Genomic DNA, 72089 nt, shown 5'->3' with positions numbered 1-72089 from the left:
AATTATTTTCTCGGTGCTGACTTCATATGACACGCTGTCTGACAAGGATAATTGAATTACGCTAAACACATCCATATCAATCCTCTGTTTCTCGGCCTCTTTCGTACTTTCAGGATACGAGTTGTCCAAAATATAAAATGATCCTTTTCTCCGTAACAACGCCATGATCTTGATCTTCCAGATGTTGAAGTTATTACTTCGCCCATCAAAATTCACTACCTCAAACTTCATAAATGTCATAGTCTCCTCGTCTCCTAGATCTCACAACCTGTAGGCTCTTGATACCAATTGTTAGTGCAGAAATGATAAAAACACAGTAATTAACGTGGTTCGGATCAATGTAATCCTAGTCCACGGAGAACGGCCGACACTTTTATTAATATCAAGGGAGAAAGTAAGTTACAAGATTGAATACTCTTAGGTTCTATGTTCTGTCCTTAATAAATCCTAGCTAGCATATATTTATACTACTAGATCTAACCCTTTCCTAGAAAGAATCTAAATCCCAATCAAGCTCGAAAACCAATAAAGAAAAAAGTTTTCTTTTATTTCTTTCTACTTTTGAGTAGGAATTGACTTGAATATTTTCTCAACTTCACACTTATGTCTTCTTGATTGTCATTGAATACATTGTTTGTCAAATCATCAAAACTTCAATGTAAGCTCATAACCATTGAGCCAACAACTACTCAACATAATACTTTAGAAGGTTAGTGTGTGTTCGATTGGAAGGGGCAAGAATGCATTATCCATGAAAGATTTTGTGTTATGCTCAAATGAATTTTTTTACTAATATAAGTGCTTATTCTCATAACATCCCGCTGTGCAATAATGATTTCATTTGTTTAGCATTTAATGCAGCTAGGAAGAATTTTTAAAACTCAACGAATTTGCTATCACTTATATTATGCTTTTCATATACAAGAAGGATAATGTTCATTTAATATGTCCAGTTTGATAGTAGAATTTGATCCAAAGGATTGCAAAATATTTATAAGAACAAAATTAGATCCAAGGGGTCAAAGAAAGAATTTTCCAAAAAATATTTTAGGAGTTAACCATAGATTTCTGAGAAGGGTTTGTAACCTATTGTGGTTCATATAATGCATAGCTATTCGTTCTAGAGTAGTAGATTGGTGTATTGTTGGTTCGGGCACTATGAAAGAATTGCCTGATAAGACATAAGCTTGATCAGGCATAAAAATGCGAACATGTTAGAACCTTGAACTGGGAGACATCACAGGAATGGGGTCAAGGCGATTGGACTGGGATTGTCGTCATACTGATCATATAGTGACATATTAAGAATAAGCATTACGTATTCACAAGTATTGCATTGAGCCAGCCCAACTTGCGGCCCATGTAGGGCTAGGCTGATCTAACCATTTTAAGGCCCATGGTGATGGTGGCCTGGCTCAGATCATCAAATTTCAAAGCCTGCGTAAGCTAGGTCAGGCCGTATTGACAGCTCTATGTTTATTCACAAACGAGCCAAATATACTCCTGTACTATTAGAAATGGTTTAAATGTACCCTTCATTATACTTTCAGTCCGAATATACCCCTTCCGTTATACTTTCGGTCCAAATATACCCCTTCCCTTATACTTTGACACTGATTTACCCTTATTCTTAACGGAATGACACTTGTTAGCTCGTAAAATAAAAAAGACTCTCCCAAATATTATTACCTACTAACCGGCCCGATTCAAAAGTAAAGGAATTCACGCCCATCTCCAACTACCACGTTGGCACCGATGGCCTCGGCTTCGACAGTCGTCTCTTCCAAGTAAGGCTTAGCACTCCTTACTTGTACTTATTCTTTTTTGAGGTTCTTTTATTATTGATAAAAAGGTCATTCAGGGTGAATAATGAAAATAACTGTAGAGAAAAAGAGAAATACATGAAATGACGGTAGAACTGATATGCCGGAATCCCGAGGAAGAGACGATTGTCGGAGCCGAGGCCAACGGTGCCGACGTGGTAGTTGGAGATGGACGTGAATTCCTTTGCTTTGGAAATGGGTAAAAAAATTGGGACGGATCTTTTTATTTCTGAGCTGACACGTGTCATTCCATTAAGAAGAAGGTTAAAATCAATGTCAAAGTATAAGGGGAGGGGTATATTTGGATCGAACGAAAGGGGTATATTTGAACCCAAAATATAATAATGGGTATATTGAAACCATTTCTGATAGTACAGGCGTTTATTTTGTCCTTTTCAGATGTTTAATAACAAGCCTCCAAATTTTAGTTTTGGTCAAATCCTCGAAGAATCAAATTCAGGGGTCTGCATCCTGTAACTTGAACAGATGAATTTTGAAACTAGAGTTTTGTAAGTGTGCAATAACTGCAAAGACAAACTCAACTCAACTCCATGGAATCTTTAATTTACTACTGGAATTGTTTCGTATGCAGTAATTCATGATTTTGTTGTTTTGTTAGTAACTTACGAGTTACGATGGTTAATTATTCACGTCAGAGCAGTGATTGATTTTCTGAAACGTGGAGCTTCATTTTCAGAATCTTTATGAAGTTGTTGTCATGATAGGAGAAGATGCTTCAACCATACGGTGGTACCATATTTGCCTTCTTTTGTCTATTTCCGGGGAAATATGTCGTCTGTATATATCTGTGTTCATGCAAACTTTTTTTTTTTTTTTATTACATCGACACAGTTCTTGAAATTGTAATTTCTGAGTATCGAAAATGTAATTACTGTTGAAACATAGGAGAAGATACTTCAGCTTTTCAGGGAAGTAGTTTGGTTTTCTGCATTTAAGATTTGTCGTCTTTATATATCTGTTCATGCAAGCTTCATTTGTTTATTTATTACATTGACGTAGTTCTTGAAATTTGTAATTTCTGAGCATCGAAAGTGTAATTACTGTTGAGACAACCCCCATCAGATACAGACGAAGAGACTCTCTTTTTAAGAAACTTTGGAAAAGAGTACAGAGATCAGCGATAAATTTATTTTTTACTTTGAAGCAGGTACTATTTTTTGTCGAGTATGAGTGAATGTTAAGAGGACGCCGCGACAAGCTGATTTTGAGGGAGTGTTTGGTATGAAGAAAAATGTCTTTCTAGAAGATGTTTTCACGGAAAACAGGTTGATTTCTTACTTATTTTTTATTATTTGGTATTTTTAAAACACAAGTGCATCACTTAAAAAAGAAGAAGAAAAGTAGAAAGTGAGAATTGATCCCTAATACTCTAGATAATTAAATAACTCGGCATTCAACTAAGTGCACCATTCAACCTTTTTAAAGCATGGGTGTCAACCGTCAATATTATTTCAATTCTAAAAAATATGTACATAAAATATTTAATTTTATGAGGAGACCGTGGGTTCACGTGTCCCCGAATTTACATTAAATTCGCCCCTGTTTGGTGAGTAATCCAAAAAATACTTATATGTAAACTAACAAAACACGATGGGGTGGAATGGGTTGGGGAGTGTGGGTTCAGGGGTGGTGGGATAGTCAAAGGGGTCGGGGTGGGGGTTGGGAGCGTACGGGATAGGGAGGAAACAATGAACCTGAAATGACACTTATGGAACTTTTTTTCCCTAATTCTGTTAGGGAAGTTATTTTCCTATTTTGCTAGAGCAAATGTTTTCCAAAATATCTTAATTAACCAAACATGAAAAAAATTAATAACATTTTTTGAAAAATATTTTTCTCCATACCAAACACACACTAATCAAATCAGTTGAAAGTGTTGAACATGATGTAGTTCCCCTTTTGCGTTCTTTTTTGGGAAAAGGCATAAGTACTTCTCGAAGCTCCAGCGACACACTTTACTTTTATAGAGGTCCTATTACCCCCAACCCTCCCAGAACTATTTTAAAGTGTAATAAATACACCCTTCGGTCTTTGAGGTGACATAGAGAGTGTGCTCACTCTCTTAGAGGTATGTGAGAGGCGAAAAATAAACCAAATTTTTGATTAATATGGACACATGTCCTTTTTGAATTGGACACCTTTACAATTAATTAAAAGTAAAACTTAAATTGATATCTTCTTAATCAATTTCTTTCATTTTAATTAATTAACACTTTTTCTTTTCTTCTCCACCAAGTTGACGTACGGTTTCGTCGGAAAAACAGAGAGAGCACGGAGAGGGCTATGTTTGTTTTGCTATTGCAGATGAGGGTCTTGGTAACATTGAAGTTCTTCGGTTTCTAGAACAAGTGAGGGATGAATTCAGAAAGGCTACGCTTTGAATCGTCTCAATCTTCACCCTCTCCGGCAGCTCCATAAACCACCATTCCACTCACCGAACCACCCCTGTTTCACCCAAATAAAACACCACCAGACCTCCTCTAATCACCAAATCTCAGCCATCACTCAACACTGGAAAACTCCATAGTCGCTACCCATTTCATAAAATCAACTCCGTTTTTGCTACTAATCAAAAGAGAGGAAAAGGGATGAAAAGCAAACTAGAAAAAATGAAAAAAAAAAATATAAATCAAAGTGATAAAATGATGTGTCAGGAACGTGTATACATCGCATCTATTGTAATTGGGCTTTGGGACCATGTCAGCACGTAAGGTGTAAAAAAATACAGAAAGAATAAGTTTAGAAGGGTAATAGGACCCCGTAAAGATAAAGTTGGGGGTACTAGTGCCTTATCCATTCTTTTTTTCTCCTTTTATGAAAAAAATGGTCATCCACCTGTTATTGGCATACAAAGAAAGGCAACAGCTTCTAAAGAAGCTCTGACATAAAAAATAATAGTGGTCACAAATGCATAAATAGGATTAAAATTTATCTCAACCTTATTAGAATTTTACAACCCCACTGAGTTTATTGGTAATGCCAAAAGGGTCAGACACTTTTTAACTCTTCAAAATAAGCAGTTTTTTTTGTTCTTTTTTCTGGAAAGTAAGTACTTCCAATTTTCTGAAAGCTTGGTTAAACAGGTTAGATGACCAAAAAGCTACTATGAGAAGTTATATTACATTAATAGTGTAACACTTCTTAATACAGTTAATGTATAGAAATTAAATCCTGATAGAAATATCAGAGTGATCCTTTCTCTATGAATCAATGTTCCTCACTCTGCTCCTATAAATGAAAAGAATATCCAGATTTTCTTTTGTATATCTGTTTTTTTTAATTTTAATTACCAATTCTGCTTCCAAAGGAACAGACTGCAGAGAGGAATGGTTCACGGGTTTGTTACTCAGATTAGTCGTCGTGCTGAGGCAGATTTAGAATGGTCTCCATCTGTACTCGGTAGTAAGCACAGGGGAAAGTCTTTCATATTCATAACTTGCATTTTGCCCAATTATGTTGCCTACTTCTTTTTGCTCGGCAAGCTTAATTTATTTTAATATTATCAGTGCAAGCGATTATTGGTAGATAAACTAACAATACATAGAACGGCCTAGCACAGAAGGGTCCATGTGGAAGTGGATCTTCCTGAGTGATTGCCCAAAAATGTGTTGACTTCATGCAAGAATTGTGCTTCTGGTGAGTATAAGGTTATTAGCCCAATTTCGAGTATGATTACATTCCAACATTTGCAAGCATTGACATTGTCGGGGCCAAGTAAAGTAAGAATTTCATGTTAGATGACAAGCTGCATAGGCATAAGAATGTTGAAGTTGAGGTGCACCTATCTGAAGAAATGAAGACTAATTTTGGACCTATATACACCAGAATTTTATTTTAATTTGTAATGATGAGGAAGAAGTGAGCACGAGCAAAACTCGTGCTCAAAGCCCTCACTTTGCTCCATTGAGAGTTTCAGCTGCTCCATTTCTTCATTGTGTACTCTGAAGAAGCGTAATAAGTAGTTAATTTATCTACTCCAACGCATTACAAGAGCTTATTCCGTAGGAGTGCAAGGAATGTGCATTTGAAAACATTCCTTCCCAACAAGACTCAAAAAGACATGGCAAAAAAAAAAAAAAAAAGTGAGAGATTGGATTTAAAAAGGTAAGTGCTCATAGAGACTACAGAGTATCACAGAATGATAGAGCAACAGCAAGTTGAGGAGGTTATCAATCAGCTCAATCTTAATTCTTCGGTGGCCTTATGAGCCAAATACGATTGAAGACATTAAGTATATCATTTACAATCTTTTTAATTGTAGTAGCATGACAGAGAGTTTGATTTTATTCATTCTTAATACTTAATAGTACTGATTGGGATAAGCCATCTCAACAGCATTCCGTGCGTGGTTTATAAAGGAAGGCAAATGTGACAAATTTCATAGTGCTCATGAGAATAACAAAACTCTCACATCCAAAATGATAATGTTCAGAAATGCATAAACAGCAAAATACATCTGAATATCATCACAAATGACTTGTGATGTACCATATGCATTATGCATTATTTCCCAATAACTCTGGATCTTGATGTACCATGTGTAGGTATAAATACTAGTACTTTATTAACTTGAGATTGCTATAAGAGCACATAAACTTCAAATCTTGGATCCGTGCACTTGAATTAAACTAATCATAGTAGAAAATTTTCATCATACTGTAAGTGGATAGAAGTTAATTCAATTAGAAAAACTCACCTTATCTTAACATTTCTTTCACACAGGAAATAGAGAAGTGATTCCTTCATTCATCTCAGGGACACCAAAACAAAGTTATTGCTTTACTTACTAAGAATATGCAGGAAACCTGATACGATTAAAAGGGCTACTATGTATATCATGATAGTTTTCGAACAATGATAGGAGCACCAAACTGCGGTTGTAGAACAAGAGCAGGCATGTTAGGACCATGAGCATAGGATGGTGAAAGCTCAAAGGAATAGTTCTGTAAGATTTTAGCCAAAACAAGCTTCACTTGAATCATGGAGAAATTCATTCCAAGGCTTATCCGAGAGCCCCAACCAAAAGGGAAGTACATCAGATCCTTGGCTGCTTTTGACACTCCTTCGGAAAACCTTTCTGGATTGAAAATAAGTGCATCTTGTCCCCATGCCTCTGTATCGCGATGAATTATTTGTAGAGGCACTAAGAGTTGTGCACCTAATGGAATTGTGTGGTCTCCAAGTTTTGTCTTTTTGTTGTTTCTCTAACAAGAGAACCTGATGGATATAACCTCAGAACCTCATGCAAGATCATGGTCACCTACATAGCAAAATCAAATAAATCAGATTGGAAATTTTTTGCTAGTTTCTTAAATATCTATAAATTCATATTCTAAAGCTTGTAATGTCTGGCTGGCTTAATACATTCAACTTTAATGAGCTATATATTGACCATTACATAATTTTATCATATGGTTCTACACATAGTCTAAATGTTACAAATTGCTTATATGAAGACACAAAAAACATACATTTTGATTAATTGAAAGTTAAGTGTATTTAGTCAACACTAAAAGGTTAAAGGACCAGAATTAGAAGTTACAGTAATTGAGGGACCAAAAATGCTATTAGCTCAATCAGATGTTTTAGCAGTCAAAATATTCTTTTATAAAAGAGTTTTTGTCGAGCAAATCAATCATTAGTACTACCTGTGTGTTTGACCGGGAGTGAAATTTATGAAAAGAAAGAAAAGCTTTTATCAGAACTAGGCCATACATTTTTATGACTAGAAGAACGTGCTATTAAGGGGGTAAAATTAAAAGTTTAAAGTTAATGATTTTCTAAATCTTAAAGATGTTATGCTCTACATCAGAACATACTAAAAATAAAATAGTGTCACGTAAAACAAAAAGAAAAGGAGTGTCTTACGATCTTTAGCTGGCTCAGTTGATCAAACTTAGGCTCATTTTTTCCAATGATTTCAAGAACTTCATTCCTGGCTTTCTCCTGCCAATCTGGATGCATTGTCAAAACAATTGCAGTCCATGTTAACAATGTTGCAGTAGTCTCTTGAACAGCAAAGTAGAATGAGTTGCACTCTTCTATCACATCCTCTGTACTCATTCCCTTGCTCGAGTCCTTAATATTCCCTTGCTGTTCTTCTTGATTAGATTTCATTAACAAACCCAATAGATCGTCATTGTGTGCTTTTCCTGGTTGTACCTCTTTCTCTCGCTTCTCTATTATTCCTTTTAGCGAACTACGAACTGTGTTATAGATGTACAATCTTCTCCTATTAGTTTTTGTTGGCACGAATCTATTACATACAAAAACAATTGTTAAGATCAGTGGTGGACTCAGAAGTTTTTATAATGGAATTAAAAAGAAAAATAGAATGTTACACACGGGATTCGAATATATGATCCACAACAATTTTTAAACCCCGTGGTCATTTCACTAAAAAAATTCATTATATCAAGGTTCAATAACTTATAGCATACAGCAAATAATTATTCATTTGCGCAATATAATTTTCAAGTATTTCTCACAACTCTTAATTTTACCAGAGCAGGCAGAGATTCTAGAATCGAATCTCACCGTCATCCATTATCAAAAAGAATTTCTACGTGCTTGGTCACTGAATAAAGAATCAGGGCCCACGTGAAGGGGCATGTTGAGAATGTAATTTAAAAAAGTGTGTTCTCTCTAATAGCTTAAGTTTTTAGATGAGATGGTCTTACATTTTAACGGCTCCCCGACCACCACTGGTTAAGACATTTATTAATCCAATAAAAATAAAGTTAAGAAATCATGGGAAGGAATTGAAGGCACTGGTTAATTAGAATTACCTTAACCATGGGAAGACATTAATAGCAATCTTTGCAGTAAAAATTAGTTCACATTGCTCCCTCAGAAGAGAAAATATCAACTTCTCTTCTTCAAAGTTGCTACCAAAAGCTGCTTTTGATAGCATGTCTCCAGTTAAACTGTGAAATTCTTGTGAAATATCCAATTCACAAGAACCCCTTGATCCGGTTAACTTGTCCCATCTGTTTATCATATCTTCTGTACACTGAGCAAATGCTCCCAGCATCAGCTGCACAAAGGCCAAAATGACAATAAGCCTCCGAACAAGAATGACTTATACAAAAGGTTAAAGGGAAAAAATTTCTCCTGAACTATGCGAAATGGAACAGATTTGTCCTCCATTAATACTTGGAGTCAAATATGGCCTCGCCGTTACTAGTTGGGGTTAAATTTTCCCTAGAACTATGCAAATTGGAAAACATTTGCCCTTATTTTTAAACGGTGGAAGCTTAGCACCCGATGATACCGCGTGTCACGTTATTAAAAATAAATAAAACGAAGGATATATTTGAACCTTTCGCATAGTTCAAGTAAGACAACTAATCAGTACTAATACCTTCAATTTTTCCATGTGGAAAGCCGGATTAAGAATTTTCCTGTGTTTGGCCCATTTTTCACCATCATAAGTCCCCAGCCCTGTCACGAATAGCTTGAGGAAAGCACTGATCTTTGGTTTTCTAAACTCACCCCATTTGTTTGACAGTACTTCCCGTATTAGCTTCGGATCCATGATGGTCACTCGAGGTATCGGTCCTAGCCAAAACAAGAAAAGTTTCTCTGCAAGGACGGTATATTAGTAAGAATCAGTGTAAAAATTAAAAGTAATAAAAAGGAAACTCGTTTGCATCATATAGGCTCAAGGTGGTCAATTGTACATCTTTCATCTAGAATTTATATTGTATATACAATCAAATATTACTTCTCATACATATATGTTATTCTCTCCGTTTCAATTTAATTTAGATATTTGTGTATTTGTAAATTATGCAAATTAAGGATAAAAAGGTGACATTCATTTTATAAAAAGGAAAGTTGACTATTTACAATTTGTGGTCCAAATAATGGAAATTGGTAAGAGTATATTGGAGAGCTCATAGAACAATGGATTAAAAGTGTAATCGTGGTTCAAGGGCATGGGTTTAGACTTGGCTATAAAAGGGTGGACATTCGATTTTGAGGTTCGTTATTAAAAAGGAATTGAGTTACGGTTCGGGTCATTTATCATAAATTGAGACAAATGCGGATAGTAAATTTAAGCGGCCCTTCTTTTTTTTTTTTTTTTTTTTTTTTTGTTGTAGGAGTCGCCATTATTTTGCATTGCTAAAGAAAATCATGGAAATTGGTAAGAGTAGTTACTATAAGTTGTAGAGAGCTCATAGAACAATGGATTAAGTCGAGGAGTGTAATCGTGGTTCAAGGGCATGGGTTTAGACTTGGCTATTCTATTCATCTCCATCATCTCCTTTAGGTTTCCAAAAAGAAACCTATATGGACGACCATATATTCCTTGCTGCCGTAGCTCCTTTTCTACTGTTTTAGGGCGCCACCATATCAAGTAGAGCAATTTCAGGCACCAAAAGGTGATCGGAAAGCATACTGCCAAAGCAATGGAAAGTGCAATAATGGCCATGCTTTCAAGTTTGGGTTTCTTTGGTTCTTTTCTACAATATAAAGGGGTGGGATATTTAGGTCATTTGCACTTTTGTCCCTATTTTGTACTGGTCTTTAATTTTTTTCCCCGCAAATGGAGTTCATTAAGGGAACTGGCACGAGTTCTACTTACGCAGTAGCTACCTTTTCAATTCCTATTTAAACAACTTATGTGTTTTCCGCAAGGCATAAGTTTGGATGTATTTCGGTGGCTTTTTTTTTTTTTGTATTTCTTTGATGTATTTCAAATACATTGTGTACATTCCAACTACATATGAAGCCAAATACATTCAAATTTTCAATTTGAATGGATTTCAACAAATACATTCGGATACAAGACAAAAAAAATTAAAGACCAATCATTTGAAGGGCAAACCGTGTGACTTTTTGATATTCTAGCCTAAGATTAGGACGGATTTAAATCTGGAAAAAGGATGCACCCAAAAAAAAAAAAAAAATTGAGATCCTCAGCAAATCCTAATTGTATAAGGTTCATCTTCTCACATCTAGGATGGAAGCCTTCTGAAGATCGAGGGTGGTGGGGAGAAGAGAGAGAGAGAGGGCGGTTTGTGGTGGTGGTGGTTGAGAGAAGGAGAGAGATTTTTAGGGTTTTTCGAAATGGGTAGTGATTGGGAAAAAAAGAAAAAAAAAAAAAAAATATATATATATATATATATATATATATATATATATATATATATATATTTGGGTATGTATTTTTTATATAGCTACCAATTGTAATTTAGAAAAGTTAATTAGCTACTAAATATAATATGGATTTCATTGTAGTCACAAACATGAAATTTAGGAAATTTAAAATATTTTAAAAAAAATATCTGGTAATAAAGAAAATTTCATATTTCTTATTCACACATTATTTTTAAACATTAAAGTTTATTCACTTTTCCATCTAAAAAAGTTTATTTAAATTTAGAGTTAATTTTAATTTAAAATAAAAATGATCTGATTTGTAATAATACTTGTACTATTAAACTTGACACATGAAATTACATTGTAACTATGTTACTATTTCTTCCACTGTTAGCTAGCTCCATTTTTACTTTGGGACGGATGGAGTATTTTATTGGTTATATAATTACTTTACTATTCTATGATTATTCCAAATCTGATTACAAGATATTCTTCTAGACATTAAAGGAAATATAGGGAGTATTTAAAATATAATTTTAAATATTTCAAGTTCATGCACTTTGATGTTATGTGTAACACCTCGTATCCCTAACCAGTTGATGTTCATGATTCGGGGACTTAGAAACCAAGACAAAAGTGTTAGAATTAGAAAATTTGGCCTCAGGATGTCAATTGTACGAGTTATATCCAAAGTACGGCCCGTACATTGATGTACGGGACGTACAATGGTGGGCGTACATCGAGGGGAATTGGTAGAGAGCACTGAGAGTTTACAACCCAAGTACGGGCAGCAAAGTACGGGCCGTACTTTGCTGCCCGTACTTCCCCCGTCGAAATTAATTGGCACTGGAATTTAGCATCCAAGTACGGGCTGAAAAGTACGGGACGTACCTTAGCCGTACATTGCCCGCGTCCATCAAAAACTATAAGTACTGTGGGTTCAGTTCTAATTTCACTTTTCACCAGTTTCCAAGCCCTAGAACGAACAACTCTCATTCTCCATCACCAAGAACATTAAGGTAAGCAATCCCAACCTATTTCAATTGGATTCTAACATATGTTAATGAACATTAAGCAAGAATTCATCATTTTTAACCTAGGGTTTTTAAGAAAACCCAATTAAAGGGATTCAAGACTTAAGCTTTGGGATTCTTTTTTAAAGTTCGGATTTTTTTTCAAGCTTGGAGCGTTACCAGGAATGTAGAGTTTCTATCTACGTGTGGGAACATCATTTTCTTCCCCACGCCATGTTCTTCCATGAAAGTATGAGATTATATGAAAACTAGGGTTCTAGATATGTTCATGATAACCGTAAGTCTATATATTATGATATACCATGTTTCTATGAATAGATCGTTATTGTATTCTTGATATTCCATTTTGGCTATTGAGAATCTGTTCGTAATCCATGAAAACCCATACTTTGCATTCCATGGGTTCTTACATGCAAGTTATTAATTACTATGTTTATTTTCATGAAACACTTTCCATGTTTACACGTTTTCATGCAAGTATATTATGTAACTATATCCATGTATGATGCAAGTCATGTTTTATGAAAAACCATGGGCTCAGATGCCACCTATTTTCATGTTCATGTTTTTAGGAGTTACACAGATTACCGAGAAGGCTCAAATAGCCTTTAACTACGTTAGCCACCGTAGGATAAAGATAGTTCCGCCCATGTTTAGGACGATTCCTTAATATTGATTGGATCCTTTCATGCCATGTTTATATCTTATACCCCTGGCAAGGTATGAAAGCTCTGCTGGTTGGGTCAGGTACCAGACTCCACGTACTCACGTGGTGATTCATGTTGTCGGTTATACTTATGCGCTCTCCTCTTAAAATGTTTTTTTTACTCATATATATATATATATATAAATGTATTCATGTTCATTACCAGGTTTTAGTTCTAGTTCCAGCTTTCATCATGTTATTTCACGTGCTATATTTATTTCATTCAGTGGCTTTATATATCAGTACATTCAATGTGCTGACATACCCTTTCTATTGCCCAGGGGCCTGCATTTCACGATGCAAGGATGGATTTACAGGACGACGCATCTGCTCAGTAGGATCATCGACATATCTGCTTTTGGTGAGCCTCATCTTCTTCGGGGTTTAATCATTTATCTATGTCCTATTAGTTATGCATTAAAGGTATGCTGGGGGCCTTGTCCCAGCAGTTATGTTTAGCAGGCTCATGTTTATGTAAGAGGTTTCATAGACTAGTCAGTTATGTTATGTCAGATATTCAGAGTCGTTTAGCCATTTTGGCTCTTTATTATTATGTTTATTCAGACTTATGATTTATGGTCCCACGCTTTAATTAAATTATTCATGTCCCTCTGTTATTCCGCATCAGTCCATGCCCGTATTGAGTCGGCGAAGCCATGTGGTTCGCTCAGTCACGTGCAGTCAGGCATCGAGTGTCGTGTTGCGCCCAGGGCATGGTTCGGGGCGTGACAAAACTTGGTATCAGAGCACTAGGTTCAAGTGTCTTAGGGAGTCTATGAAACCGTGTCCAGTGGGGTCATTTTTATATGTGTGAGGGCCCCACCTATATAAACAGTTGACCACCTAGACATTCAGGATTGTCTCACTTCTTTCATACTCTAGATCGTGTAGTTAGTGCAGTACTTTCAGGAATTCTTCTAACTCGTGCAAATTACATATTTCAGAAGATGACTCCAAAAAGAAAGTACACGTAGAGGAACTCAGCTACCAGCCAAAGGACTATCGCTGATGCAGCTCAGGAAGAAACCGTTCAGACTCAGACAGCTGCTACAGGCCCAGTAGCCCCAACAGCTAATGCTACAGCTGCACCTCCTAATGCTTCAGACATAGATACTAGGGGAGCTATTCAGTTGCTTACCTAGATTGTGGCTAATCAGGATCAACGTCAGGAAATGACCCCTAGTGTCAGTGCTAGTGGAGGATCTACTAGTTCCAGGACTCAGGAATTCATGCGGATGAAACCTTGAGTGTTCACAGGGACTAAGGCAGAGGAGGATCCGCAGAACTTTATAGATGGGCTGCAGAAGGTGTTCCGCATTATGCATGCTATTGAGACAGAAGCAACATAGTTTGGTGCTTTTCAGTTACAAGATGTGGCCCATATCTGGTATGAGTCATGGGAACAATCCCGAGGGGAAGATGCACCTCCTGCTACTTGGGATGAGTTCACAGATGCTTTTCTTGACCACTTCATGCCAATTGAGGTCAGGGAAGCAAAGGCTATTGAATTCGAGAGGCTAAGGCAGAATAACATGACAGTCCAAGAATATTATCACAAGTTCGTTTCATTGGCCAAGCATGCTCCCCATATGGTTCCCGATATGAGGGGCGTAGTTAGGGGATTTGTGCTTGGACTCAAATGTGACTTGCACGGTAATGCAAATACGGTTTCTCAGAACAACAACATGACCATTTCTAAGATGGTTGCTTTTGTGCAAGGTAATGAGGACCGAATGAAAGAAGAAGAAGACGAAGCTCTTCAGAAAGAGAATGAGAGGAAAACCAATAAAAGAGCTAAGTCTGCAGGTAACTTCAGTCATGGGGGAGGTGGAGGCAGAAAATTCTTTAAGAACAGGTCATCAGGACCCGCTCCATCGGCAGCTAGTGCCCCAGTCCTAAAGTTCAGGAAGGATCAGAAGAGACAGAATTTCAGGCTAACTCACTCCTATTCTCAGGCTAGTGAGGGTCAAAAGACTTATGACATTCCGATTTGCAGTAATTTAGTAAGAGACACCCAGGGGTGTGTCGCATGGGTATGGATGTTTGCTATGGGTGTGGCCAGCAGGGCCATTTTATGAGAGATTGTCCGTCAGCTAGACAAGGTACAAGAGGTAGTGTGGCCCAGTCCATAAATTCAGCAGCTCCTCATAATTCTCAAGCCCAGCAGGGGCGTGGAGCCGCAAAGTCCAGCAATACAGGCGGTGGTCAGAACCGTTTGTATGTGTTATCGGGTCGCCAAGATACAGAAGCACGTGCAGATGTTGTCACAAGTGTACTAACAGTTTTCAGTTTTGACGTATATGCCTTTATTGACCCAGGATCCACCATATCTTATGTAACCCCATTTATTGCTAAGAAATTTGGGATTGAAGCAGAAAAATTGCATGAATCCTTTGAGGTGTCCACCCTAGTTGGAGAATCAGTTATAGCTAGACGTATTTATAGAGGTTGCCCAGTTTTAGTCAGAACCATAGCTGATTTAGCAGAATTAGAAATGGTAGACTTTGATGTAATCATGGGTATGGATTGGCTATCTTCATGTTATGCTACAGTGGGTTGTAGAACCAAAATAGTGAGATTTGAGTTTCCTAACGAACCAGTCATAGAGTGGAAGGGTAATTTAGTAGTGCCTAGGGGTAGATTTATTTCCTATCTTAAAGCTAGAAAGATGATTTCCAAGGGGTATATCTATCACTTAGTTCGAGTCAGGGATTTAGATGTCCAAACCCCAACTCTGCAGTTCGTACCAGTCATTAATGAATTTCCAGAGGTCTTCCCAGAAGATCTTTCCGGAGTCTCTCCTGACAGGGAGATTGATTTTGGAATTAATCTACTTCTCGACACTCAACCGATATCTATTCCACCATACAGAATGGCTCTGGCAGAGTTAAAAGAGTTAAATGCCTAGTTGAAAGATCTTCTTGATAAAGGATTTATTAGGCCTAGTGTCTCGCCTTGGGGTATGCCACTCTTGTTCGTCCGAAAGAAAGATGGTTCCTTACGCATGTGCATTGACTACCGCCAGTTGAATAAAGTCACCATTAACAACAGATACCCCCTTCCTAGAATGGATGACTTATTTGACCAACTTCAGGGTGCTCAATGTTATTCCAAGGTTGACCTCAGATCCGGCTACCATCAGTTAAAGATTAAGGAAGTTGATATTCCTAAGACCGCTTTCAGGACCCGTTATGTTCACTTTGAATTTCTTGTTATGTCTTTTGGGTTGACAAATGCGCCAGCTGCTTTCATGGATCTTATGAATAGGTCTTCAAGCCTTATCTCGATTTATTCGTCATTGTCTTGGTGTATTCCCATAGTGAGGCTGAACATGCAGAACATCTCAGAATAGTGTTGCAGACACTTAAGGATCGGGAGCTTTTTGTAAAATTCTCAAAGTGTGAGTTTTAGATTAAGTCAGTGGCGTTCTTAGGCCATGGGATCTCAGGTGAAGGCGTTAATGTCACGACCCAACCGGAGGGCCATGACGGGTACCCGGTGCTAACCCACCCGGGCACCTCTTATCATACATTCACTTTCACATCTAGGTGAGCCATATAGCTAAATCATACTTTCTATCCATCATTCATACTAATCCCATTGGGCAACAATACATTTATATCACCATCAACAACTATGCCCATATCAATGTACATAAGCCGACGAGGCTAACAAAATGATATCCAAAATATAAGCCGACAAGGCTAAATACATCTAACCATATACATATGTCTACGAGCCTCTAAGGAGAGTATGTCACAACATATAGGCGGGACAGGACCCCGCCATGCCCATAAGTATGTACACAAAAGAATAGATACCAAAAGCTGTAGCTTCGAATGAAATGGAGCTCTGCTACGTAGTCCCTGAGTAATGAAGCTATAGATCAAGCCTGTCTCCCTGGCCACCTGCGGGCATGACGCAACGTCCACAAAAAAAAGGACGTCAGTACGAAGAATGCACTGAGTATGTAAAGCATAATCAACATCATCATAGGAGCATAAGAGACAACATAAGAAATAGCATAAGATGGAAGGTAATAGAACCATCGTCATAAACACTTACTTGCTTTTCATAGGGACCTTCCATTTCTAATACGTGATTGTGCACATACATCCTTATCCGTATTCGTATCCGTATTTATTTTCATATTCATATACATATTCATATTCTTAGCATACCCGACCATGAAGGATTGATGTTTCACATACCCCGCCATGGCAAGGCTCGGTGATTTATACATACCAAGGCTCAGGGTTGTTCGTACCCAACTGCAGTGGTGCGCGCGTGATACATATCATACCCGGCCATATAAGCTCGGTGTTACATAATAGTCATACATAAACAAATATACATAAGAGCTCATAAGCATCTTTGACATCATTACTATCATCGTTTCATTGCATCTATCCTTAGAAGATCACTCATCATATAAGGAATTTCATAGAATCGTAACATAATGAGAATCATGAGCTTTAGTAGTTTTCAAAGATAGAATCATTTGGAGGACATCATAGGCTCATGAAAGAATAGATATATGGCCAAGGAACCATGCCTTATTGAAAGAAGGGTTAGCCTTACATACCTTTTCGTTCAACTATTCTATCGCTTGAACGTTCTCCTTCAATGCTCACGTTTCTACCTTCATTAGAGTTACACTAACATTAGATAATCGATAGCTTAGCATACTTGACTAAAGTTAGAGAAAATTGGGCAGCATCTCCTTTATTTATAAAACTTCCCCCATATCATATATCAACTCCCAAACATCTATAATAACATTCACAACATCATAACAATAGTCTTCATTCACCTACATTATCCATATTTCTCAATCCACTTCAAATCTTCCATATTCATGGTCATGACACACTATTACATTCACTCATATACAATGTCTATCCCATGTTTTTAATGCCATTTATAACATAATCATAATCACAACATATCAAGAATCATGACTCACTCCAAGCTACTACTCAAAAATATCACTATTCTCACATTCATGACCCATTTTCTATATCCTTCTACAATCCAAGTCTTTCAACCTCTCAACACCTTAAACAACATGGAAATACCATAAAACTTACCTTAGATGGTGTAGGAATGGACTTTGGGTGGAAACAATTCACTTGAGCAAAACCCTAGTTCCACCTCCACTTGGATTTCTTGTCTTGGATGAACTTTAATGAGTTTCTTACACTTGATTCTCTTGGTTTGATGAAGTTGATCATTAATACCTCTTGAATTCTTGTGGGAGAGGTGTGGAGAAATGTTCTAGAGAGTTCTAGAGAGAAGGGGAGTGAAAATGAAATGAAATGAAATGAACTTAGCCCCCTTATTAATATCTCACAATCTGTCCCGCTTTGATTTCACGGACCAACATACGGTCCGTATAAATTATCTTTCGACCGTATGTTTGGCCGTACTTTTGGTCCATTGAAGGCTTCCAACTGGCTGAATATACGGCCTAACATACGGCCAAGATATTTTATACGAAGATAAGTTGGGCCGTATAATGCCCAGCTTTTTCGAACTCGTTCTCGTCGACTCGTTTGATCTCCAATCCTTATGGAACCTTCTTAACACTTGTTTAACACCTCATTAACAATATAAGGGACGTTATAACTCTTCTCCAAAGCATCATTAAGTCATCATTAATTCGGTACTCGTAAATCCTTTCCGATACATAACGTATACCTTGCCTTCCTTGGCAAACATTCTTCTCTTACTTCGGATGTCTTTGAAATCTTAATTAGGGTCATCAAAGGCTATTCCTTACTTATCGAAACATCGTATACTTCGTGCCCTTCGTTAGTCTATTCACCGTGCATCAACGGAGAATTTTTCGAGGTGTAACAGTTAAGGTTGACTCTCAGAAAATAGATGCCGTAAAGAATTGGCCGAGACCCACTTCAATTTCTGATATCAGAAGTTTCTTGGGTCTGGAAGGCTATTGCAGGCGTTTTGTCAAGGGATTTTCCTCTATCACGGCTCCGCTAACTAAGTTGACTCAGAAGAAAGTCAAATTTCAATGGTCTAGTGCATGTGAGCAGAGTTTCGAATAGTTGAAGAAGAGATTGACTGCTGCTCCAGTTTTGACACTAGCAGAAGGAACCGAAGGGTTCGTGGTTTATTTTGATGCTTCGGGAGTTGGTCTCGGATGTGTCTTAATGCAGCATGGTAGGGTTGTTGCTTATGCGTCTAGACAGCTTAAGACTAATGAGAAGAATTATCCGACTCATGACTTAGAATTGGCAGCCGTGGTTTTTGCACTTAAGATATGGCTTCATTATTTGTACGGAGTGCATGTTGATATTTTCACGGATCATAAAAGACTGCAGTATATCTTCAAGCAACGGGAGCTAAATCTTAGGCAGAGGAGATGGCTCAAATTGCTTAAGGATTATGATGTGGATATTCTCTATCATCCAGGGAAGGCGAATATACTAGCTGATGCCCTCAGTCGGCGTTCCATGGGAATTTTAGCTCATGTTGATGCAGATAAGTGGATTATGATCAAGGAAGTTCACCGTTTGGCCAGTCTTGGAGTTTGACTTTTGGACTCCGAGGATGGCGGTGTTGTTGTTCAGAATAGATTTCATTCCTCCTTAGTCGTTGAAGTTAAAGAAAAGAAGTATAATGATCCCTACTTGTTACAGCTGAAAGAGGGGATTCACAAGCATAAGACAACGACTTTTGAACAAGAGGAGATGACGGTACTTTGAGATACCGCGGTAGATTGTGTGTTCCAAATGTAAATGGGCTCAGAGAGCGAATTATGTCAGAAGCTCACAATTCCAGGTAACTAACCTCCGTATCCATGTCATGTCCCTTATGTCTTCATGTTTCACGTTCACGTTCAGGTATTCAGCAGTCATGTCTCATGCTTCAGTATTCATGTTTCTCATGTAATCATATCACATCAGCTCAGTCCCCATGTTGCATGTCATGTTTCCTTCACATTCATATATTAAAGCCAAGTCTCATCCCATTCTTAACCACGACCATCATTCGAGGATGAATGATCCCAAGGGAGAGATATTGTAACACCTCATATCCCTAACCAGTTGATGTTCATGATTCGGGGACTTAGAAACCAAGACAAAAGTGTTAGAATTGAAAATTTTGGCCTCAGGATGTCAATTGTACGAGTTACGTATAAAGTACGACCCATACATTGATGTACGGAACGTACAATGGTGGGCATACATCAAAGGGAATTGGCAGAGAGCACTGAGAGTTTACAACCCAAGTACGGGCAGCAAAGTACGGCCTGTATTCTGCTGTACGGGGCGTACCTTGAGCCTGTACTTCCCCCGTCGAAATTAATTGGCACTAGAATTTAGTATCCAAGTACGGGCTAAAAAGTACGGCCCGTACTTCAAAGTACGGGACGTACCTTAGCCCGTACATTGCTCGCGTCTATAAAAAACTATAAGTACCAGGGGTTCAGTTCTAATTTCACTTTTTACTAGTTTCGAAGCCCTAGAACGAACAGCTGTCATTCTACATCACCAAGAACATTAAGGTAAGCAATCCCAACTTATTTCAATTGTATTCTAATGTCACACCCCGACGAGGGGTATGACGAGCTCCGCCTCGTGGGCCGAAGACCACCTAACTTAACGGTTAGTTTGAACATCATATACCGTAACTCAAAGAACACCTACACGCAGAAAAGGCCCAACATAGAAATGTCTGATAATCCAACATATATGTACAAATGCGAACCGACAAGGTCGCTATAACTTCACAAGTATCATAAAGCCGGCAAGGCTATCAGAGCAATATCAAGAACTCAAAACAAGGCCGACAAGGTCATACATAATATTTACATACCCCACTATGTCTATGAGCCTCTAAGAGTGTACATGTGAGCATATGCTACACTAGCAGAAAATTACCAAAGGATAGGAAGTCCCGAGTAGTGGCACTTGCTGACACCACTGAAGTTGGAAAATCCTACTGCGGTCGCTCCTCAATAACCCTGTCAGAGCTTGCAGCACGAAATGCAGCATCCCGTGCAATAGGACGTCAGTACGGGTAAAAGTATTGAGTATGTAAGGCTGGAATCAATGACATAAGTAGGACAGAGATGTAAAGAGAATAGAAGTAACCTGCCATCTGAGAACGTACAATATACAATGCATGAGTTTAAAATCATATGCAAGCATACGCATATATATAAATAGTATCATCATCATAACGTACCCGGCCTTTTCAGGACTCGATGTATAACGTACCCGGCCCTTTCGGGACTCGGTGTATAACGTACCCGGCCCTTTCGGGACTCGGTGTATAACGTACCCGGCCCTTTTGGGACTCGGTGTATAACGTACCCGGCCCTTTCAGGACTCGGTATGTAATACCAACTGATTAGTGGTTGCACAATAGGTGTCGTACCCGGCGGACTATAGCGAGGCTCGGTGTAGTAAAATAGTGCATACATATATATATACAATGCATAATGAGCCAATGAAGTACAACGGCCTTTCGGAGTGACATAAGGTCAGTAACCTCCGAAACAATTTATGGAACCCGTATCTAATCAAAGAAATAATTAAATGGCGAAAAACATGATAATGTTTCAAGAATCAATCAAATAATTAAGGCTTTAGGATTTGAAACACATAGCATAGGAATGGAGTGAATTTGTTATGGAACGCTCATGTTCATGTTCTAGTTGGATTCGTGCCAAAGAAAGAGAGAAGCGAACACCTTACATACCTTATTCGCCAAGCCACCACTTAAAGGAATCCTTTACTTTGATGCCTTCCCTTCACCCGAACCTATATATATTGAAAAATATATCTTTAATCATAATTCCATCATATTTCCATCAACTTATATGCACTAATTATCAAAGACTAATTTGGTTTACGAAAATTTCAGCAGCATCTCCCCTATATCATCTACTTCCTCCAAATACCAAAACAACTCCCAAACAATACCAACAATATCCTCAATAGTCTACAATATAAATATGTACAATTCTATCCAAAACTCCCTTCAAACTTCCTTACCTTTGCTAGAATAGGAAGATCTTCAATATTTACTTTGAATCCAAGCCAATTCCAACGCAAAACGAAACTATAATCGCGGCTATACGCTATCCAGACCCCGATTAATCCTCCGTCACACAAAATTACTCAAAATCCTGACTTTTGTGTTGTATATGAGCTCTCATATGTTGCTGAGCTTTCTAGAATATTTTAGGAGATTATGATGAAGAAAAATGGGGTTTTTAACCCTTTTATAGTGGATAAGAGTCGCTTGGCACTGTAGCATTATAGCACTGTAGCAGCGCACCCTGCTCTGCCCGCCTAACTTGTAACGTCCATAATTCTCTACTCCGACGTCGTATCGATAAGAGGTTTGTTGCGTTGGAAACTAGACTTCATGAACTTCAATTTAGGCTTTTGCTTCGCTTCAAAACTCCTCATATACTAAAAGATATTCTTTCTCAAAGTTGGACCAAAATTGCCCCTCATATTTTCCATAAAATCCAACAAACTTAATTTCCTTGATCCACTTGCCCTCCAATTCTTCCGTAGCTTATTATATGAACTTAAACCCTTGTATCCATGAGATATGTGCATACAATCTCACATATCCTAGGAAGTCCTCTAGGTCTACACTCAAAACAACTAATGCCTAATAGATTTCACGTACAAAACTACGAGGTGTAACATCTAACATATGTTAATGAACATTAAGCAAGAATTCATCATTTTTAACCTAGGGTTTTTAAGAAAACCCAATTAAAGGGATTCAAGACTTAAGCTTTGGGATTCTTCTTCAATGTTTGATTTTTTTTCAATTTTGGAGCGTTACCAGTAAGGCAGAGTTTCTATCTACGTGTGGGAACATTATTTTCTTCCCCACGCCATGTTCTTCCATGAAAGTATGAGATTATACGAAAACTAGGGTTCTAGATATGTTCATGATAACCCTAAGTCTATATATTATGATATACCATGTTTCTATGAATAGATCGTTATTGTATTCTTGATATTCCATTTTGGCTATTGAGAATCACGTTCGTAATCCATGGAAACCCATACTTTGCATTCCATGGGTTCTTACATGCAAGTTATTAATTACTATGTTTATTTTCATAAAACACTTTACATGTTTACACATTTTCATGCAAGTATATTATGTTACTATATCCATGTATAATGCAAGTCATGTTTTATGAAAAACCATGGGCTCAGATGCCACCTATTTTCATGTTCATGTTTTTGAGAATTGCACAAATTATCGAGAAGGCTCAAATAGCTTGAAACTACGTTAGCCACCGTAGGATAAGGATCGCTTCGCCCATGTTTAGGACGATTCCTTAATATTGATTGGATCCTTTCATGCCATGTTTATATCTTATACCCCTAACAAGGTATGAGAGCTCTGCTGGTCGGGTCAGGTACCAGACTCCACGTATCCACATGGTGATTCATGTTGTCGATTATACTTATGCGCTCCTAACTTAAAAATATATATATATATATATATATATATATATATATATATATATATATATGATGGTTCAGCCGGTAAGCTAGCAAGCTTACGAAATGAAGGAAGAGGAGACCCTTCTATTATAAGTTGAAAGCGAAGTCGGTAGTCCTCGTATTGGTAATTATTATACGCTAGTTCATGACTAGATTTCAGTTCTAATTCCAGCTTTCATCATGTTATTTCACGTGCCATGTTTATTTCATTCAGTTGCCTTACACAGAGTACATTCAATATGCTGACGTCCCCTTTCTATTGCCCGGGGCCCTGCATTTCACGATGTAGGTACGGATTTACAGGATGACGCATCTGCTCAGTAGGATCATCCACGTATCGGCTTTTAGCGAGCCCCATATTCTTTGAGGTTTAGTCATTATCTATGTCCTATTAGTTATGCATTAAAGGTATGCTAGGGCCTTTGTCCCAGCAGTTATGTTTAGCAGGCTCATGTTCATGTAAGAGGTTTCATAGACTAGTCAACTATGTTATGTCAGATATTCGGAGTCGTCTAGCCATTTTGGCTCGTTATTATTATTCAGACTTATGCTTTATGGTCCCACGCTTTACTTAAATTAAGCATGTCCCTCTGTTATTCCGCATCAGTTCATGCCCATGTTGAGTCAGGAAGCCATGTGGTTCGCTCGGTCACATGCAGTCAGGCATCAAGTGCCGTGTTGCGCACAAGCCATGGTTCGGGACGTGACATTATATATATGGCTTTTAGGATATCTATATGATTAGATGCATAGAATTTAAATGTTATTAGTTGCGTGGTTTTGTGTTTATGAGATGAGCAAGTTCATAGTGAAATTTTGAAAGCATTTATTAGTTTTATGTCTAGAATTATTCTTTAGCACCTATATATACCCTCTTTGTGATGTTATTATGTAAGAGTGGAGTTTTATAATGATATGAAGTGAGCATAATGTTTATCTCCCTCTTCCATCCTCTTTGTGCCCTATGATATTATTAGGGACCCGCCTTATATTTCCAACAAGTGGCATCAGAGCGTTGGTTCGATCCTGGAAGGTGTAAAGGTGAAATTTTGGCTATCTCCATTGAAGGTGTGTCTCCAGGTTTGATGACCTGTAGAGAGGCCGACTATTTGCAAAAGAAGAGTGAATTCTTCGAGTTTGTGAAGAAAAGAACAATCTATCCAAAAGGTGTGAGTCTTGAAGGACTTCATAAGATAGGAAGAGAAGACAAGAGAGTCTTCCGTGAATTTGTCTTTCCAAAATTCAAAAGTTAAAAGAAAATGGGGATCGAACTGCATGTATCACGTGATTGTTCAGTATGAGCCAATTTTGAAAAACTTACTGGAAAAGTTGAAGATATAACCATCAATTTGTGAATGTGGAAAGTTATGCCTAGATCACCACCCTAGATTCATGGGAAGAGTATGTTTGAAGGCAAATTTGAAAGGCATACACAAAGAGGATGTATTGGAAATGAAGCACAAATCATCAAAGAACGATGAAGGATCAATATGAAAAGAAAATTCAAAATTAAGGGGGAGTGTTCAAAATATAATTTTAAATATTTCAAGTTCATGCACTTTGATGTTATGTATGTGGATTTTAGGATATCTATATGATTAGATGCAAAGAATTCAAATGTTATTAGGTGCATGGTTTTGTGTTTATGAGATGACCAAGTTCATAGTGAAAGTTTGAAGCATTTATTAGTTTTATGTCTAGAATTATTCTTTAGCACCTATATATACCCTCTTTGTAATGTTATTATGTAAGAGTGGAGTTTTATAATAATATGAAGTGAGCATAAAGTTTATCTTCCTCTACCGTCCTCTTTGTGTCCTATGATATTATCAGGGACTCGCCTTATATTTCCAACAAGTAGTATCAGAGTGTTGGTTCGATCTTGGTTCACATTATTTAATTTGTTCACATTATATTTAATTTAGTTCATGAACTAGTAGATTAATGTATTAGGAGATACATGAATTGGTGGAATTAAATTCTAGATTAGTCTAGTAAGTTCTTATTCATTTACTTGGAGGATGTGAAGTGTGAAATTATTAATAGTGATACATGTATACTAGGCTAGATACATGGATAAATTCACCTATAAATAGTCATATAATCTAGTCATTTGGATTAAGTCAAGTTGAATAGAAAATCATATTTCCTCCATTTCTCTTCTAGTGAGTTTTGAGTGTTATTTTTATTGTCTTGCTCTCCCAAATTTCCAACGTTTGCTATCAGAGCCGGGGTGTTTGAGAGACAACAAAACGTAGAGAGAAAATGACTAACAGCAATGGAGCTCCATTCCAAGTTCCGATGCTCACTAAGGAAAATTATGGAAGTTGGTGCATCCGAATGAAGGCTTTGCTTGGAGCCTATGATGTTTGGGAAATTATGGAGAGCGGCGTTGATGAAGAAGATGATGTCGCTACCACAAAGAAGAAAGACCAAAAGACACTCACACTCATCCATCAAAGTTTGGATGAAAAGATGTTCGAGAAGGTTGCAAATGCAACCAACTCCAAGCAAGCATGGGATATTCTTCAAACTTCCTTTAAAGGTTTGGAAAAGGTGAAAAAGGTTCGTCTCCAAGCCTTAAGAGGAGAATTTGAATCACTAATAATGAAGGAATCCGAATTAGTTTCGGATTATATTTCAAGAGTCTTGGCGGTTGTCAATCAAATGAAGAGATATGGTGAAGAGTTGAATGATGATAGGGTCGTTGCAAAATTATTACGACCCCTAGATTCAAAATTTAATTATATTAGTTGTTGCCATTGAATATTCCAAGGACTTGGACACCATGACCATAGAAGAACTCATGGGTTCTTTGCAAGCACATGAAGACAAGTTGAAGAAACCGAGACAAGAGTCGGCTGAACAAGCTTTGTAAGCAAAACTTTCTTCGAAAGAGAAAGATGAAAGGCGTGGCTCACAACAAAGGGGTCGTGGGCATGGAAGAGGTCGTGGTAGAGGAGGAAGAGGTGGTAGTCAACCTCCGACCAAAGAAAATAGAAGTCAAGACTCCAACCAAGGAAGAGGCCGCGGAAGAGGTAGAGGATGGAGATCAAATCAAGAAACGTATGACAAATCAAATATTGAATGTTATACTTGTCATAAATATGGTCATTTTTCCTGGGAATGTAAAAATAATTTGGAGGAGATAAATAATTTTTTGGAGAGAAAAAATGAAGATGAAGATGACACTTTATTCATGGCATGTAAAGAAGAAGAAAGTGTGGAAAGAAATAAATGGTACCTTGATTCAGGTCTAGGCAGTCGTATTTGCGGGAAGAAATATTTATTTGTGGAGTTTGAGGAATTTAATGGTGGCAACATCACTCTTGGAGACACTTCAAAAGTTCAAATCAATTGAAAAGGTACGATTTTAATTTGTTTGAAAGATGGAAGTCATCAATTTATCTCCAATGTCATGTATATATCGGAAATGAAAAGTAATATTCTGAGTTTGGGACAACTTTTGGAGAAAAATTATGACATTCATTGAAAGATAAAAAGTTGACTATGAAAGATGAAAATGAAAGATTGTTAGCCAAAGTTTCTATGACTAAAAGGAAAATGTTTGTTTTGAATCTTCAAAGTGATGTGCCAAAGTGCCTATTTTCATGTGTCAAAGATTCATCATGAGATTTGACCATTTGAATTTTGATAGTCTAAGGTTGATGAAAAAGGAAAATATGGTGAAAGGGTTGCCAACCATTAACCATCCTAATCAGCTTTGCGAAGGATATCTTTTTGGAAAGCAGTCAAAAAGAAGCTTTACCAAAGAGTCATTGACAAGAGCACGGTGTCCTTTAGAGTTGATTCATAAGGATGTGTGCGGACCTATCAAGCCAGCCTCACTTGGTAAAAGTAATTATTTCATTCTCTTTATTGATAATTATTCTTGAAAAACTTGGGGTATTTTTTGAAGGAAAAATCTAAGGTTTTTGAAAACTTCAAGAATTTTAAGAGCATGGCGGAGAAACAAAGTGGCTACCAAATAAAGTCACTTCGGTCCGAAAATGGTGGAGAATTCACTTCAAATGAATTCAAGGCTTTTTGTGGAAAAACTGGAATTCGTCATTTTTTGACCGTTCCAAGATCGCCGCAACAGAATGGCGTGGTGGAGAGGAAGACTCAGACTATTATCAACATGGCAAGAAGTATGTTGAAGAGAAAAAATATGCCAAAGGAGTTTTGGGCTGAAGGCTTGCTTGTGCGGTTATTTATCAAATCGGTGTCACACCAAAAGTGTTCATGGCAAAACCGCAAGAGGCTTGGAGTGGTTTCAAACCAAAAGTTGCTCACTTGCGAGTGTTTGGAAGCATTGCTTATGCACGTGCCGAATGAGAAGAGATCTAAGCTTGATGAAAAAAGTGGGAGGTATGTTTTCATTGGTTATGCGCAAAGATCTAAAGGTTATAAGTTATATGACCCAAGAAATGGCAAGACTTGCAAAAGGAAAAAGCACCATTGGAGTCAAATGGGTTTGCAAGCTAAAGAAAAATTTCAAAGGAGAAGTAGAGAGGTACAAAGCAAGATTGGTAGCAAAGGGGTACAAGAAAAGGCCAGATTGATTATGATGAGGTGTTTGCACCAGTTGCTCGTTTGGAGACAATCCGCTAGATTATTTCTTTGGCAGCTCAGAACCAATGGAAAATCCATCAAATGGATGTGAAGTCGGCTTTCTTGAATGGGATTTTGGAGGAAGAAGTATACATTGATCAAGTTTGAGCTATAAGGTTGAAGGAGATGAAGATAAAATGCTGAAATTAAAGAAGGCTCTTTATGGTTTGAAACAAGCTCCACGGGTTTGGAATTGTAGAATTGACAAATACTTCCAAGCAAAAGGTTTTTCAAAGTGTCCACATGAGCATGCACTTTACGTAAAAATTAATGACGATGGTGACACATTACTTGTTTGTTTATATGTGGATGATTTGATCTTGACAGAAAATAATCCAAAGATGTTTGAAGAATTCAAGAAATCAATGACAAGAGAATTTGAGATGACGGACATTGGCCTAATGTCATACTATCTTGGCATTAAAGTGGAGCAGAAGAATATGCAAAGGAGATTCTCAAGAAATTTTGAGATGGAGAATTGCAAGCCTGTTAGCACCCCCGTGGACTGTGGAGTTAAATTGTTCAAGCGTGAAGATGGAGAAAATATCAATCCCACATATTTCAAGTCTTGCTGGAAGCTTAAGGTATTTAACTTGTACGAGACCCGATATTCTTTTTGGTGTTGGACTTGTCGGCCGCTTTATGGAAACTCCAAAACTCTTCTTATTTAAAAGCAAACAAAAGAATACTAATAAGACATCAAAGGTACACTTGATTATGGAATTTTTTATTCATCTTTCAAAGACTTCAAGCTTGTTGGCTATTGTGATAGTGATTGGGTTTGGTGATGTTGATGACCGGAAAAGTACTACGGGTTTGTTTTCCTTTTGGAAATTCGCATTTACATGGAATTCCAAGAAGCAACCAATAGTGACTTTGTCAACATGTGAAGCGGAGTATGTAGCAGCTTCTTCTTGTGTTTGTCATGCAATTTGGCTAAGTAGCTTGTTGGAAGAACTTCACCAACAACAAGAAGATGCAACTAAGATTTGTGTTGATAACAAATCGGCCATTGCGTTGGCCAAGAACCCGGTGTTTCATGAAAGGAGGAAACATATTGATGCTAAGTATTATTTCATTAGAGATTGCATATCGAAGAAGGAGGTAGAGCTTGAGTTTGTGAAATCTCAAGACCAAGTTGCGGACATTTTCACCAAGCCGTTGAAGATTGATATTTTTCAAAAGTTGTGGATGGCTCTTGGAGTAATGAATCAAGTTTAAGGGGGGGGGGGGGGGTATTGAAAAAATAAACTTGTTCACATTATATTTAATTTAGTTCATGAACTAGTAGATTAATGTATTAGGAGATACATGAATTGGTGGAATTAAATTCTAGATTAGTCTAGTGAGTTCTTATTCATGTATTTGGAGGATGTGAAGTGTGAAATTATTAATAGTGATACATGTATGCTAGGCTAGATACATTGATGAATTCACCTATAAATAGTTATGTAATCTAGTCATTTGGATTAAGTTAAGTTGAATAGAAAAATTATCTTTCCTCCATTTCTCTTCTAGTGAGTTTTGAGTGTTATTTTTATTGTCTTGCTCTCCCAAATTTTATTTAATAGTCAACGAAAAAAATATAGTTCAGGACGATGTTTTGTCGTTTTGCAACTAATTGTGTAAGCATCATTTATTTACTTTGAAACAGTGCTTGAAGTTTGAAAAATGAGTCAGGATGGTGTTTACACAACTAATCTGCCTTTAGAGTTGCTGGCCAAAGCAGAAAAGATGCCTCAGTCCATTAAAAACGGCAGAATGTATTGGACACCTGTTCTATATACTTACAAATGTGCTTATTGAACACGATAAAATCTATGAGCCGAGGGTCTTTCGGAAATAGCCTCTCTATCTTTCGAAGTAGAGGTGAGGTTTGTGTACACTGTACCCTCCCCAGACCCCACATTGTGGAATTTCACAGGCAGATATGTTATTGTCGTTGATAAAATCCATTCAGGTGATTCTAGCTATGGCTGAAAATTATCAATTTTCATCTTTGATTTCATGTTTAAATGATAAAATCAAGTTTAGATTTATGAAACAATGATAGATTTGAGTGAGAATCCCCTTTGTTATAGGTGAAGATCGCCTCATTAATACGAATTGCCTAGCACCCAAAATGTTGAAATAACCAAAATCTCAAAATTTATCAATTTTATACACTGCTCAGTCATTTCTTCATCGCGACCGCGGCCTTACCCATCACGACCATCTAAAAAAAAAGGGAGAATCTTCATCGCGATTGCGGTGAACAAACTCGTACTAGCAAAATCAGCAACTCCCGAAACACTTCAAAATAGTTCTAAACATATCAAACGAACTCGGAGTTTGATGAAACCAGTTTCTATGAGTCACAAATAATGATACAGACCTACTCATGAAATCAAATTACCCTTTTGACCACCAATTCTCAAGATGAGGGATCGGGTTCTTTAGTTTTTTCTCGGAATGTTATTTTTGCGAAGTGTGTTCCAAGCCCTCCCAAACAACCTCATAATCTAACCAAACTTTGCGTGCAAGTCCAAATCATCATACAAACCTATTAAAACTTTCAAATCATGAATCCGAACTCATTACTCAAAATGTTGACTTTGGTCAACCCTTAACTTTTCAAACATCTAGTTTTGGTTCTAGTGCTTCAAAACCCTCACGAGTCCCTCGGGACCGGTACCGCCCATACTCGCAAGTAATAAATTCCCAAACGAACCTACATGATGTCCCAAATAGGAAAAAGGGATCCTAGAACTCAAAACAACCAGTTGAGTCGTTACATACTCCATTCATCCATGTTTACTTGTCCATGTTTGACTTGACAATCCCTTTAAGAAGCAATAATAAAATGGCAATTACTATATTGCCCCTAATTATTACAAGTCATCTAATGTTGGGAAATGAATAGGAAATAATTAAAGCATTAATAATAAGGGTAAAAGACAGTATAAAGTGATAAATTATTTCTCGATTTTTCAAACTGGACAAATAAAAATGAACATTTATTTTTAGCACAATAAACGGAGAGCTCACATTTATAACATTATTAGACAAGAGCTCCCCTACTTATCACTATTATCTCGGTGATCAAGTATAACTATAGGGAAAAAAAACAAATGTGAAATATTTGGCCAGTCTTAAGTGACTCCTCAAATCTTTTCTAATGACGAATTTATTTATATGCTGCTTACGTCTCAATTTAAGTCCCTTTTTTTTTTGGTCTGTTCCAGAAAGAGTTTTTTTTTCTCTATATTTAGTAAGTTAACAATTCAAATATCCTACGTGGCAAGCTTATAACTATAAGATTCAAAAGAAATTTTAGTAACATCATACATATCTTTAATTTAGGATCACAAAATTCAAAAGTCTCTCTTTATTTCTTAAATTTCGTGTCTAGTCAAACTAAAGACACTTAAATTGGGACGGAGGGAGTAATATTAAGTCATGTTATTACTCCCTCTTTTTGTAATGATCTTTCTCTTGAAACTTTCTTTATTATTAATTTAAATGATTCTGACCACATAAATATCTAAAATTAGATCACAAATTTTAAAATTTTTTTTTTTAAAAATTTCATGCCTAGTCAAACTATATCCTATAGATTGAGACGGGAGAGTAGTTATTACCAACAAAACAAAGGGTGTTTAGTATCCATATGTACGTGTCAATCATTGGGTATGTTTGGCTAACTTTTCAAACACTTGGTGGCTGTGTTGTGCGATTCTCTTCCCTATAAATAGTCCCTTACTCATGTAGGAAAACAAACAAAAAAGTACTGTACTTCGTAACAACTTGAAGTTTGTTTCCCAGGTATGTACTTCCCCTTTATTTAGTACTTTCCCAAAAAAGTACATTTTAAGATGTATTTTTTTATCAAATTGATATGAGAAAAATTGTAATATATAGTATTTTTTATGTAGTTTTTAAATGTATAAATTTTAATCTTAATATATTGAGTTAATCTAATCACATTTAGCTTTAAAATTTAATCATTGACTCTCAAAAAACGAAAAGTGTCACATAAAATGGGACGAAAGGAGTACTTAAAAAGCCGTCTCTAGCTAGTCTGGGTCTTTTCATTCTTGTGTACCTGTAATACGTATCAGCTCTTTTTATGTGTATTTATTTATTCAGTTTTCCTTTTTGTTTTGGTTCACAAATATATATATATATATATATATATATATATATATATATATATATATATATATATATATATATATATATATATATATATATATATGGCGAACCTCATCTCTAGCTGGGTCTAATAAAGTAGAAGTACTTCCTCCAACTTATGTTCCAGTGATAGATTTAGGGCAAGCCAAAGGCGAAGAACGAGCTGTTGTCTCTCAACAACTTCTGAAGACTTGGGAAGAATATGGTTTTGTGCAGGTTCATTAATTATTTCTGCATGCAATAAGAATAATCAATTGAAAATTAATTATGCATTCTTTTATTTGGCCTATAAACTTACACGAAAAAGTATCTCTAAAGGACGAGTAGGCATTTAGTATAAAGTTGAACACGTATACATAAGTGCTGACGTGATATATAAATTTTAGAAGTGTCTAGATGATCATTTTGTAAGTTGGAGTGTTCAACTGATAAAGTAGAGACAAGTTGAGGTGCCTATTTGTACACACCCAAAGTTGAAGTTGAAGCCAAATTTGAGGGTCGGTTTATTATTATGTCTTCTTCTTTTGGCATGCACTCTCCTCCCGCACTAAACATGCAAATAATATTATTTGTAGTCGCTGAAAGGGTAGAATGGTGAAACAGGTAATCAATCATGGAGTATCAGAAAATCTAATGGAGGAAGCAATGAAAGTGTACCAGGAATTATTCAGTTTGCCAGTGGAAGAGAAAGAGAATTATGCAAAGGAGGTAGCAAATACAGCAGGTAAAGCAAATTATGGTACAAGGGAGTATGAGATGCCTTGAACCACAACTGCGATGATCCAAAAATTTGGCCTGATAACCCTCCAAGATTTAGGTACGTAATTAAAGGCTAAGCCTGGCCATCTATTTTTTCTTACATCTCACCAATTTACGTAGAGTAATTCAGTACATCTCAAGATCGTACATGAAATTAGTTATCTGGCATTATCGCCTTTCACTATTGCAAGTGTATCTATTAAATTTGTATGAGTTTAAAAATGTCTATTGCCTAGTAATCCCAGAAATTTGAAAGCTATCGCAAATTACCCGTAAAATTTCTTAGCCACGAAAATCAAATTGACAAAGCTAATTTCTCATTTTTTGTATAATTGCTAACAATCGTGGCAATATATACCTAAATAGCTACAACTTTATTGCTACGATAAACTTTTATAGCTAATCACAAGTTTTTGCCACGCGATAAAATAGCAATAGTTTTTACCACAATAAGTTATTTGAAACAAAATATCGTAGCTAAATAGATATTTTGCTTCAAGTTATAAAAATTGTGGCAATAGTTAAATGATATAGCCACGAATGGTTTGCTAAAAAAAAAATTTGTAGCTAATTATGAGTTTTTGCCACGGGTTGAAACTTACTATGGTAACAGTAACCTTTTAGCCACAATAAATTATTTGAAACAAAATGTTGGAGCTAAATAAATATATTTGCTTCAAGTTATAAAAGATTGTGGCAATAGTTACATGATATAGCTATAGAATTTTTGCGATAATAAAATTTCGTAGCTAATTATTAATTTTTTCCACGTGTTGAAACTTATTGTAGCAATAGTAACCTTTTAGCCATAAAAAGGTACTTAAAATAAAATATTACTAAATAAATATTTTTACTTCGAGTACTAAAAGTCGTGGAAATAGTTGGCTTAATAGATATAGTTACTTGTCATGACGAAATCATATAGCCTGATTATTGTTATGATAAAATTTCATAGGTAATAATTAGTATTTTTTTAACACGAATTGAAATTTGTCGTAGCAATAGCTCCTTTTTATAAAATAAATAAAATAGAAAATTTTGTGGGAGAGGGTCACGCCCGAAGGGGTGGAAAAAAATTTTGGGGGGAGTGGGGAATGGTTGCGGGTGAGAAAGAATTTCTTTTGTATAAAATTTAAAAAAAAAAAAAAAAAGTAGAAAATTATGATGGGTGGGGGAGGGGGGGGGTGGGGGAGGGGATGGTTGTTGGGGGTAAGAAAAAAATTATTTTTTCTAAAAATAAATAAAATAGAAAATTCTGTGAGAGGAAGGGGGTGCGCGCCGAGGGTGGGTGGTGTAAAAAAACTTTATTTTAAAAAGGATGGTGGGGGTGGGTCGGGGGGAGGGGGGAGGGGATGGTGGTTGAGGTTTATGGGTGTTGGGGTAGGGGGGAGGGGCGTTGGGGAATGCGTTTGTGTATTTTTATTAATCCGAAAAATGATTTCTCAAATTTTTATGGAAACATTTTCTCCTATTTTGAGGAAAACATATATATATATATAGTGCTTGAGAATTCTTATTTTCGTTCGACACTGACAATGTACCTTTATCGATTTAGTGTAATTAAACATCGTTCTATTTAATTTAATTTTTTCATGTTTTACATGTAATCTTTAAATATAATTTAAAGTTAGATTATCGATCTAATATATATTAGATGTTCATATAGTTCCATTCGGTTAACTTTACATGATCTTACTTGTAATTGTAAGTTTTAAATATAATTAAAATAAATAGGTAACATCTAAATATAATTTAAGCCCAACTCAAGCTTCATACATATCTAGCACTTCAAGAATTGTTATTTGACTTGAACTTATTCTATCGATATAATACATTTTTGTGTAATTAGAGATGTTTATCTCGATACGATTCAAATTTTACGACATACTTGTAAGTTTCAAATCAAATTTAATAAGTTGTGATTATGTCTAATTACCTTTGATTAAGTAATTATATCGAATTTAAAGTACAAATTGTTACCAAATCTGTTTTCATCTTGATCAAGTGTTTCGAGAATTATTATTTGAGCCGGACATGTTCGATGGAGACAATATTTTATCGATCTAGTTTAATTAGGTGTTGATCATTCTATTTAATTCAATTTAACATGGTCTTAATTGTAAGTTTTAAATATAATTTAAATAAATTAAATAGTTAAATTATATCTAACTAAATTTAATGACAATTTACTTTTTGATTTAAACAAAACTTCATTAACGCTCATGTTTCATCCTCAATGTACAAGTGCTTTCAAGAATTGTCATTTCACTCGGGACCTCTACTATTGAAACAATACCTTTATCGATCTAATTTAAAAATTAGATGTTCACATTTAGTTCGATTTGACTTGATTATACGAGATTTTACTTGTAACTATAAGTTTAAATATTATTTAAATAAATAGATAATTGTGTCTAAATATCTAACTCAACTCTAGCTTCATCAAGATCTAAGTGCTTCGAGAATTGTTATTTGACTTGGACTTGATCTATCGGGACAATACCTTTATGATGCACTACTAATTCAATTACTTAATGATTATTACAATTTAATTATAATTTGTTGTCTTAATATTAATAATTTAATATAGCTAATATAGAAGTGAATCTATATCACAATTTATATCAAATAAGTATTAACTTCAAACAATGTCCAATAATTAATAAGTTATCAACCAAACTGGATGAATCTAATTACTTTATGTCAAATTGCAATGTATTCTCATAATGAAAATTCTTAGCTAACGTTTTTTTTATTGTTTAGACTATTAGGAGGGAAACGTGATGAATTCACAATAAGTTCCCTCTAATTTACTAAATTAAAAAGAAAGAGTTGTGTCAAATTTGAAAACAACAATAAAAACAAAAAAGTTCCCTCCAAATTATTTCCCTCTAAATATTTTATCCCTAAATCATAGCTTTCTTTCCTATTAAAGAGTCTAAAACCTAAAAGACTAGTCACTTAAGAAAGAAAAAGAGTTTCACTTTTCATCTCTAATATCTCTAGTCTTGATATTTTCAAGACATAGTTAAGAGGTAAATTTTATATTATTTTCCTTATTATTTCTTTATTTCTTGTCTCATTCACAATTTGTTTAAAGAGTTTTCTAATCAATGCGTTAGAATCACTAAAAATATTGAATATAGTACCTTTTGCTATTGAATTAGGTGAGGCTCCATTTTTGTTATAAGTTTTGGTTGTTCGTCAAAGCATTATTTTTCTCGTATTGGTTTGTAGTGTATAACTTCTTTTTTTGTTGTGTGATTTTTTATTGTAATTTATTGAAGTTTATTAAGAGTCTATCTCAGTCACATTTTTTAAAAAGAATTTTCATATTAACAAATACAATTACTTTTTAAAACGAACACTTTATTGTATCATTTTCTAATTTGTTTTTATTGTTATTGCAGCTTGTGGAGGAGTGACTGAAGCATCAAAATCGACAGGGAAATGAATAATTATTTTTTCTCTTGTAGAAATATATTGATATGTTTGAATAAAGTGAGGTTTCACTATTTTGAAGTTGTTGGAAATTTGTTAAGTCTTTTTTCTTCCAAAATTGAAGATAATATTCTTATATGATTGCCTATATCTCATGTCGAAAATGATTTCTCAGCTACATTATATGGCTAACAATTTTTGAATTTGTAGCTAAACACACATATAATTGCCACACAAATTAGAACATGAATACACATTTTTATTTCCATAGCAAATTAAAAAGCTCTCTTGCTACAAGTTTAACCCTCGTGACAAAAAAGCATGGAATTATAGCTATGAGTTTTTGAATTCGTAGCTAAACATATACTCCTATAATTGCCACGTATTAAGAACATGGCTATAAATTTTCACCTTTCGTAGCAAATGAAGACTCTTTTTAGCTATAATGCTATTTATTTTCATGGCTAAATGCACAGATTCTTAGCTACAATATGAAAATATTTGTGGCAACTACTTTAATTCACAGCTATGAATTTTTTAATTCGTAACTAAATAAGAGTACTATTGCCACGAGACTAAGCAATAGAAATAGCCATAAAATTTGAGTTTGCGTGGCAAACATGTTTAAGCTTTTGCTACAATATAACAACTTGTGGCTACAATATGAAGATAGCTACAAATTTTTTTCTTCGTGGCAAAAGACTAATATCACTTGCTATAAGTGAATTTTTTGTGGCAGAAATTTTCTACCATTGCAGCTACAACACAAATATTTTGTGGCAATAAGCATAAGTCCTTAGCCACGGACCATGTAAAGTTTGTAGCTAACTTTTAGCCACGCTACATTTTGCTACGAATGCTACGGAAAAAAATTTTGTAGCTAAAGTGTTTAGCCACGAAAAATTTTATATTTAGCTACAACATATTTTGTAGCAATATATGCCTTGTGTTGTAGTGGCCTTACGCTACGTTCTTCATCGAACCAAGAGCCGAGATATTCGTGTTGCCGAGAGTTGGCGAACGATGTGCGAGAGAGGCAGGCTAATAATTTACTACCACTACTAAAAAAACTGGATTTTCCGACCTCAAAAAACCGACCTCAGTTGAGGTCGGAAAAAAACCGACCTCATGAGGTCGGTAAAATCGTAATAGTTATTTTTCAATTTTTTTAAAAATAAACCGACCTCATGAGGTCGGTAATATTGTATCAAAATTTGAAAAAATAAAGTACCGACCTCACTAGGTCAGAAATTTAATATGATGGTAAATATTATACTTTTATTTTTAATTTAAAAGAATACCGACCTCACGAGGTCGGTTTATTAAAAATAATTTTAAAATTATTTTTAATAAACCGACCTCGTGAGGTCAGTATGCTTTTAACTTAAAAATAAATTAACTTAAAAATAAAATTATTAAATATACCGACCTCATGAGGTCGGTAGTATTAGCCAAATAAAATTAAAAGAACCCCAATTAATGAAACCCTTCTCTTTCCATTTCTCTCTCTTTCCCTCTTAACGTTTTTGAGGTCTCTCTCTCTCTCTACCTACTACAGCGTCGACGTTACCAACAGTGCAGGGAGTCACAGTCGTCGTCGTCCACACCCAGAACCACCGCTGCCGTCGCCAGTTATCATCAACATTTGAGGTTGTTTTTCTTTCTTTTCTTGGCTAAGAAATTTGTTACTGGGTTGAGTTGTTAGAGCTTCGATTCATCGAGTTGTTAGAGCTTGATTCTTGAACTTGACATTAATTTGTATGCTTCAATTTTTGAATAAAAGAAGAGTAAACACAATTACACATAGAGGGTCTTCCATAAATTCTCAAAAAAATTACTTTGGCCATTTGGGGATACAAAATAATGAAATTACTTTGGCTATATGGGGAATCAGATCTAGAAAATAGTGAAGATGCTAAATGCAATTACCAATAAAGGGTCTTGAATAAATTCTCCAAATATTACTTTGGCCATTTGGGGATACGAAATAATGAAATAACACTCAATTGGAGTGGAAAATCAGGAAAGATGAGAATACAGATGGGTTTTTTTTTTTAAATTTTTTTTACATGCTTCAATTACTGAAGTTGACATTATGTACTTCAATTTTTTGAAAGAAATATATAAGAGCTAAACGCAATTACACATAAATGGTATTAAATAAATTCTTGAAAACCCACTTTGAAATTACGCATGTTTCCTTGAGGTTCTTTTTTTTTTTTTTTTTTTTTTTTTGTGTGTGTATGATTAATTTTTGGGGCAAATTTTCATGTGTTTGGTTATAAATTTTGTGAATTTGTGATGGTTTCTTGATTCTAAGGCACATTTAGCCAAAAGAGTACTTCAATCTCTTGCTCTCTAAGGTCCATATACCCTTGTTCTAGTGTCTTAGGTTTATGGTGCAAATTTTCATGGGTTTGGTTTGTAATTTTATGAGTTTTTGATGAGTTTGTCATTCTAAGGTCCATTTTAGCCAAAGGGAACTTATGAGACTGAAATGTTGCTCCATAAGATTTATGTAATGTGGTATAGGGCAACTGGTGACTTGACATTAATATTAAGAGGAGTTAAAATAGGATCATATTTGATTTTTGTGTTCTGAAAGAATAAACTAGAAGATAAAGTTGTGTCTGAAAGAGTAATGCGGATCCAATCGATTCTTTTTCCAGATATTGTCCCATTAGGATCAATTGCATTGAATACAAGTTTTACAAATTCAACGTATCAATTTAAGTTTGATTTGGTTTATGATTCCAAACTCTGAAAAGACGTGCATGATTTTGAGTAATTGGTTTTTGCAAATACGAGAATCATATTTTCTTGAACTTTGTTTTCGTTATTGTTTGAGCTGTTGTCTTGAAGTCTTGAAGCCCTTTTCATTGAAGTACTAATTCCCGGTTTCTTTCTAGGGGAGCTATCTGTATGTGTGAACTCGTTCTCAATTCTCACGAAGTCATTGCTTCCATTACCGGACAAATATCATGGCTTAACAGATATAGACAAGCGCTATCGACAGCGGTGAGTTTTATTTATTGTGCAGGTTTATGGTTGAAGCTTCTAGTTTCATGGTACTGACTCATTATAGGAGGGGTGACTACATAACTATCATAGAAATTCTCTAGAATGGGTCATTTCAAAATTAATTTTTATCTTCTCGGTTTGGATACATAATATGATTTGTCACATTTTTTCGGCGAGAATAATTTTAGATATTGGTCAATTCATAGAATGGTAGATGGTACATACATAAGCAACTCTTATAAGTTTTTCTCCAGGGGTTGTCCGCATATGTGTTGGTGCCCTTGCCTCGTATTACGGCTATGCGTTCGCTTGTATTTGCTTTTCACTTTCTTGTTTCAATAACCGAGAAATCCCCGAAGGCTAGTAGCACACAATTCGAAACTCGATGAATAATGGGCCTACCCCCTATCCAAAGGCTAGTACCGCTAGAACAAATCCCCGGGGGCTTTGCTTTTTGCTTCCACATAACTTGATCATTTAAAGTAGCTAAAGCAAACGAAAATATGCAATCTACCTTAGATTTGGGCATTTGGCATATGTCTACAACTATTTTTAGTGTCGGGTTTCCGGAGAGGATATCTTCAATTACAAACGTTTCTCTGACTTTCTTCTCATGATATCTTATGCATACAAGGAGGAAACCAGTCAAATGATTAATTTTCTTTTCTGTACTGTTGCATGAAAAAGTTATTCAGGGTGTGTTCACTCTCCTTGCTGTTTATGATAGGTATGTGGACATGATTGCAAATCCTGAGGTGGTTGATACCTTTCGCAAGAGGGCAAAGGTAGGTTAGCTATTTATTTGTCTTTGACTGTTACGTCAAAAGTACAATATCGTCTTTCTCTTATCATCAGTTGGTTACCTCTTGAATTGTAAACCTTCAAGTAAATTACTTTTACTAAGCAAGTATGGATATTTGCCAAGTTAATAGTTTGTGATTGTTGGTCTACAAATTTTCTTCTATTTCCTCCTTCTAAACTAAAATGACGGAGACTTCATCGGTTTTGAGTTAGGGAGCATATAGTTTTACGTTATTACTTTGATCTCGAACTATCGTTAGTTAGCATCCTCCACTTCCTATATCATCTCATTATTTCTTAACAATTGGTTACTAGATCATAACGTATTTTTGTTATCACGGGTTTATATTGCAAGCTGGATTTTTAAATATTGCTTTCAAACATGCATTTTGTTCTCTCTGTTGGTGGTAGATGATTTCAGAAATGCATGTAGCAAATCATAAAGCTGATATCTCACTTATTAAAAGAATGATATTGTTTTCTTCATCGATGAATGAGGTTCTTTTTCATTGTCTCTTCTTTTGGTTTTATAAAGTCTCTCCTTTGTTAAGGATCCATGTGTCTGATTTACTTGGTTACGTTTCTAGTTCGATCTATTCCATCGAGATCATGAGCTATAAATAGCCAATTCAGGCCTCAAATTTAAAGCTACTTTTCAGCTTATAATTGTAGCTTCATGATATATATATATATATATATATATATATATATATATATATATATATATATATATATATATATATATATATATAGATAGATATTTCATTGCGAAGTTGTCCTCTATCAAATAATGGACTTATAACCACATTTAACTAATGAAAACCACAATCTACAAGATACTACTATGAATTTTCAAGTATAAATGAAAATACTCTCGGTTGTTAAATCTTGCTTCGGGCATTTGTTTCTTTGGATCTTCCCAGGGTAATTTGCAATATTCTCTCGCAAATGAAGTTAACCTCAGAAATAGAATTTTTCTGCTTAGTGTTATATTGTTGTCTTTTTGAAATTACCTAAGGTGGAGACTTGTAGTAAACTCTGCTACTTTCTCTAGAAGTTCTAACTGCAATAGGGTAATGGACGTTGTAAAAGCATAACATTTCTTCTTCTTCTTTTCCTATGAAAATTGTGCAATATATTCCATGCTGATTTAATCCCTCCTTGAAGTAGATTGTATCGAAATACGTAATGCGGTGGAATCTTTTGGCTTTTTGGAAGTTGAAACACCTGTTCTCCAGGTTTGTGAATTTCCTTTTGGTTGTATGGGCAAATGATCTCCTATTAAGTTGTGATTTATTTTCCATTTTAGTGTTTTTCAATAAAGCTTGGGAGCTACTCTTCCATGAAAGAGTATAATATGTTTTCAGAGTCAAAATATTTGCTTTTGTAAACTACAAGTCTTTGGATAATAGAGAATGGTTGCTCCTCTTGTTCGGGGAATATAGGTTTTTTAACGATATTGGTTGTTAGAAGAAAGGAGTTGTGGGTTTTCAATCCCCACAAATATCCTTGAATGGAAGGATCTAGATGAGTCTCACATAAATTCTTCGGAGGGAGTATTATTTATACTTATTTAGTGGACTTTTATCATATATACAATGTTTGAGATAAAGCTATTGGATTCGAATGAACCCGTATCTTCTCTGTCAAACATGATACTAGTCATTTACAGGAATACACATGGCAACCATTCTTATATTGAAGGCATAATACTGAAATTGATTAAACTTGCGAGCATCTGGATTTGCTTGTTCGTTTAAGTTCCCTTAGAAGCCAACCTACTTCTTTCTTGATCTGGCTACAAACATATTCTCTCATCATTACAAAATAATTTTGAATGGCTAAATAATGTTGGCCCAAAAATGTCCAGTTAAACATATTTTAGTTACCATTTGGATATCTGACCTGTTTCCTTGAGTTGATGCAAACCATCTTATATTTTATCTTTTCCAGAGATCCTATATCGTGTCTTTTCATGTGCTGCATATGTTTTCTCGGAGAAAGAGTTATTTTCGGATGACTTTATTTTCTTTATGTCTTATCAATTTATTATTTTGCAGGAACTAAAACGGGGGACGCCAGTGCCTCAAGATGAGGCGTTCAAGATCACTCGTGAAGAAGAAGGCAAATGCTAATGTCCCGGCTTTGTGAGGAACGGGCTAGGCAGACCTACGTAAGCTTCTATAAATTTTTCATATTTTGTTTGTTAGATTACGAAACGGGGATCCGGCTCGTATCTCATTTTTATGCTTGATCTTTATTTTTGGTTTTATAAGGAATGTGATAGGTTGAAGTCATTATAATAGAGTTCGTTTGTTTCCACTCCATTTTAAGTCCTGAAGAGCATTTTTTTTTTTTTGGCTAAATAAATGATTTTATTAATACCAAGTAATAGTTACAAAACCAAACAGGGCAGACCACTTGTTTCGCACATCAAAACCAGCACCTGTTCTAGACTCTACAGTTCTAAGGAGTCTAGTTCTAGGCATAGACACTAGGCAGCCACTACTTCATACATATTTGGCAGGCAGTTACAAAAAACAAAGTCCAGTGACTACACCTAGCTAAGACAATACATAGATAAATTCTATCAGCTTGCTAGGTTGCATCCGATTGTCAAACTACATCATTTTTTCTGCATCGGTGACTGTTATGGCATAGGATTCATTCTGGGACAATCGGTTGGCATTTCCTCCTTTTTTCTACCTCTAATATGCGGATGGATCAATCTCTTTGCATGAATCTTTGTTGGCAGCTAATATCAAATTATATAAAGCATCTTCTCCACAACTCAAACTGCCATCAGAAGCGGATTGAGAATAACTGATCCCTCAGAGTTCAAATGGGAGATTTTAGCAAGATCCCAATTCTCTAAGTTAAAACCTGATCCCTCAGAGTAATACTGGGAGACAACACTGGGTGAGCCACATAAATTACCAACATCCTGATCAATGTTTGTTGCCTTTACTAGTTGTTTATCCTCAAGACTTTGTTATTAACATAGCATGGACAAAAAACGTGAATTAGATGCTCTTTGCTTTAAGCCAAGCACAAACAAATTGTGAATGATTTTTTCTTTTCTTAATCTCTTATACCTGAAGGGGTTGAATTGTCTAACTATCCGGGTGTTAAAACTGCAAACTCATAATTTCAGACCAGCCCACTTAAAAAGAAAAGATGCCTATTTGCACAACAACATTTTTAAGGCACAGTCACTTTTTAAAAACTTTGTATCTGTAGTCAGCTAAGGTTTCAACATTAAAAATGTAGACTCTGGAATATGTTAGATGGAAAGAGGAAATGCTAAAAAAGTAAAAGTCATAATTTTCTCAAATTTTGTGGCTTCAAACATGTAGTATACTCTAACGATTTGAAGAATATGTCATAAAACTCTCAAGCCAGACTGAGTTGCTTATTGAAATAACTTTGTGGCTTCAAACATGTAGCTTTTGATGTCCAGCAAGTATACTCTAACGATTTGAAGAATATGTTTTCTTAGGTGTTTACTAAATGTTTGATAGTTTTTTCTATTGAATTCGAGATTTAAGTTGGTTGCTAATGTTACCTTTTTATTTCAGAATCAATATCAACATTCAAAGGCGGAGTTTCTTCGTACTCGGCCACCCAACACGGGCGACGAGAAGAACAAATGGAGGAAAGGTGGCTTGAGAGTGTTGGTGGTCCCACTAGGTTTGGCACTGCTTACGAAATGCCACATCGTGCATTTCGTCAATACTGGTCGCCCCTGGAAGGCCTACATTCTTCCAATACCGAGTCGTTCGATAGAGTGAGTGCTATGGCCATGGAGCAAAAGATTGCTGAGCTATCTAGCCAGCTACAGGCCTCGAAGGAAAGGGAGAGGCGGAGGGACGTGCAGTTTGACGGTATGAGGGCCCAATTAGACGCTATACTTGCTTCGAGGGGGATTCCCTCGTGTCCTGATGATGCTCGTAACCCCCATACTCAATCTAGTGGTGCGGCTGATGATGGGACTCATGTGTCAAACACGCAAAGGCATGTTTGAATGTTAATGTTGTGGTGGATTTGTGGATTTGCGAGGGGTGAAGTAGTCTAATGTTGTAGACTAACTTAGTGTAGACTAGTTTAATATTTTGTGGATGTTTACAAATGTTGAAGTAGTTTAATGTTGTTTTGATGTTTGCGAAGGTTGAAGTAGCTTAATTAATGTCTCTTGTGAATGTTTGATTGACGTTTTTATTCAACTTTGAAGTAGTTTCGAATTGAATTTGATGTTTTGGTGGTTGTAATATATGTGTTGTAATAGTAGCTTATTGTTTTATGTATTAATTTATAGTAGTTTGGTGTATTGTTGGCAGCTATTTGAGCTGGTTTTAATTGAAAGTAAAATTATTTTCATCTTCACAGGGGGGCAGCTGGAATAACGCTAGGTGCTACAATTTTTTTTGCGAAATACCGCGAGGTCGGTTTACCGACAAATTACCGACCTCATGAGGTTGGTATTTTGGAAAAATTTTCTAGGGAATTGCAAATTACCGACCTCATGAGGTCGGTTTTCTGGAAAAAATTTCAGGGAATTGCAAATTACCGACCTCATGAGGTCGGTATTCTGGAAAATTTTCCCAGGAATTGCAAATTACCGACCTCATGAGGTCGGTTTTCTGGAAAAAATTTCCCAGGAATTGCAAATTACCGACCTCATGAGGTCGGTTTTCTGGAAAATTTTCTAGGGAATTGCAAATTAACGACCTCATGAGGTCGGTATCCTGGAAAATAGGACGACAGAAATCTAAAACAATATATATATTCTATATATGTTCATATAACTTACCGAGCTCATGAGGTCGGTAAACTAATATCATTATATTATTAATATAATTTACCAACCTCACGAGGTTGGTAATTTATATAATTAATTAATTATAATAGCCGACTAAAAAAATATTAACGTTCCTCATGAGGTCGGTTTTTTGCGACCTCATGAGGTCGGTAATAATTTCGACCCACTCTTTTCCGACCTTCAACCGAGGTCGGTTTTGACGAAACCGACCCTGGGGTAAATTGAAGTACTTTCACCCAGGTCGGGAAATCCAGTTTTTTTAGTAGTGATATACTTCTTGGCGCGCTCTGGCCGGGGTTCGTTAATCACCCAGCATGCACGTGAACGCTAGCCGGGATAGGAGGGAGACGCACAGAGGGGGCCGAAGCACCCCTTTTTTTTTTTTTTGGGTTTTATCCTTGATTATCGGTATTACAATTTTTACACATGTAATGTAATCAAAGGCATGTTAAGTACTAGTGTTATATAGAAGTTTTCCTAAGCAAAGAAGCAAGCAGCCTTAGCTTCCACTTGGCGGAGCTATAGCATACGGGTTTAGCCGAGTAACTTTAGTGTAAACTCTATATTGTATTAAAAAGTTCATTAAATATGTACATATGGACAAAAATTAAATTCAAAACCCAGTAACTAATACCTGATGTTGTTATTCTAAAATTTAGCCATAAAGTTCAAATTCTGGCTTCACTTTTGTTAGCTCCCCACTAACCGTCCTCCCAATAAATGCCTATGAGATTTATGAAATTAATTTTCAGGGAGGTTATTGGGTCATATTCTGGTGAAGTGAGAAAGTTGAGCAAGATCATCTTGGATCTGATAAGTGAAGGACTAGGCTTGGAGGAAGGGTACTTTGACAAAGAATTGCCGCAGGAAATGCTTATCAATCACTACCCGCCATGTCCAGATCCAAGTTCAACTGTGGGATTAGGTAGACACTGTGATGCAACTATCTTAACCCTAACCCAACAACAAGTATATGGCCTCCAAATATTAACCAAGGATGGGAAATGGATTGGTCGGAACCCCTACCTCATGCATTTGTTGTCAATTGTGGTTTGGCAATGACGGTACGTATCCAACCGCCTCAAGGCCTTCATCATATACGTACATTTTTCGTCTTGATTCGATCATCAATTTTATAACAAGAAATGTTTTTCTTTGTGGTTGTTCAACTATATATATATATATATATATATATACATAGGTAATTAGCAATGGGAAATTTGCAAGTTGTGTACATCGAGTGGTCACAAACACAACTCAAGCACGGACATCCATTAATACTTTCATTCTTCCGGAAGATGTCGTTAAGCCTGGAAATTCATCACTCGTTGGTCCCCCAATCTTTAAATCCTTCAACTGGTATACTGAGTTTCTGCCACATTACCAGATCATCCTCGGTTATCAATCAGATAATACCTTAGCATTGGAGCCTTTTAAAATCAATGCTTAAGCATTAGTGTGTGTAACAAATGTGAGAGTCGTTGCATCATGCATGCATGACTTTTCCTCTCTCTTGAAATAAGAGCTCAACTTTGTCTTAATAAGCATTGGTGTGTATTAAATTTGGAGCATGTGAACACATGATCTCTCCGAAAAACTAGGTATTTTATGTATATATTTTTTAAAATTGGTATACTATTACTTGATGGAACACATACTACAAAAAGGCTAAATGGTGCACTTAGTTGAAGGTTGAGTTATTTATCAAGAGGACTAGAGATCAATTTCCACTAAACACACTTTTTTCCTTCTTTTTTGTGGTGAACCTGCTTCCAAAAATTCTAGATTCGTCTAGTATTAACAGATGAGAGTCGATGCATGCGCATGCATGACTTTTCCTGTTTTTCGAAATAAGAGCTCAACTTATCTGAACTGTCCCTTCTTTTTTCTTTTTTCGGATCTACCATTGGCATAAAGTAGTTATAACATATTTTGGCTCAAACAAAGAATAATTGAACATCGATCGTCTGATAAGTTATTTTCACAAATTGTTCGTCAAAGTGAACAAGATATAGATTTGCGCGCGTCAAGTTTGAGACATCTCGCCGCTGCCATTATTCCATAAAAATCCATGTCCTTACTGTATTCATAATAATAAGAGAAAAGGGTCAAATATGCCCCTCTACTTTGTTTTATTAGCCAATTTTATCCTCCGTTATTGATAGTGAACAAAAATACCTCTGTCATCTACAAAATTTACACCTATCTTTTCTTAATTGGATGAAAATCCCAAATTCCACAAAATTACCCTATTTTAATTAAAATTACCCGACCAGTTTCTTTTAAACCGATCCGCGACCCTGAGACTTCCATCTCCTCTCCCTCACTGTTGCTTGTTCCACTGTCGGCTAGCTCGTGACACCGCCGAGCTCCGGCCACCATCACATCAAAACGGAAGCATTTCTCAAATATGTAGTACTAGTTCAATATCAATTACTTACTAACAACCATAACAATCCCAATTCCCTACCAAATCTACTTTGAAATTCTAACAACCTCCATTTCTCTTATATATAGTACTAGTTCAATATAAATTACATCATTTGACATTCCCAATTTTAGTAACTAATACATATAATTCACAAACTCCAAATTGTATACTGAAAAGGGGTGTTGTAAAAGCAGCAATAGCTGATTTTGTTATGACATTTATTGTGTTATTTTGTACTTCAACAAATGGGGTTTTCACTTACTTAATTTCCTCTACTTTTGGAATTGCATCGCTGTTTATTACTACTGTGCTTGTTGTCATGCTGTTTTTAGTGTTTGGGATTATTGGTGATGCATTGGGTGGGACCGCCTTTAATCCTGCCGGTACGGCGGCGTTTTGATGTGATGGTGGCCGGGGCTCCGGTGTCACGAGCTTGCCTGCAGTGGAGCAAGCAACAGTGAGGGAGAGGAGATGGAAGTCTCGGGGTCGCGGTCGGGGTAGAAGAGACGGGTCGGGTAATGTTGTGGGATTTCGGGTTTTTCATCCAATTAAGGATATAGGTGTAAACATTATAGAAGGCATGGGTATTTTTATTACTATCATTAACGGAGGAAAAAGTTGCCTAATAAAACAAAGTAGAGGGGTATATTTGACCCTTTTTCCTAATAATAATAATAAGTTTTTTTTTATCAATCTCTTCCATCTTCATTGAAGACCAGAAGCCTTATATTATACTCCCTCTGTTCACTTTTATTTGTCCACAATGGACATCGCACGCTCCTTAAGAAACAGTAAATGAAGTGCAGATTTTACTATAATACCCATATTAATGATGTATAATTTCAATGACTTGGAAAATCATTTGAAAAATGAGTAGTTAATGTTAAGGGTAAAACGGAAAAAATAAAATTGTCTTTCTCTTGATATGTTAAAGTGGACAAGTAAAAGTGAAAATTTATTTTTAGTATAGTGGATAAATAAAAATAAACGGAGGGAGTATATACAGCAATAAAGTACACAACCAAACAGGAAAAATCATTTTGTACCTACTGAGGGGGACATTCTCCACCTTTAAGAGATAGTAGGATTTCATTTAGGCTTACAAAAATTTGGCAAAATGATGAGAAGTTATAGAATCCTCTCCTATACACAAGAAAGAGGGAAAGGATCCTGTCCAGTATTTAATGGTCCAGTAAATCTCAATGGTGTCATGGATAAAAGACACCTGGTAGCTTAGAGTTTAAATGGCTTAGATGCATTTGATTTTTTTATAAAAACAACATTTCAGTTCTTTCACAAAATAAATATGAGCAGACTGAGGACTGCATAGTTGGTACGTTATTTTACTCATTTATTTCAATGACAAAAGATAAATAAATATAACATATGATTGGAACAATCTTGAAATCAGAAAAGTGGAGTATGTATTTTTTTTCTTCTAATAGTTATGTTACCGATTTTTTTTTTTTTTCTTTCTAACATGTGAACCAAAAAACTAGAATTTCTATATTACTAATACATTTTTGGTTGTTTAGTCTTTTTAGGTTCACTCAAAATAAATGCACAGATTCTTTTTCAGAAGCAGCGTTAATGTATAAATCTGTTAGTTTATTTTTCTTTAAAAAAAAAAAAAAAAAAGCATTGTGAAAAATTCAAATGCATCCGAACCATTAAAACTATAAGCAACCAGGTGGCATTTATCCATGGCACTATTGATATTTACTGGACCATTAGGTACTGGACTGAATCCTTTCCCCAAGAAAGAACCTCCACAAGGACATCAAAACTATACATCATATACAACTTCTGTCCAAAGAAAAGGAATTCTTATGAGATTTGTTCTTAAAGGAGGGAAGTTGCATTCTGTCCATATCCATCTTACCCCTGACTCTTTTAGGAAGCATCTGGAAACTATTCATATAGGTAGCATCAGTACACTCCAAATCATGATTAGCTAGAGTATCAGCTACTTATTAGCTTTCTAAAGCAATGTTGGATTGACCAATTCTCAAAACCAATGAGACACGAATTTCTTTTATGGCATCACATATGTGCCAAGAAGATTGACACGTCTTTAGAATCCATTCTGTTAACAGCTTGTAGTCACTCTCAATCTCCAATTTCTTGATCCCATTTTCACAGCACCATTCAATACCAATTTTGAGGGCCAAGGTCCCTGCCATATTGTTAGTGGATAGACCTGTCAAGTGGGCTGGGCCGGGCCATGTAAATCCGGCTCACATGGGGCCGGTTCCAGACCGGGCCGGGCCATAGGTTTAATGAGTCAGGTTGGGGCTAGGTTTGAGGAGGGAAAAGGGTGTCTGACTCAGCTCCCTACCAAGGTAAGAGTACATAGTGGGCCGGGTTGGGTTTTAGATAATGGGCCGGGTTGGGTTTAGTTAAGGGATCGGGCCGGGTTTTAATTATTTTTTTAAAAAAATCTAATGTTAAAATTTATCAAGTTTGATACTTTAAAACTAGTTGTTGCCAACTTTATTTTAACCATCAAGTTCATTAAATTATTCTTTGGCCCTATTTTCAATCTATAAATACCATTTATTCTTTTCCATATCATATCGCAATTCCCTACTCTCCTCTATCCCTAAATTTCCTACTCATCTAAATCTCTCTCTCTCTCTCTCTCTTTCAACTTCCAATTTCAAATTTCAAAATTTAAATTTAATGGATAATGACAATCCTCCTCCTCTAGCTCAAGGAGTGCATCAGTGTGGAGGTATTATGATAAATTAGAAGAAGATACGATTCGATGTAGAATTTGTCTACGAACTATGAACCATACATCCGGACCGGGATATGGACCGGTCGATACTTTGGTCTGTCACTTGGGTAAGAAACGCCCAAATGCATATGCAACTCTTCGTTAGAATTTGAATTTTGAGCTTTCAAGGTTCAAGTTTCAAGACTCAACGTTCAAGTTTCAAGTTTTCAAATTTCAAGTTTGTATGTTTTCATTTTGCAATGTTAGTTTGTTTGTTTTGATTTGATTTTGCAATGCAAGTCGTTCAAGTTTGTATGTTTGGAATTTGCAGTGGTATCAATTTAAGTTTGAAATTTTATTTTAAATTATCGGTGTAGTCTTGCATCGCACTCTCACCTTTTTATAATATTTGACACTTATATTTAAATGAATTAATTTTTTTTTAAAAAGAAGAAGTCGTTTTTGGGGTTTGTCCATTTGCCCAACGGCTATTCTTGCTTAAATAGCTGTTGGGAATCTTCATTCCAACAATATATACAAGATATACATGAATATACAAGCAACATATACAAGATATACACAAATATACAAACAACATATACAAGACATACACAAAGTCATAAATATCCAAACAAGATATACAACTTGTTTTTGGAGTTTTTGATAATATCTCAATAAAAAATATACATAGTGTTTTTTCAACTGAAAAATATTTTCCAATCAAAAGATAGTGTTTTTTCAACTGAAAAATATTTTCCAATCAAAAGGTCACAAAAGGTTAAATGAATATACATAGTATTTCTAAAAAATAATATTATACCAGGCATATATAACATTATACCATTATAATCTATGTTAAATTATACTATGTATAAAGTACATCAGTGTGGCTCTAAAAATGAATTATACTATGTATATATAATATTATACCTCAATATAATATAATATAAGTAAATTATACCATGTATATTGTAATACATTAGTAAATAGAATACCTCTAAAAAATTGTCAGGTATATATAATGATTAATTGAATACTATTAAGTTTTAGTTGCATAGTAATTAAGAGAATAAAGGGAGTTTAACAATTAAAGTTGGAATCATCTCCCTATAAAATAGCTAATTCTAGTGACTTATTTAATTAACTTCCAAAATTTTATAACTATCCCTAAAAATAAGCAAGAAAATGGAAAGCATGGATCTAATATAGGATTGATTCTCATATACTAGAATCTGTTATGGAAGTAAATATTTGATATGCATTAATTAACGTTGTCATATATATGTAATCATTTTTCAAAAACTGCCTATTTATGTTTTTTTTTAAAAAAAAAAAAAATTTAATTCGAAGTGGGTTGGGCCGGGCTAGGCCCCGGTGGGCCAGAACCCCAACTGTTGGTGGGCTTGGCTACATGGCGTGTCAAATACCCCCCCTAATTTTTTCCAGCCCCCCCACCACCTCTTACCTGGGTTCGAGCCGAGCCATTTATGGGCAGGGTTAGGTGGGCTGGGCCGGGGCTGACCCAGCCCAATTGACAAGCTTATAATAGTAGAGATACCAAAAGGAATAGCATAGGCACTGACTAAGGTCCCAGCTTCATTTTTGATAACACCACTACCCTACTTAGTTCAGGATTGCCTTTAGAGCATTCATTTGTATTAAGTTTCATGAATCCTGGAGGTGAATATATAGTTCCATTTAACAGAAATAGTAGTAACATTTCTCACCCTAATTGGTGTACTCATAGTCAAATTTAAAATTTTAAAATATTACTAATAAGGATAATTTCATAATATAAACACTTAATTAATATTTTCTTATGAGGAGTGCAAAATACAAACTAGACAAGTAAAAGGGAACAGAACTAGTACTTGTCATTCTAAGAATTACTTTGTCAGCGGAGAATTGATATATTGAAAGGAGAGCAATTATAACCGCCACCCCTCCCCCCCCCCCCCCCCCCCCCCCCCAGTCTCTCAAGAGGAAGGTGATTAATTACATGATGTACATAATTACTAGATGATTTTTCAATTTATTTTTTTTCAAATATAATTTTCTTATTTATGTTCTATCTTTTTCATTTCAAATATTTGAGGAAATCCTATTAAAATTAGTTTCGTGTTTTACTAAAAAAAATAATAATCTATTTACTATATTTATTATACATAAATTAAGCAGAGATGGCACATGTCAGCACGAGATCAGTGATGGGACAGTTGGAAATGCATGTGTACGCAAAAATTGCTTGAATTTGACCATGAATACAGGGCCAAGATTTTGCCTACGAATGTGGAATATATGGAAGGTTGAGACTTCTGGAGGGAAAACTTATGGTTCACCGAGAGATTAAGGCTTCGTGATTTATGGAAGACTTATGATCACCAAGGGATATTAAGGCTTCGTGATTTGCGAAAGACTTATGGATCTCAACACAGGAGACAACTTCTTGATATGAGGAAGACTTATAGATCACCATCCGAGATGAAGACGTCTTGAAATGCGGAAACTTATGGATCTTCTTGATATGCGGATGTCTTTCGGAATATATGGATGCCTTCTCTTCAATTCTAAATCCCCCCGGAGAGTTATGTAACCCCTCTATTTATAGTGTTAGAGGATAGACAATTCAAGTGTAGATGAACTTTCTTGTCTGATTTTGATTGGCTCATGTGAGTCATCAACTTTATGTGATAAGATTGCATTTGATTGGCCAAGACACGTCATTTTGGACACTTGGCAGCTTTTGGTTAGTCCTTATTTTTGACTGAAAATTGCCACATCATTTGAACATGTGACATCATCTTGTTGATCTTGAATATTTTGGGATGCCATGCACTTGACACGTGGCATGAGTTTGGGCCTCAAGATAAAAGAACTTGAATTTAATAAAATTGACTTATTTAATTGTGTAGTCCATTAATTGTTCAATCCAAATAAAAATGGATCTAATCCTAATCTTTTATAAATTTAATCCAATAAAATTAATGTGTTTACAAATGCAGTGATATCTATAAGAAGTGTACATGCTGACATTCATATGAAAAGGAGAGAGGGAGAATTTAATCATCCCTAAGAAAAGTGAAGTTAATTCTCATTCCAAATATATATAGTTGAAGTCAAGATTGAACAGAGAGTTACATTTTTGTCAACTAACAATTCTCACAGATGAGATGTTTTTATTCCCATATCTTTTTTCCTTCATTCACCATTTCAACAAAGAAATTCACTGCAAATCCAAAAAAAAATTGTTCTTTGAGCATACTGTCATGATAGCAGTCCAAGTTACCACATCATTACTTATAATTTTACCAAAAAGAGCCAATGAAGAGCTAGAATTCTTGGTTCTTGAGTAGATAATGAGGAGAGTGGCAACGGTGGGCAAATGAGCAAGAGATGTTCTTTGCTAAATTTGTAAAATAATTTATTTTAAACGTTCCATTTTACCCTTAATCTGATCTTTAACCTTTCTTGCAAATATTCTGAAAGATAATTAAAGATCGAAAGTTTTAAAAGTTTTATAATTATACAAATGTTATGACATAAGTTGAAATGAAAAGAGTACTTATAAAAAGTTTCGTCATTTTGGTCTGAGCAAAAATATGTCGAACTACTCCAGGCAAATGGTAGATACGAACATGGAAAAAAAGGAATCAAAACTTCTTATTCATGAACAACAAGCTAGATCAAAACCTAGGTTACAAATTACACAGACATTGTAAATTAAAGCTCTTATTTTGGTGGAAATCGCATCCTTCTCACATGCAAATGCTTAAGCATCGATCTTGAAAGGCTCCAATGCTGCTGTTGGGAATAAAATAGCCCCGCAAAAATAATATTCACGGTATTAGTGATAAACCAAAGACTATTTTGCATGGTTAAATTAGCAAGAAAATAAAATGTACAATAATGGATGTACGTGCTCGTTTTACGTGGAAACCCTTCGATAAGTGAAAAACCACTTGTTAGCCAAGAGGATTACCTGATATCACATAAACAAAAGGAATTTTAAACAAGTAAAAACGAGTATAAATCCTTGTAAGTTTGTTACACCCACAAAAGAAAAACACTCTTTTGATTTTTCCCACCTTCACTACAATATCATCACACCTATTTTTAAGATTAGATAGATTTTCTGAAATCATGGAATACCTCACTTTGCTCTCACTCGATGTATTGAATACGAGATTTTCTTGGTCTACAATTTCCAAATGAAGCTTAGAACTCTATTTATAAGCTTAAAACTACAAAAAATGAAATAGGTGGAAGAGAAATTAAGAAATTGTAGAATGCGTTTAAACCGTGAAGAATTACGCGTATTTACTATTCAACTCCACACCAATCACATGTCTGAGGGACCTACTCCACAGCTGCGTGGTAGACTGATTTCTTGCTGAGGTAATGTGGCACAAACTCAGCACTCCATTTGAAGGATTTGAACAGTGGGGGCTTGTCCGGACCAAAGAGTGATTTTGCAGGTCCAACGACATCTTCAGGACAAATAAAAGTACCAATGGATGTACGTGCTCGAGTTGTGTTTGTCACCACTCGATGTGCCGCACTTGTTAGCTTCCCATTGCTAATTACCTGTATTATTACAACCATAATCAAATCAAGAAAGTTTTAAACAAGTCTAAAATTATCTTAATTCCTTGTTAGTTTGTTTTAAAAAGAATGTATCATTCTATATTTAGTAAGTTTTAATTTCAATAATGACATACACCTTTAGTTTAAGATTAGATAGGTATTTTGAAATGTGCATGCTATACACACGTTTAGTAAGAATACAAGATTTAAAAGTCAGTCCTACAATTTTAAACTCGTGCCAACTCAAATTAACTAAAACACAAAAAATGAAATGGATGGAAGAGAAATTAAGAAACTGTACCATCAGTGGTAAACCAGAATTGACAACAAATGCATGAGGTAGAGGCTCCACACCAATCCATTTCTCATCGTTCAATATTTGAAGGCCATATACTTCTTGTTGGATAATGGTTATTAGGTTAACATCGCAATGTCCACCAATTCCCAAAGTTAAAGTTGGATTTGGGCATGCTGGATAGTGATTGACAAGCATTCTCTGTCCAAGTTCTTTGTCAAAGTACCCTGTCTCCAAGCCTAGTCCTTCACTTACCAGACCCAAGATGATCTTGCTTAGCTTTCTCAGTTCATCAGAATATGTACCAATAACCTCCCTGAAAGTTCATTATCATATTTTACTTTGACATGCAAATACAAGGTAAGAAAACAAATTGAAGAATGTCCTCAAACTTTTCTCGTGTCACTCTTGTATAGTTGTAAATTATAAAATTGATGATCGCCAATTCAGCTACGTATTTAAGACATAATACTGCCTATAAATATTACATAAGGGTGAAATGAAAAGACAAAAAGGAAAAAGTTATTCCCTCTTAGTAATTTTCGCTTTTTCGAGATTCAGACTATGAGCCCATTTGGATTGGCTTATAAGTTCTTTGAAAACAACTTATAAGCTGTTTTAAGCTTTTTTGAGTGTTTAGCTGGCCAGCTTATAAGTCATTTTGTGCTTAAAATAAGCCCAAAAAAAAAAAAATGGGGCCCGTTTGGCTTAGCTTATCTAAAGCAGCTTATAAGCTGCTTTTTTTAAGCCTATCCAAACAGGCTCTATATAAATCTCAACTAACATTTTTAAACTGTATTTTTCATCATATGACATGAGAAGTATTTCAACTTATAGTATTTTTCGTATAATTTTTCAATATCTAAATTTTACTTTTAATACTGAGTTGATCTAATCCAATTCAGTTTCAAAGATTAGTGAAATTGACTCTCTGGAAGTAAAGAGTACCACATAAAATGGGACGGGAAGGAGTAGGTACCTATATCTTGGAGGATTATCAGGCCAATTTAGTTTGTCTTCACCATCATGATTGCAGCTGTGTTCCAAGACATCCCTCCAGTACCGATGATCCTCTGAATCATAATGCTTTGCACTACTACTATACAGTGTTGCTGCACCTCTTGCTGTATTATTTGCTGCTTCCTTTGCATAATGCGCTTTCTCTTCCACTGGCAAACTGAAGAAGTCTTTGTACACTTCCATTGCCTCATCCATTAGATCTTCTGCTACTCCGTGATTGATTACCTGTTTTAATCGTGTTCATTTTTAATTCTCATGTTATAAATAAATGTCTTGTTTTTAATTTTGTTCATAATGTCATTAATTATGAGAGAATGCTATAAAAGTTAATTTTTGCATTCCATTGTTAATGAGAGGAAAGAAAAGGTGTACTCCCTCAGTCCAGCAGTATGCGAAGATGTTACTATTTGATGGTCAAACAATTGTTTCCTTGATTATAATTATCTCATTAGCTATGTTGATTTCTTGTAATTTTATGTGGTTTTCAAATATGTAAATTTAATTTTTTAAGAATTGAAGAATTTATAGTCAAAATTAAGCGTGTGACGACCCTCTTAGTTCCTACTCCTTCACATAAATTATGACAGAATTGGAGTATATACTATAGACCTGAAAAAACCCATATTCTTCACAAGCTTTCAGAAGCTGTTGAACAACAACATATCGTTCTTCACCCTTAGCTTTTCCCAAATCAACGATTGGAATATCCTTAGCAATTGGAACTGGATCAACTGGTCTTTCATGCAGTGGTATGCAATAACTTGGAGGAACTGCGTCTAGTTTGTTTGACCAGCTTGAGATGAGGTCCGCCATACTTTTTTATCTAATCAAAACAAAAGGGAAAATTGAATAAACAAAGATAAAAAGAGTTGGTACATACAGGCAACCACTAATGAATACTAGTAAAACCTAGGAATGTACCTGGAGAACAAACTTCAGAGCATTATGAATACTTTTTAAATTTGCTTGTTTTCTTGGAGGAGATGTGAAGGACCATTTATAGGGAAGAAAATTGCATAACACGTCCTCCAAGTATTTGGAAGTTATCCTAAAATTCCAAAATTTCACTACTAAAAAATCTCTATTTTTCTACTGAATTTCCCACTGAAAAATGTTCAGCCGCTTTTTCTCACTGAATGTCGTTGGAAAAATCTAAATAGTATGAGTAGTATTTTCATACGAAAAAAAATTAGGAAGTTTCCCACATTTTAAATGGGAACTTGTTTCACACCATGCGTTTTTCCAGTGAGCTAGTTCGGTGGAAATAAGGTGAAAAAATCATGTTTTGTGGCAAAAATTTTCCACTAAATATCGGTAGAAAAACCTCTATTTCTAGTAGTGTCTATGGTCACATTTTCAAAATCTCAAGAACTAGTCCAAAGTAAATACGCTCGTCCCTTTTGCTTGTTGAGTATATATTAAATATAATTTTTCCCTTTTCTGCTTGTCCACTACTCCACTTTCACAAATTAGAAACTAATTTCTTTTTAATTTTATCATGATCATTAAGTAATACTCCTTAGTCCAAAATAAATACGCTCGTAAGAAACCAATAATTTTGTTTGTTAAATTATATATATAATAAAAATAAATTACTTTTACCTTTTGATTAGAGCATGTAAATCTTTTGACATTGAGAATCCGCAATACCAAGTTACAATGTGATTTTTCCAATCATCCACTTTATTCTAACAAATTGAAAAAAACTAGTCAATTTGTGTCTTGGTTTCCTAAGGTGAAACTTATTATAGGACAAAACAATTTAGCTAAGGTTACTTTATTATCTAAGGGTAAAATTGGAAAAAACTAGTCAATTTGTGTCTTGATTTCCTAAGGTGAAATTTATTATGGGACAAAATAATTTAGCTAAGGTTACTTTATTATCTAAAGGTAAAATTGGAAAAAACTAGTCAATTTGTGTGTTGATTTCCTGAAACTTATTATGGGACAAAATAATTTAATTAAATCCATTTTTGACAAAGAAATATCAAAAGCTAGTTCAAAAGTGTGGCCCAAACTTATAAAAAGTCTAAAGAACCCATCCATTTTCGATGTGGAACTCCATCACCCCCACTACCCGAAAACTGGAGCGTAAAACAATCTGTTATGGGGTGCCAACATACGGAGTCTGGCTACCAGTTGTTAATTTTAGATTTTCAAAGAATAGTAAATATGAGTAATTTAGTATAATAATCATTTAATTAATGTTTCTTTAACAGAGTGCAAAATAAATAATGGACAAGTAAGAAAATAACGAATGGTGTAAATGATTTATCTATCCTTCAAGGGTCGTTTGCTTTCCGGACAAAGTAATCCCGCGATTATAGTCTTGAGATTATAATTTTGGGACTAATTTACCTCTCAGGTCGGATAAAATAACATCAAGTTTAAGGTATAAATTTATCTTGAAATTAATTGTACCTTGAACTAAATAAAATAAAATTTAATCTCAAACTTTAGTTATGAGATATTCCACTTTTTCTCATAAATCAAACGACCCCTAACAAATTAATAACGAAACTCTTTCCCTTGAAACAAACTGGTCCCAGAAATTACTCCAGCTGTCTCGACAGTTATTGACTCATTGTACTCCACCAGATTTCAATGTGCATCTTTTCACATTGAAATAGCTACAGTATTTTTTTAATTTCCACTAAGATGATCTTGAATATGTGAGAAATGTCATTTCGCACGAAAGAAAATGTCATGTTGCAATGGTTTCAACAACTTTTACTTTCGCCAACATCTTATATGACATGTTTAAGACTACAAGATTCTAAAGGCATTTTGGTATATTATACATATACTTAATTAGTTTAAGATCACAAATTTCAAAAGTATCCTCAATTTCTTAAACTTATACTGACTCAAAATAAGACACACCTTAATTGAAACCTGGGGAGTATATATTTAGAAATTTCCTAAATACCCATAAATGTTTTGACTAAAATTCTAAGTTTTATTATAGATATTAACTTGAAATTGTTGTAGGAATCAGAAATTTGAAAATCCACTTGTGCCTAAAATAGGTTAAGATCAACACTATTCAACTACCATAACATGTTTAAGGTCCGGGAAAAAGGATGGGACATTACACTGAAGACTAGGTGTGTACATGGATCGGGTTAGTTCGGATTTTTCAAACACCAAATCAAACCAATTGCGTCGGGTTTTTAAATTTATACACCAAACCAAACCAATAAAATTCAGGTTTTTCAACCTCAAGTTTTCTCGGGTTATTCGATTTTCTCGGGTTTTTCGGGTTTTTTTTTTGGGAAGAGTCTTGATACAAAACATATAACTTTTACTTCAAATATTTCTTTAGTCCTAGTAAGATACAACTATATAATTAAGGTGTTTCATAAGAAAATAACACAAAAGTGAGAAGAGTGGTGACATTGTATTAAAATATTCAACAAAAGATAATAAAATCGGTTAAAATAAATATTGCTAATTAATAAGCCATAAAGAAAATATTCATAATCTAAAAATACTAAGTCATGCTAAAATAAGTACGGCTAATAAGTATTAATTACATGACAAGAAAAAAAAATTTAAGCTATGTATTTTCACTCTCTAAACCAATTATGCAAAACTAAAGAATATATATATCCAACATTATTGTCATTCCTAGTGGTAAATTGAATTTCTTTTGTTAGTATTAGTGTTGAGTTGGTTTTGGTTTGGACTTTATATGAGTTACTAATATCCATAGGATATAAAACTTATTGACATTCAAAATTCTAAGTTCAAACTTGAATAATATGATAATAGATAAAAAACTACGAAAAAATTTAAGAAATATTTATAAATTACATTACAAATAAATATTTTTATGTATAAAATATTTTAAAAATTGAATACATGTAATGTCGGGTTGGTTTCGTTCGGTTTGACTTTTTTTTAGCTAAAACCAAACCAAACCAAACCAATTATGGTCGGGTTTTTTTTTCAACACCAAACCAAGTCAAACCAAACCACTAGTTGGGTTTTTTTCTCGGTTTATCGGTTTGGTGCGGTTTGTCGGTTTATTTTGTACACCCCTACTGAAGACGTTGAATAGTTTTTCAATTCTTGGAAAATTTTATAAATTTCTTATTGGTGCTTATCGTCTTCAACCCCGCGCTACTAGTTTTCCCTCCGGTTCATAAAAACTACTCCCTCCGTCTCAATTTATATGATGTAATTTGACTCGGCATGGAGTCAAAGAAATAAAGGAAGATTTCTTATAATCTTGTGGTCTAAAAAAAGTCAGAGATATTTGTGTGTTTATAAATCATCTTGTTAAGCGTAAAAAGTAAAATTTAAAGTTATTTTTTTTTCCAAAAAAGGAAATGTGTTATTCTTTCTAGGATACCGACTAAAAAAAGAAAAAGTAAAATTTAAAGTTATTTTTTTTTGTCATATAAATTGACTAAAAAAGAGGAGTAGTAAGTATCTACTTAATCATTTTTTTTTGTTCAAAATAAGTGTTCGCTTATAAAATCAAGAATACATGATAAGTGTTCACTTACAAATAAGCCAAAATTGATACTCACATTTTTTTAATTTCAACCACAATTCCAAAGTAAATAAAAGGCTTAATATATTAATAACCCCTCAAATTTGTAAGCAAATTTCATTTAAATACTCGAATTACAGCTTATTCTAAATGAGCACATGAATACATGATAAAGTGTCCTTTAAGACACTTTCTGTTCAAATTTTGAAATTTTTTTGCGCTTCTTTTCAAATGTCAATTACGTAGATAAGTAAACTAATTAAAATATACTACTTCATTTAATTATATGAATTAGTCTCAATAAGCTGTAAAATCATGTTCCGATTGAGGATGATGTGTATAATTAGAGGAGATGTGTCACGACCCAACCGGAGGGCCATGACAGGCACCCAGAGTTAACCCACCCGGGCACCTCTCATCATACTTTCACAAATATAACTAGGTGAGCCACAAGGCTAACTTGCAATTCATGTGCATCAATAATGCAAATCTTATCGGGCAAGAGCACTTTTATATCAACATCATCAACTACGCCCATATACATATACACAAGCCGATGAGGCTAACAAAATGATATACAAAATATGAGCCGACAAGGCTAAGAGATATCTAGCTATACACAACTGTCTACGAGCCTCTAGAAAGAGTATGTAACATCATAAAGACGGGACAGGGCCCCGCCATGCCCATATATGTACACAAAAGAATAGTACCAACAAATGCAGCTCCGAATCAAATGAAGCTCCTCTAAGCAGTCTCTGGATAAGCAGCCTAAGGATTAAGTCTGTCTCCCTGTCCACTTGCGGGCATGACGCAGCGTCCACAAACAAAGGACGTCAGTACGAACAATGTACCGGGTATGTAAGGCATAAGCAATAACACAATACAAGCATAAAGGGTAACATGAGATAGAAGAGCCATGAGACAGGAAAGTCATTTATACCTCTTGAGATATTCATCATATTTACTTATCCTTTTTCTAATGGAAACCTTCCATACATATGCATACATATATAGTAGTATCATACCCGACCATAGAGGTTCGGTGTCACACATACTCAGCCATAACAGGGCTCGGTGTTGTACTACCCAACTGCAGTGGTGTGTGCGCAATGAATATCATACCCGGGCACATCAGCTCGGTGTTACAAAATAGTCATACATATACATATACCCATAGAAATACATAATTGTCATCAACATCATCATCATCACTAAATCTTTCGTTAGAGGGTCAACTATCGTAGAATGAGGCCAACAGTATCATAAGAGTATCAAGACTTGTGAGCTTTAGCACTTCTAGAAATGGAGTCATCATGGAAGACATTATGGATTTCACATACGGGTATACAACAATGGAATCATGCCTTAAGAAAGAAGGGTTAGCCTTACATACCTTTGTGTCTTCTTAATTACTTAACGTTCACCTCCAAAGCCCGAGAAATCTACATTTAAGAGGGTTCATACCAAGGTTAGGCTTTAAAGACACCCTTAAGTTCAAACGAGTATAATTCGTAAGCTAACGAAAATTGGGCAGCATTTCCCCTATTTCATCTACTTCTACCAAATTCCAAAACAACTCCCAATCAACAATGATATTATCAACAATACCACAATCAAGAGGTTTCATTCAAGTTAAGCATCATCCAATCCCCAAAACTCCTTTTCATGATCATTCATAACAATGGCTACAACACAACACCATATATGTTTACATACAATACTTCCTCAACATCATCTATAACATCCACAACAAGATTATACTCCTAACCTGCCAAGAATTACAATTCAAGTTAACCTATAGCTCACAATATCCTTAAATTCATACTTGAACTCCATTTTCACTTTTCTTCCTTCAATCACATGGTATAACAATCAAACAACCTTAACCATATGCAAGAGATGGGAAAACTTACCTTAATCACACAAGCACAAGTCTTGGATTAACTTACTCCACCAAAGTGAAAAACCCTAACATCAACACCCAAGGAAAACTTGAGTTCCACAAGCCCTAACAAGCTTCTTAGCACTTGAATCTCTTAATTCTCTTGGACTTGGCTTAGATTAGTTTATGGAGTTAAAGAGAGGATTTTTGGAGAGCTCTTAGATCTGATTTGGGAAAATAAAATGTCCAAATGAAGTGAAATGAAATATATAAAGCATAACTTAAAATCCCGTCGGACAATCCTACGCTCACTTTGACGGACCGTCAAAATTCCTACGGTCCGTCAAAATGCTTTGTCAAACTCCCCAGCCAAACATGGCTCACTGTGACTATTTTCCGTTGGGAAAATACCATTTTACGGGACGTAGAAATTTGTGCGGTCCGTCAAAATGTTCTACCCGAGCAGTCTGTCTTAAAACACCCATAACTTTTTACTCCGATGTTACATTGACGAACGGTTTGTTGCATTGGAAAATAGACTCAGTGAACTTCAATTTGGATAGAGAAAACACACCAAAACTCCTCATATTCTAGGAGATATACCTCTCTCAAGTTGGACTAAAAATCCTGTCCGAAATTTGCCAAGTTTTCCCAAAGTTCCGACAAACTTAATTTCCTTAATTCGCTTGTTCTCAAATGCTTCCATAGCTTATTTCATGAACTTAAACCCTCATAACCATAAGATAGGCACGTATAATCTCATATATCCTAGAATATAACTACCGTTTCCACGATTAGGAACCAACACCTAACGAATCTCAACGTACAAAACTACGAAGTGTAACAAGATGACATACTTTAAGCAATTGATTTATCTACGTAATGGATATTTGAGATCACATGCAAAATTTTATTTCTAATTTTGAACTGAAAGTGTCTAATAAGAAGACTTATCCTGTGTTCAGATGCTCAATTGAAACAAACTATTATTCATGTGTCCAGATGAAATTTGCTGACAAGTTTGAGGGTTTGCCGATGTATTAACCCTAAATAAAAATGATGCTTACACAATCAGTTACAAAACAACAAAATACATTTTTTTAACCCGGACGCGCGCACACACAACAATGATGAGCGAAAGGTGATACCAACTCAATTGATTGTATACAACTAAACATTATACTAATGAGCAAAGTAGAAAATAGTACTACTAAAAAAATGTCGTTTCTCGCTAGATTTTTTAAGTTTGATTGTTCACTTTCGTAGATTCAGATGATATACAATCTTTCGGACAAGAGACGAAGCAAGGATTGAAGTTTATGATTTCGGGGTTGAGTTCTTTTAAGTTACTGGGTTCTAATCTAAATAATTTGTATATATTTAATGATTTTTTTTAAAATAGAAAACAAGGTAAAGCTACTGGGTTTGGCCAAACACACGCGTTGTACACTAACTCCGCCCCTGATTCTGACCTCGACCAACAAGTTATTATATGACGATTCACATTGACTATTCACTCCTATATCAATCTTTATCTAAAGTTTAATTTTAATAATATTTATACTCCTTCCATTCACTTTTACTTGTCCACTATTAACTTTGCACACTCTTAAGAATTAATAAATGAAGTATATATTTTACCATAATACTCATATTAATTAGTATATACTCTCAATAGTTTTTGAAAATAAGTAATTAATATTAAGGGTAAAACAAGAAAAAAAAATTACCTTTCTCTTGATATGTTAAAGTGTACAAATAAAAATGAACATATAGTATTTACTATTTTTAACTGTACTATAAAATTAGATATACACATGCAACATGTACCAAGAAACTAGCATTAACTCCTTATCTATCTTTACTTTGAGATGGGAGTTTAATTTTGCTTTTGTCAAATCACAAGCCCTCCAAAATCTAATTTTGATCAAGTCCTTCGAAAATCAAATTTGGGGCGTCGTTATCCTGGTACTTGAATAAACGAAAAATGGTCAAAAATGTCCCTAATGTATTGAACATAGCCTAATTTGTCTTCCTTTAATCTATTGGACTGCAATTATCCTTAACATTAGTTTGGGGTTAAAAGTGCCCGGTCCCTTCTTCCACCTATTAGACATCAATTATCTTTACGGTTAAAAATATCCCTCCTTTTAACGGATTAACAAGATGACATATGTGGAGTTATAACTAAATAGGGGTTACTAATTTGTTGATCCACATAAATATTAGACATAACCCAAAAATTACCTGACCCATCCGAATTTATTTGTGCAGTAATTGTTGAGGTTGAATTTCTAAAGAATCTATCATTGTTAAAAAATGAAGAAGTCGAGTTAAACCTAGATGTGAAGTCGATTGGAGTTTGTTCGAACCGGCTTCGAACAAAAAAATCACAACTTCAAACCATGAGGGCATTATCGTCTTTCGAATCCATTCAGTCAGATGTAGCAAAAGAATTGTGCGAGATCAAATGGTTTCTAGTTATTTTGAGTTAATCTGTATGAGTCGGGTTATTTATGATTAGGGCCACGAGGACCAATAAATCAATGTCAGCTCCACATGTGCATCTCATAATTTCGTTAAAAGAAAGATTTTAACGGGTAATTTTTTAACTCGGACATTAACGTTAGTAATTAGGGTACAAATAAGTGGAAGGAGTAACATTTTTAATTAAAAAACTAACTTTAAAGACAATTCAGATCCGATATGTAGAAAGATGACAAATATCGTGAACGAAACAATTCCGGTAGCAAATTAAAGCACTGAAGATTCCTTGAAGTTGATAGTCGTTTGTCTCCTTGTTATTGCACATTAGGCGGTAGATAAGCCGCCAACTAATTATTTTTTTCCATTTTATCCTTAAAATTAATTGTTTTTCAAAGTAACTAATATATTGATTAGAGTGTAATTTATTGGAGAGAGATAAGAATAATATAGTAAAATACACTTTCATTTATGATTTCTTAAAGAACGTGTAAAAAAGAAAGTGGTCAACTAAGGGATAGAGGGAGTAAATAAAATAAACGGAGGGAGTACTTCGAAGCACGTACAAAAAACAATATTTAGTCGAGTATCAATGAATTAATGTTGAGAGCAAGCGACAACAAGCAGATTTCAAATCAGTTGAAGTGTTGAACATTGATTAACCTCCAGTTGCCTTTGAATAGGATCGATTTAGGTGTTGATGGATGAATTAGGCAAAAATTTAGGGGTGGCAAATGGGCGAAGTGCACAAATACTCGCTTTTGGAGTTGCAATTTAAATTGTGTCTGCTATGTATTCTTTTTGCAAGTTTATCTGCTTCAGACAATCGCGCTTGAAGCATGGCAACTTCAGACATTCGCGTCTGAAAGTTGTGGCCTTTTGAAAACCAAACAACAGACGTTTTCGTCTAAGACAACGTTTGGATATTTTTTACTAAGACAATGTTTGTTATGGCTTGCTAAGACAACGTTCGGATATTTTTTACTTAGATGCGTGTGTTAAAATTGTAAAAGTTTCAGTCTTGTATATCTAAAATATTCATGTGTGCCTGAACTTTAGTCATAAATGACTGAAGTAAATGTAAAAATAAGCTAAAATTTCAGTCATGTGTGTCTGAAATTTTCTTTGTCAATTTTTTTTTTTCATGTATGTCTCCACTCAGTCATAAATGACTGAAATTGAAAAACATGTAAAAATGGGCTGAAATTTTAGACATGTGCGTCTGAACAAAAAATAATAATTTGTTCTTTGGATTTCAACAATCGAACACACATTCGACACCCAAGTCTAATGTAAATAAGCTATATATACTTCATAAAGAACAAACCTCAACCATCCAATTATCAAAAACACAACAAATCTAACAAACTCATTTAACACCCTTCTAATTTTTTTTTAGTATGTCTACACTTCAGTCAGGCATACATGACTAAACTACATGTAAAACAACAACAACAACAACAACATACCCAGTGTAATTTCACAAGTGGGGTCTGGGGAGAGTAGGATGTACGCAGACCTTACTCCTACCTTTGTGGGGTAGAGAGTTTGACTCTGATAGAATCACGTCTCAAAAGAAACGTAACCGTCGCAGAATACAAGAAAAATAAGACAACAAAATAACAAGATGCAAAACAAATGAAGCAACGAAGAGTAGTACACACTAAAAAGGAACTATGTGATACCTAAATAAGAATAATACCAGGAAAGGAGAAAATGAGATCATAAGGCTACCCCTACCTCTCCCACACAAAGTACAACTATACTCAACTACTTGCTATCTCTCTAACCTAGTCAGGGGCGGAGCCAAGTGTAACCGAGGGGGTTCATCCAAGAGAAAATTACATGTATATTGAAGGTTAAAATTATTTTTATGTATATATGGTAGGTGTTGAACCCCCTTGGCTTCTTCGTATGTTTACCTCTTCATATTTTTGAACCCCCTTACTGAAAATCCTGGCTCCGCCACTGAACCTAGTCCTCAACCTCCAAATCTTTCTATCTAAGGTCATGCATGTCCTCAGTCAGCTGCCGATGTGTCATGTTCTATCTAATTACCCCTCCCCAATTCTTCTTGGTCTACATCTACCTCTCCTAACTCCTGTTGGGTTGAAATTTCAAACATGTGTGTCTGACCAAGAAGAAGCAATCACTTTTGTCTGAAGTTAGCTAATAAGCGAGAAAGATATAGAGAAGACCTCACCGTTTAAGAAGAACCATAGAAACGAAGGAATCCATTATTTCTTTTATTTACTAGATATTTAATACCTAGAAAAATACAATTTTTTATTTCTTTCTTATTTCACAGTGAGATATCTAAAATAAAAAAAACTGTGATCGGAAAGGTTAGAGTAGCCAAAGCCACTGGACTTTTGATTTTATACATTGGCGCCAATCATAAATTATCCTAATTGATAATAGTAATATGAATCCCCTAAAAATGGAGCAAAAAATATATAAAACGGTATTACTTAAATGGCGCGATCAAAATAGGGTGTACTATGAAATTTTTACGAGGCAAATGGGTCTTTGGACAGGTTTAGGCATTGGTCCATCTATTAGTTCAGCCCATCTTGGCCCACTCATTTCAGCCCAAGAGACCCATTTGCCTCGTAAAAATTTCATAGGACACCCTATTTTGATCGCGCCATTTAAGCTAAAATGAGCTAAATGATGGGTCATAACCCAACCAGCACTCACCCAACTTAACCCACTTTTTCAACATTTTGAGAAACTAAAAATTTTAATATTCTTTTCTTTGATTGCAAATATTCACTCACTCATTCTTTTTCAAATAAACGGTGCTCTAAAAATCAAATCTTATTAGTTTTTGGATATATAAAAAATTTAAAAAGAGTTAATCACATTATGTAGTTGTTAACCTTTTGAACGGATGGCGGGTCAGATATGGACGAGTCGAAAACAGGTTTTTCAAAAATCGGATAAAATATTCGATCTGTCCATATTTAACACGAAAAGATGAATTAATCGATGGATAATATAAATATTCATATTATCCATGACTTAAGAATAGTCAGGTAAGAACGCAAGCTAAAAACAAAAATAAGATTAGACTCTCGTAAAAATAATAAAAAATAAGTAAGAAAATAAATTACACTTCTGACTGGACGGCTGTTGATGGATTAGTTTGAACTCATTTGACGGGTCAGATTTGGACTAATGATTTTTTTATGGGTTAACTTAGGCTATCCCAAATCAACCAATCTTCAAAATCATTGTAGCCCAAACGCATTAAAATTTGGACAAATTAAGCATGTTAAGAGGGTTAAATTGGTCTTGGCTAATTTTGCCATCCTTAGTTACAATTAGAGATGACATTGGAAGTAGTGAAGTCCAATATTGGATGTTATTTCTCTTTTTTTTTTCTTTTTTTTTTTTGTTGCGCGGATTGCCCTTTATTTGGGGTGGTCTTTAATTCTTTCCCTTCAAATTGGTGGTCTTTAAATTTTACCCTTCGCCTAACATCCCAAGGTTGTGGGTTCGAACCCCAGCTCAGTAAAAAAAAAAATCGCAAGGCAGAATTTTGCAAATCTGTCCAGTAAGGCAGAATTTTAAGACCACCATTTTGAGGGGTAAAAATTAAAGACCACCCCAGCGAAGGGCAATCCTGCAAATTGCCCGTTGTTTCTTAATTGAGGGGAAGAAACCATTCACAAACCATGGGCCATTTTGTAGAGTTTTTCTGCGTATTGTCCTCTTTGAGGAATTTTACAATGTAGCAGTCTTAGCCCAAGTCAATTGAGACCAATTCTTCAGTACCTTTTCATATTATATTTAACTTTCTTTTGAGATATTAATGGCTTATTCTTTTGCAAACAATATAATTTAATAATTGCCAAATCCATGATTGATAAATTCTGCTTTGCTCCTTTTTTATTTATTTAAGCCATCACAAAAGGTTGTTTTGCTCCTTTGTAGTTATATGTACCTGATCTTATGCTTCAATTTCCTTCGAATTACTAGCTGGATTGTGTGTACGTTGTGGATGACTAGTTCATTTTGTGTAAGTTCCTTCTACATCACCAAGGTATTGGCATTTGTAAATGTATTAGGGGTTATCAATAATTGTGGGTAAGGGGGTAAGTAGGATATTTTTTAACGTGTCTACAGATGTAGTAGTAGGGGGAGAGAACTTTTTATAGAAAGAGAAAGTTAGACTCTTTACTAACATATTAACAACGGATATACTATGTCACTTTAGTTACAATGAAACGATATTTAAGACGTTACGTCTTAGACATATTAGGACAATTTTCCTTTTATTGTCGTTCCGCTTGAAATGTACTGTACTCTTAAGTCTTAACAATTAATTATTGAGACACTAGCTCCTAGAAATCTATTTTGATTTGATTTCAAACAAAATGTTGCCACAAAATTTATCACAAATTAGAAGAACTTAATTATACGGTTGGAACTGGATATCAAATCCAAATGCTTTGTTATTATTTATTATCAACAAGATGAATTAGATCAACTTTAGTCCAAAATAGTTTATTTTAAACAAAAGTTTAGCTCTATCTTTAATTTAAAAGATCAAAATATGAAGATCGAACCCCGAACTTTTACTTTAACACAACCTTTTTGCTCAACGACGCTAAGATAGTTGGCTACCAGTCTTGGCTCCTAATTTGAGTCCTGACAAAATTGCCGGGTTATCTTGACTTAAGAAATAATAAGCCCAATGACTAATTATAATATATGATGGCCAACGAAAATAGTAAAAAAGTTATTAAAAAAAAAAAAGACAATAAATATCTTACTTTAATTTTCTTTATTGATAAAGCCGTAATGAATGACGTAGGTGGTGTTTGGAAACAAAGAGTCCAGAACCTAAATGACAAAAAAAAAAAAAAGGACCGAATTAACACCCAAAAACTAAGTTGACATTAACTACCTTTATCCAATGGCCGTTAGGCGGGGTCCGTTTCTAACACTTATATAAAGTAGGACTTTCCTGCACTTAAGGTAATTAATGTCAAATTGGTCATCAGTTCGGTCCGTTCTGTCTTTTTCCTATCATTTAGGTTCCGATCCCTGGAAAAAAAATGGATGTTAGGAATCTGTTCAATGAAATTGAGGCCCCCGGTAACTCCCTAGCTAAAGCAAATTCAAGTAGCTCTTGATTGCATTCAAAAGCAGCATATTTTGCTTTTCCATACTCACAAGTCACAAGTGCTTCTATCCTGAATCCGCGACTTAAGTAGCACAAAAAATAAAAAGTTGTACCAAACTAGTGCAAAAAAAAAAAATTCCATTAGTAGTATTCATTTTGCAGTTTGGTCCTTTCACGCACGAATTTCGTGCGTGAAAGGAGCAAACTGCAAATTTGCAGATTGGGCCTTTCACGCACGAATTTCGTGCGTGAATGGAGAACCATAAACGGTCCCCCCATCTTCCCTCAATTACAGATCCGTTCCTCCCCACCGCCATTAAATGCGATTTTGTGGTCCCCAACCCCCTTAAAACACTAATTTCGTGTTATTTTTCATTCTAAAACTCAATATTCTTGGTATATTGAAGTGTAGGAACAAGTTTTTAAGGTTGGATTTCGGAATAGAGCGGCGTATAACACATTTCAAAAACTCAAAAAAGCTTCAATCTAGGTATTTCACTACGAATTTTCTATTACATTGTTAAATATATTATTACCCTAAGCATGGTCATTGTATAATCGTGGTGGATTACTCATTTTGCTTTTTTTTTTTTTTTTGCGTTTTTGGGCAGTCCGTGCACTGTTGGGACTGCCCATTTTTTCGTTTTTTTTTTTTTTATTTGTTTATCTATTGTTAATTAGTTAATTATTTATTGCTTGTTTATTTAGTATTTGTTAATTATTGGATTAGCGACTTAAGTATTTATTAATTGTTAGACTAGTTATTTCAATTGTTAGACTGGCTAATTATTTATTTTGTTTTTGTTAAGCCAATTGTTTATTTGTTAATAATTTCTTAATTGTTTCATTAGTTAATTAATTGTTTATTTGTTAAATATACGATAATAATTTATTAATTTTTTGATTAGTTACTTAATTGTTTATTTATTAAATATATTGATAATAACTTGTTAATTATTTGATTTGTTAGTTATTTGTTTATTTATTAATTATTTATACTAATTGTATCCTAACTAATTGTTAATTATTTAACTCATCTTTATATTTTAGGAATGAAAACCCTTAGTTTAGGATTCATAACCCGTAGCTTAGGATTGAAAACCCTTAATATAATTTTCTATAAAAGATTACGTAACTAATATTACTTGTTAATGATTTATTTAAAATACGTAAAACAGATGGGTCACCACAATCTTTAATAAAATTTTCGATAAAAGATTACATAACTAATACTAATACTAATACTACTTGTTAATGATTTATTTAAAATGCGTAAAATAGATGGATCACCACCCTCTTGATCCGGGCCCTTCGACCGAGAGTTACCGTATCTTCACCGAGCATAGGTCGCAACATATATGGACATCCGACCTGCAAGCCCGAGTCTCGGTGTCCGTACCCGTTAGAGGGACTCCGCACGTGGGGAGATCTTAGTCGCCGCCCCCCACATCCTCGTGTCTTGGATATACGTCGGGGCGGTATCTACCGGCAAGGCGTCGAAGTTGGTCGGGTACAAGACGATAGGTCGCTAGTGACAAAGATTGATTGAGAGGTGGCGACCGGAGACGCACACATTTCATCTCCGCACGGTGAGGCTACCATTACCCTTCAGATGTGGAGGTCATTTATGGGCTACAGTTGATGGACGCCCATTGTATATCGAGAGCCTCCGTGCTACCGCCTTATCGGGATGAGTTGATTAGGCTCACCGGATTTCATTTGCCCGGATGGTCATATTTCAGCCGAGTCGGCTTTTGTTGTCGGCCCTTTACGCTCACTTGCGCCTCATGCATACGCAAAGATCCGACGGAGAGGACACGCCTCAGCCGATGTTGATCGACGTGCGCGTCTATACCTACTCATCATATTCGGGGCCATCCTATTCCCGAACACTTCGGGTTCGCATACGAGCTTCGAGGTATCTTGGTATATCGACGATCTCGCCGAGATAGGATGTTATAGTTGGGGCGCTCGCCGTGTGGGCACATGTATCGAGGATTCTCGCCGATGTTCTATGGGCACGAGGGTAGAGGTCCCCGCATTTTGCTCGCTCCTTCAAAGTTATATATTTAAGTGCGTGTAATTATACACAAAATATATTTTTTTCGATAAATTTTTTTTAATTGACTATATCGTATATGGGTGTGGACTAGGTTCGATGACCCTTTTTATCTTATCGTCCCGATGCCATACGCGCGGAGA

General features: G+C 35.2%; 1 protein-coding gene and 2 pseudogenes across 3 annotated transcripts; 1 reads left to right on the top strand and 2 right to left on the bottom strand.

Annotated features, from left to right (window-relative positions):
- Positions 1-6462: 6462 nt before the first annotated feature.
- Positions 6463-10382, bottom strand: LOC132037377 (cytochrome P450 CYP72A616-like; annotated as a pseudogene).
- A 21673-nt stretch (positions 10383-32055) lies between these two features.
- Positions 32056-46284, top strand: LOC132036371 (hyoscyamine 6-dioxygenase-like; annotated as a pseudogene).
- A 7336-nt stretch (positions 46285-53620) lies between these two features.
- Positions 53621-56857, bottom strand: LOC132036401 (hyoscyamine 6-dioxygenase-like). Of its 3 annotated transcripts, none has more exons than XM_059426735.1 (6): positions 56805-56857; positions 56493-56706; positions 55843-56108; positions 54870-55179; positions 54356-54568; positions 53621-53786 (listed from the first exon to the last, which is right to left on the bottom strand). In XM_059426735.1, the coding sequence occupies exons 2-6, from the start codon at positions 56694-56696 to the stop codon at positions 53754-53756; spliced, it is 1026 nt and encodes a 341-aa protein (XP_059282718.1). In that variant the 5' UTR covers positions 56697-56706; positions 56805-56857; the 3' UTR covers positions 53621-53753. The 3 variants fall into 3 exon arrangements, with proteins under 3 accessions (XP_059282718.1, XP_059282719.1, XP_059282720.1); XM_059426736.1 differs by having other exon boundaries at positions 56793-56843; XM_059426737.1 differs by lacking the exon at positions 53621-53786 and having other exon boundaries at positions 54341-54568.
- Positions 56858-72089: the final 15232 nt, after the last annotated feature.

Source organism: Lycium ferocissimum, chromosome 11, assembly GCF_029784015.1.
Source record: "Lycium ferocissimum isolate CSIRO_LF1 chromosome 11, AGI_CSIRO_Lferr_CH_V1, whole genome shotgun sequence".
Classification (NCBI taxonomy): domain Eukaryota; kingdom Viridiplantae; phylum Streptophyta; class Magnoliopsida; order Solanales; family Solanaceae; genus Lycium; species Lycium ferocissimum.
The sequence above is the reverse complement of the archived record's forward strand: the minus strand, read 5'-3'. Positions and strand labels throughout refer to the sequence as shown.

What these genes read in the sequence shown, in the direction of transcription:
- LOC132036401 (XM_059426735.1), bottom strand. Translation starts at nt 56,696, where the DNA reads ATGGCGGACCTCATCTCAAGCTGGTCAAACAAACTAGACGCAGTTCCT. An exon ending in AAGAATATGGGTTTTTTCAG is followed by an intron (nt 56,109 to 56,492) that starts GTCTATAGTATA and finishes CGATTAAAACAG; the next exon opens with GTAATCAATCACGGAGTAGC. An exon ending in ATTCTGGTTTACCACTGATG is followed by an intron (nt 54,569 to 54,869) that starts GTACAGTTTCTT and finishes GTAATAATACAG; the next exon opens with GTAATTAGCAATGGGAAGCT.